The sequence below is a fragment of the Thamnophis elegans genome, chromosome 15, assembly GCF_009769535.1.
Source record: "Thamnophis elegans isolate rThaEle1 chromosome 15, rThaEle1.pri, whole genome shotgun sequence".
Taxonomy (NCBI): Eukaryota; Metazoa; Chordata; class Lepidosauria; order Squamata; family Colubridae; genus Thamnophis; species Thamnophis elegans.
The window spans coordinates 24,822,715-24,894,803 of record NC_045555.1 but is presented as its reverse complement, the minus strand read 5'-3'; the positions used below and the strand labels follow the sequence as shown (position 1 = coordinate 24,894,803).

Sequence of the window (72,089 nt, the reverse complement as noted above, 5' to 3'; positions counted from 1 at the left end):
GTCAGCCTCTTGAGATAGGCTAAGCACTTCTGGAGAACTGGTTACAAGAGACTGCTGGGATTTCTTCTCTTTCCAGTTCATAGCATTGCCGGAAATCTTCCTTCCCATTCTTGGATCACAAAGCATTATTGTAGCCATATTGAGATGCTCCAGGGAGCGGCTGCTAGGAAAGAGTTTTTGGGGGTTCCAATTTGCAGGCAGTTCTAAGGCTGCACATGGCATCCCAGCAATGGTGGATTTGACAAGCACGTGGCCTTGATCAGGAGAAATAAGGGCACCCCAACCTCGGGAAGTTTTGCAGGATTATCCTGCTGTTTCTCTCTGGCATTCCCCCCCTTTAAAAAAAATTAAATCCTTCAAATAAAGGAAGAAGTGGGGAAAGTATGAATGAAACTACCTGTCAGACCTGTAAGCCATCTTTTCTTTTTTTAGGTTTCAGGCCTGCCACACTTTCTTTTCTTTTTTTATTTTTTTTATTTTAATTGAACAAAAACACACAAAAAAGAATCATCCTTCATTACATCTTGTAGAAAGAATGTCGATTGGTTACAGATAACTTTCGTGCATTTCTTCCACAGTCATTACTTATAGTTCAGATTAGATTATACACTTTAAGTAAAAAAATCTTTGTATATCTTACTATCAATGTACCACAATTCTCATTTGACTACAATTATTTGAACATGCTTTTACCTCAAATCATTCATACTTAAAAACACAACCACACAGTCATTCATTAGCTATTTCAAAAAATCCTCCAATGACATTACACCTTTATAACATCTTTTAAGTAAAAGTCAATTAATAAAGTTTCTAAACCTCCCTCCCTTTTTCCAACTCACTAACATTTATTTCTAAGTTACTTTAGCCAATACCATAGCATGTATATATTGTTAAACAATAACCGTTAACATTACCTTGTTGTTATTATAATTGGCTAAAAATCATTTACTATTTATGCCCAATTTCCTCTCAGCAGGCCCCCCACGCAAAAAAAAAAAAATCCTTACACCTTTATAACAAGATCTAAATGAAAATTTGTTAATAAAATTTATAGGTCTTTTTCCCAAGTTACAATTTATATCCAAATTTCTTTTACTAAATTGTCAATACATGTATATATCATTACACTGTGTCCATTATCATTTCATTATTATTATTTATGGTTAATTAATTGTTAGTGAGTAAATATTTAATAACAATCTAAAACAATCTAGGAGTTACAAAGTTCCTACTTATTAATCACCAATAATAAAAAAACCTAATTTTTTATTACCAACTTTCATTGTCAACCAGTAACAAAACAGTCTTATCACTCTTGCCAATTGTGGAGTCAGTCTTCTTTTTGTCTCCTTTATAAGGTTTTTATAGGCGTCTCTCCACACATTGTTGCTTAAAGGGTCTCTCAGATAATCTCCTTGCCCACCAGTTGCTACTAAAGTTATCTTGTCTTTGTTTGTCAATCTTGCTTCTGAAAAAATATATCTTCTTTTTTTTTTGAAACATACTTTTTTATTTTCATTTTCATAACATACAATCACATGTATACTATTACATAGCTAGTAAAAAAATATCTTCTTATGTCTATCATCATTACTATATATATCTCTTCTGTGTCCTGGAATCTGGGGTAGAGCTCCAGTTTGTCAATTTTCCTTTTCCACATTCCCTTTCCATTTTCACCCACATTTGCTCCATTATTAAATTCATCTATTGTCTTATCTTTATCTTCTATATCTTCATTCTCCCCGTTAATTTTGGGGGCTCCAACCCCATCATCTTTTGCTGTGAGGAAGACTAATCTTTCCAGCTTCTTCTCAATTCTCCCATATCCTTCCAATAGATTTTGAATTCCAGCCAAGATATTTTGGAATTTTAAGGTTTCCTCATTTAAGTATTGACCCATGTTTCCAAAACAGAAGAGAGTAAGAAAAAAAACCCAATAATGACTGCCAGGCTAGTCTTCCAGGCCTCTCTTAGCTTTTATTTTAAGTTGACTTAAACACAAGTTCTTTTATGCTCTTCAAAGAGAAAGGGTTCTGTTCCTCTTTCTTTCTTTCTTTCTTTCTTTCTTTCTTTCTTTCTTTCTTTCTTTCTTTCTTTCTTTCTTTCTTTCTTTCTTTCTTTCTTTCTTTCTTTCTCTGCCGAAATAGTTCTCAGAGGCACCTGTGATAACAGTTCGTGCCCTTGGTTTTTTATCAACTTTTGTAAACAAGTTGCAAAGCCTTCAGCTGCAAATTTAGTGAAGTCAAATAAAGAAAGAGATACGTTGTTTCCAAATAAACTCCGACTGGCAGTTAATTTTCACCTTCTGTAGGAAACAAAGTTCTTTAGATTGCTTTTAGTGTGATTTAATAACAAGTAGTAGGAAGAATTGTTAAAATAAAAAGGAAGATTTTAATCCAGAAGTCAAAAGATAAAGCAACAAGCAGAAGAAAAAAAATCAATCCGTTCACTTTAAGAGGAGAAATGGAGAATGTGACGAGCATTTCAATCCACAAAAAATAGTTACAATGACAAAGGAAAAAAAAAACTTTCCACAGCGATCCCATTAGGATTATATTTGCCGCTCAGTTCTTTTTGTTTAAGGATCAATTTGGCTTCAAGGAAACATTTCTTTGGGCAGTTTTTAGAAAAATACAAAAAATACCTCACCAGATGGACTCACTTTCTCTTTTCACTTCCTTCCTTCATCAGCTGACTTCATCAGCCTAGGGGCTGCCTGTTCACTGCGGGCTTGAAGCACTTCCCTTGGATCTATCAGGGATTTTGCAATATCTCTGAGAACAACAAGGCTTCGTCTTCCTATTCATCATCTCTACGGGATGGTTTAGGTCTCAATGGACCCCCCCCCAGCGGCAAAAGTGTCAACGGCAGAGTATCGAGACCGCATGTTGTAACGTCGCAACGTGGCCTCTCCTTCCTGTCACACTTTCTACTGTGGGAAAATGGGAGGGCAGATTATACGGAGTTGGGTGATATGTAGCCATAATAACATCCTTCTTAGAAAGCCAAGGTCATCTTTGTCTCTGCACCTTGGCTGGAACTGGATGGGTGGACTCTGTTTTTGTGTCAGTGGAAGATTGGACTATGTGATGGACTTGTGGGTGTGGGGGAAAGATCTTGAACTTTCAATTGGGTGGGGAAAACCAGGAAGCTTTCAGATTCGGGTTTTCCCAGATGTGCCAGTATGGCTCTCTAAATAAATTGGAACTTTGAGGAATCCTTTGCCTCGGACTCTGATTTAACTTTGGATGCTATTTTGAATCCTGACAAGAAGAAGGGAGGAAAGTATGAATGAAACTACCGGTAAATAATCAAAATGATTCACAAAATGCACTGGCACACATTTTTAACTTGACTGCTGAATGATAGCAACAACTAAAAAGCTGCATTTCTTTCCAAATTTAAATTATGAAGAAAAAAGGTGTGCGGGGTGGGGCGGGAAACAGATCAGTGTGGAAACATTACGAACTTATTTCATACCACAGATTTCTGACTAAAACAAATAATTGCTGAGACACCTCCATGTTTGCACCATTCTAACTTCCTATCCTCCAAGTGAAATGTCTTAAAACCTTTAGCTATGAAATAAAATAAGTGGGCCATGCTCCCTCAGCATCCTTCATATTGCATTTACATTTACTAACATTTACATATAACATTTCCCGTGTGTGGTTGTTGTTGTTTTAAAAATCTAATGACCCCTATAAGAGGTAAGTGAAGAGTCATCCATCCAACTTTTTGGAGTTCAGTTCATCCAACAGTTTCACTTCTTCAAGCCAAGAACCAAGAACAGAAGAAACAGCTGCCAAAAAAACCATTAGTGTTCAAGCATTAAAGAGAAATAACAAACTAATCTTAGATTTACTGTGTTTCCAAAGAGCCCCAGAAATCAACTCAACTTGGCGAAGTTCACTGATACTGTGAGGTTTAGAAATGCTTTCAGGTTGGAAGATAATTTTTATGTGAAAATGGCGAAGTGAATATAAAACTGTTTGAGATAAGGTCCTGGCTTTTATTCTTGCATCTCAGGGTTTTTATCAAAATATGGAACAGATTCTGCATTCCACAATCAGCCTTCCCCTTAAATAATGTTTCCTTATTAATACGGCATCATGGATGGCGGTTGCAAATGATGATATGCAGCAAAATCCTGCACTCTTTGTGTATGAATTTCAATGTAGCCCAAATGAACAAAAGGAATGGAGTTTGGGTTATAATCAGTGGTTTGGACTGGTTGGGGCGAACTGGTAGTTGCGACTTGCAGGGGGAGGGACCGCCCACTGACCCAGGTGCAATCCTCTCCTATATTGCTGTGTATTTGATGCCCCATGCATGTGCAGAAGGCACGCACGAGCAAATTGCCATGTTTATTGACCCTGCACCAGTGATGAAATTCAATTTTTTTTACTACCAGTTCTGGGCATAGCTTGGTGGGCATGGCAGGGGAAGGATACTACAAAATCTCCATTCCCTCCCCACTCTGGGGCCAGCCAATCAGAACCTGCTGGATTTCACCCCTGTGCTGCATGCATGTGTGGATGGCACACACTAGCGAATTGCTGGGTTTTTGGACGCTGTGAGCATTAATGAGCGTGCTCACATTTCCTGTGCTGGGTGAACCAGTTGTTACAGTATTTGATGCCCACCTCTGGTTTTGATGACACAAAACAAGTTTTATTGTCTTGATGAAATCTCAGTGTACTGCAAGTCTGCACGGGAAGGAAGGGAGGGAGGAAGGGAGGGAGAGAGGGAGGAAGGGGGAAGGAAGGGACGGGGGAATGGAGGGAGGGGGGAAGGGAGGATGGGAGGAAGGAAGGGAGGGAGGACTTTTTGACTTTACACCTTCACAAGCATGCTGCAACTCACAATTATTGAAAAAGATAAATTTTACCGCAGCTTCCAAATAAAGCAAGTGCCTACAAAAAGCATGCCTCTATTTTTAAAGTGTGTTTTTGTGCATGTTCATATTCAATTGCTGCCCCCACGCAGGCGGCACTCAGAGAGTGGCAAAATGTGCAACAGAAATAGCCTCTGATCTAAAACCTGCATGGACCTGGGGTACAAATCATCTTCTCCTTTAGGAAAACTGGAGTTCAATCATCATCCCTGACTTGATGAAGAGATGTCTGAGCGTATCAGCTATTACTTCCTCCGCTTCCTTTGAGTCACTGACCGAGCCCTTCCTCCAATTTCCTTCAGGCTGAGTTGCTTGTACTTCCCCCACCCTTCCTTTGTGAACTCTGAGAGATTTTGAGCACCACAGCTGGCCAAAAGAATGAGGGAAAATATAACACCTCATGCGGAAGCTGCCCTTTAGTAGCCAGGCTTTCTGGGTCCAGAATAACTGATTTCTGTGATGGCAAGGCTTTGACCATGTTGACAAATACAGATCATACTTTGTTCTCTCTTTAAATTACATGTAAAGGTAAAGTTTCCCCTGCACTTGCATGCTAGTCATTCCCAACTCTAAGGGCCAGTCCTCATCTCCATTTCAAAGCCGAACAGCCAGCGCTGTCTGAAGACGGCTCCGTGGTCATGTGGCCAGCATGACTAAATGCCAGAAGCGCACAGAACGCTGTTACCTTCCCACCAAAGATGGTCCCTATTTTTCTACTTGCATTTTTACGTGCTTTCAAACTGCTACACACACACACACACACACACACACACACACACACACATGCATGTTTGTGTGCATAAAGTAAAATGCAAGTAAAGATGGATATAAAATGTCATGGAGGTTACACTTTTTCAATATGTGTCCTTAATTACTTCTAAAGTTATTACATAAGTTCCTCATTAAAGCTTTAAACTGAAAAATGAGTTAATACAGAATGCCATCCCTTAGTAAGGGTTGAGTATTTGTCTTTTTTATAGTATATAGGTTTTGCAATATTTTATCTTTCCAATATTATAAATTATCCAGAGTTACCTTTGTGGTATGATGGGCGGTCAATAATTTTAATAAAATAAATGAATAAACCACTAAGAATGATCAGCTGTAAAAAAAAAAGCAGGTCAATGAGTTATAAACACTAACTAGATCACTGAAAGAGACACACATACAAATTTAGGATGTGGTAGCAATGAGAGTCTTAGAAAAGATCCTCGGGTTCTAACTTTATACCTACAAAGATCAGAAGTGCAAACTCTGGTATTCCTTATGACACTCTACAGAAGCAAAAGTTGGGTTCTAAAGAAGCAGGCTAAGAAAACTGTTTTAGAATAGAATAGAATAGAATAGAATAGAGTTGGAAGGGACCTTGGAGATCTGCTAGTCTAACCCCCTGCTGGGGCAGGAAACCCTACACCACTTCAGACAAATTGTTATCCAACATCTTCTTAAAAACTTCCAGTGTTGGAACATTTACAACTTCTGGAGGGAAATCATTTCATTGATTAATTGGTCTCTTAGGAAGTTTCTCCTTAGTTCTAAGTTGCTTCTCTCCTTGATTAGTTTCCATTCATTGCTTCTTGTTCTACCCCTCAGCTACTTTGGATAATAGTTTGACTCCCTCTTCTTTGTTGCAGCCCCTGAGATATTGGAACACTGCTATCATGTCTCCCCTAGTCCTTCTTTTCATCACACTAGACATACCCAGTTCCTGCAACTGTTCTTCATATGTTTTAGCCTCCAGTCCCCTAATCATCTTTGTTGCTCTTCTCTGCACTCTTCCTAGAGTCTCCACATCTTTTTTCCATTGTGGCGAGCAAAACTAAATGCCTTATTCCAAGTGTGGCCTTAATAAGGCCTTATAAAGTGGCATTAATACTTCACATGATCTTGATTCTCTCCTTGATTACTTTGCTTCTTCAGGTTCTTTGGAGACTAGGTTGACTCTCTCTTCTTTGTGGCAACCCCTGAGATATTGGAACACTATTATCATGTCTCCCCTAGTCCTTCTTTTCATTAAACTAGACATACCCAGTTCCTGCAACTGTTCTTTATATGTTTAATCTATTATATATCTCATATTCTTCCAGTTGAGGGGAAATCTTTCATGAAATGGCTTCACCAAGCATAAAGTTTATGGCTAAGGTCAAAAATGTGGTGGTTAATCTTATGTTCAAAAGAGCTAAAACTGTGTAAATAATGGATAAAGACTGCCTCTGATGTATTTTCTCCCTCTTAACACTTTCATATAATGTACATTAGTTATCAATAATCAGCAAATGATAAGATATCCATAAAAGAGAAGGTTGTAAGAAGGCTTATCAAACCTCTCATTCTTTATAATTAAATAGGCATAAATCAGACGAGAAAGAAGGAGGAAGAAGAAGAGGAAGAATTATTCACAATATTGGAGGCACAGTTTTTGAGTAAGTTTAGACCTTATATGGAGAGAGAAAGCTTCAAGGATGATCTCATCTTCCTCTTTAACTGGTAAGATTTGCACTGATAACAAGGGAGAGCAATTAAAATGGCCAAAAACAAATTAAGGGAGACAAATCTACATAAAATGAGGTGTAACACCCTAAAGGAAGTTTTTTTTCTTAGCATTTGGAGAGAGATAAAGGGAGGGAGAGAGAGGGAGAGAGGGAGAGTGACAGGGGAATGGCAGGGGGAGGGGGAGAGAGGGAGAGAGAATAGTCTTAACTACATTGGAGGTTATTGTAATAGAAGAATATTCAATAACTGTCAATAATTTAATAATAAATTGTTTTTTATTATTAAATATTTTAATCATATTAATTATATTGTATTGCACTGCCATGTATTGTACTATGTTTATTATATTATATATTTTAAATGATGATGATGATGATGATGATGATGATGATGATGATGATGATGATTATTATTATACAATTGTATCACAGCGGCCAGTTGTTTCGCCGGATTTGGCATTGGTTACTAGTCGGGCCCCACCCAGGGGCCTAGGACGTCGTAACGTATTTTCGTAATATGCGTGCAGATCCAAGCAGTGTGGCTTTTTGTATTTGACTGATGGTGATTTTGTCAATTTTTAACTGTTTTAAATGTAATTCCAGTGCTTTTGGAATAGCACTCAGTGTGCCAATTACCACTGGAATTACCACTGCTGGTTTGTGCCATAGTCGTTGAATTTCGATTTTTAAGTCCTGGTATTTTGCTATTTTTTCATGTTCCTTCTCAGCGACCCTGCTATCACCTGGTATTGCGATGTCTATGATTGTGACCTTATTTTTCTCAACCAGTGTGATGTCTGGTGTATTATGCGCCAGTATTTTGTCTGTTTGTATGTGAAAATCCCACAAGATCTTGACCAGATGGTCATCTGATGACCAGATGGTCATCTGATTTTCGGGGCTTTTTCAGGCTGATGTTCCCACCAGTTTGTTACTGTTTTAATATTATAATTTTTGCACAAATTCCAATGGATCATTTGTGCTACTGAATTGTGCCGCAATTTATAATCAGTCTGCGCGATTTTTTTACAGCAGCTGAGTATGTGATCAACAGTTTCATCAGCTTCTTTGCAAAGTCTGCATTTGGCATCATCAGAGGATTTTTCGATTTTGGCCTTAATGGCATTTGTGCGGATAGCTTGTTCTTGCGCAGCCAGGATTAGTGACTCTGTTTCTTTCTTTAATGTACCTGTTGTTAACCATAACCAAGTTTGTTCACTGTCCACTTTATCTTTTATTTTTTCCAGAAATTGGCCATGCAGTGCTTTGTTCTGCCAACTCTCCATTCTTGATTTTATCACATCTTTTCTGTATTCTTGTTTCGTCTGTTGGGCCTTCAGTAGTTTTTTGTTCTTTACTTCAATTAATAGATGTTCTTGATTTTCTTTTAAATAATCAGCCAGTCCATGTTTTTCTTCTTCAACTGTTTGCTTCGCTTTTAATAATCCTCTGCCACCTGATTTTCGGGGCAGGTACAGTCTATCAGTATCACCACGTGGATGTAAACTATAGTGCATTGTCATTAGTTTCCTGGTTTATCGGTCCAAAATGTCCAAATCAGCTTGTGTCCAGTTAACTATACCAGCTGTGTATCTTATAACTGGTATTACCCAGGTATTTATGGCCTTGATTGTATTTCCACCATTCAATTTAGATTTCAAAATTTTCCTAACTCTGTTGGTGTACTCTCGCCTGACAATAGTTTTTACTTCTCCATGCTTGATATTATCCAACTGCAGAATGCCTAAGTATTTGTAGGCTTCATTTTCGTTGCATTTAATTAGTTGGCCATTGGGCATTTCAATTCCCTCACATGCAGTGATTTTGCCTCTTTTTATGGATACAGTGGTGCATTTTTCCATGCCAAACTGCATTGAAATATCGGTGCTGAATACTCGGACTGTGTTTGTCACTTTCACCTCTTCTCTTCATCATCGCACTATCAGTAATCTTAAAAAAAATGAAATTAGGCTACCAAACAGCCAAAGAAGCTGAAAAAATTTCGCATTTACTATATATGGATGATTTGAAACTCTATGGAAAGTCAGAAATAGAAATCCAATCTTTGACAAACACAGTCCGAGTATTCAGCACCGATATTTCAATGCAGTTTGGCATGGAAAAGTGCGCCACTGTATCCATAAAAAGGGGCAAAATCACTGCATGTGAGGGAATTGAAATGCCCAATGGCCAATTAATTAAATGGACCAAAAAACCAGAAAACTAATGACAATGCACTACAGTTTACATCCACGTGGTGATACTGATAGACTATATCTGCCCCAAAAATCAGATGGCAGAGGATTATTACAAAAAATCAAAAAATCCTCTCATGATGCCAAATGCAGACTTTGCAAAGAAGCTGATGAAACTGTTGATCACATACTCAGCTGCTGTAAAAAAATCGCACAGACTGATTATAAATTGCGGCACAATTCAGTAGCGCAAATGATCCATTGAAATTTGTGCAAAAATTTTAATATTAAAACAGCAACAAACTGGTGGGAACATCAGCCTGAAAAAGTCACCAAAAATCAGATGGTCAAGATCTTGTGGGATTTCCGTATACAAACCGACAAAATACTGGCGCATAATACACCAGACATCACACTGGTTGAGAAAAATAAGGTCACAATCATAGACATCGCAATACCAGGTGATAGCAGGGTCGCTGAGAAGGAACATGAAAAAATCGCAAGATACCAGGACTTAAAAATTGAAATTCAACAACTATGGCACAAACCAGCAGTGATAATTCCAGTGGTAATTGGCACACTGGGTGCTATTCCAATAGCACTGGAATTACATTTAAAACAGTTAAAAATTGACAAAATCACCATCAGTCAAATGCAAAAAGCCGCACTGCTTGGATCTGCACGCATATTACGAAAATACGTTACGATATCCTAGGCCCCTGAGTGGGGCCCGACTAGTAACCAATGCCAAATCCGGTGAAACAACTGGCCGCTGTGATACAATTGTATAATAATAATAATGTACACTTGCAGATAAAAAGGTTAAAGGAGACTGAAAGCACCTGATTAAAGATTAGAGCCAGTCTGGTGTAGCACTTAAGGTGCAGGCCTAGAAACCAGGAGATTTCTAGTTCCACCATGGACATCAAAGCCGGCTGAATGAATTTGCGCCAGTCTGTGTCTCTCAGCCTTGCTCACCTCACAGGGTTGTTGTTGCTATGAGGAAAATAGGAGGAGGGAAGAGTATTGTGTGTGTGCTGCTAAAGTTAGGGTACAAATCAAATCAAGTCAAATAAATAAATATTCCAAAGTGCCACGGGAGCAAGACTATACAATTGCAGTGACTGTTTAGCTTGGCATTTGGGGAGGACACAGGGACCCAAACAGCCATAGGACTGCCTGGACCACTGAGAACCATCCTTCCCCCCACCATCTGTATTAACAACTCGGATTTGCCACATCTTGAATTGATCTCTCTCTTTCTTTCTTTCTCTCTCTCTCTCGCTCCCCCTCCCCTCCCCATTCCCTCCCTCCCTCTCTCCTTGCATCTCTCTCCCTCCCTCCGTCCTTCCCCCTCTCTCCCCCTCCATCTCCCTCCCTCCTTCCCTCCCTCTCCTCCCTCTCTCCCCCCCCTCTCCCTCCCTCCTTCTCTCCCTCCCTCCCTCTCTTTCCCCATCTTTCCCTCTCCCTCCCTCCTCACTCCCTCTCTCCCCCTCTTATCTGACACACAGACACACGCATAATGGCCTTGCTTAAAGAACTGAACACATTACACAGGTTTTCTGCTACAGGCCAATGCAAATACCTCTATAGAAACCAGCAGGTGAAGAGGAGGAAATAGGGCAGGATGATGTCATCAACCCTTTGATGCTGAAAGCAGTTCGAAGTCCATAAATCATCAGGTAGTTTCCAGGGGACAGGTCCACACTTTTACTCAACATTTTTATTCTGCTTCAAAAGTGAATCACCGGGTAAATTCCTGAATAATCATGAGTGCTGCCTTCTTTTAGTCAGCCATTGTGAAGATTCTTGGGCCAACAGGCTACTTTCCAAATCCAATATCTTGACTCCAGCCATTTGGGATTACGATTCCAGATTAAATATATAACTTTCTTTCTAAAACATCAAACCAATTAATTAAAGAAACCTTTGTGAACAAGATAGGAAAACATTCCAAACTCTACCTATTTAAAATTGTGAAATGGCTTAGAATTCAACACGGTTTAAGGGTTTAGAAATCTGCAGTCTCATTTTGAAAAAGATGCAACATTGACCAATATTTTTGATCGCATTGTCAGCATTCATTATTGGGGAATATCGATCATGGCAGCTACAGTCCAGTTGTATACTAAAGTTTAGGCACCCTCTGATCAAATTATATGTTTTAATAAATGTCTACCTGAGCAGAAGCTGAGACAGACTCTACAATAGTATATTGTATAATTAAACACAATAACTTCACATTTGGGTGAATTCCTATTATTTATGTTCAGCTGTTTGCAGATTCCAAATTAGAAAGCAGGGAATATGGCAGATGAAAAAATTTGGATCTCTTTCTAGACAGAACTTAGTCTTTTGGAAGAAGTAACAGGGATGTGATGGCTCAGTGGCTAAGACACTGAGCTTGTTGATCAGAAAGATCGGCATTTCAGCGGGTCGAATGCCTGGTGCTGCATAATGGAGTGAGCTACCATTACTTGTCTCAGCTTCTGCCAGTCTAGCAGTTCGAAAGTATGTAAAAAATTCAAGTAGAAAAATAGGAACCACCTTTGGTGGGAAAGTAACAGCACTCCATGCGCCTTCGGCGTTTAGTCATGCCAGCCACATGACTACGGAGACGTCTTCGGACAGTGCTGGCTCTTTGGCTTTGAAACAGAGATGAGCACCGTCCCCTAGAGTTGGGTAGCACATATGTGTGAGGGGAACCTTTACCTAACAGCTTTCAAACATTTCCTGTACCCAGATAAGAGTCCTTCTATTCTTGTTTTGGAATTTCCCCCTATTTTAATTTGCCGGAGAATACCAGTTCAGATAAACCCATGGTCTCCTCGCATGCACTGCATATGTTAAATCTGCTTTCCCCCACAAATTTTCAATAATATTGCAATCTGGGAAGTGTAATAGCCATTCTAAACCCTCCTCTTTCTTTCCTGCAAATATATCATGGTTGATCTGAGGACACATTTGCTGAAAGTTTGCTGAAATATCCCACTTGGATCACTAAAATCACAAATCTTAATTACCGTATTTTTCAGAATATAGGATGCACTCCTCCCCCCTAAAAGTGAGGGAAAATTTAGGTGTGTCTTATAGACCGAATACAGGCCCGTTTTTGGGCTCCCAAACCCTCCGCATGTCACATTTTCGGTTCCACCACAAAACCGCGGACGACAAAATTGCGGTCGACGAAATCGCGCATTTGACGTCATCACAGCGCGACGAAAACATCGTGCTGTGATCGAAAAATGTAAAAATAAAGTGAAAACCTTACCCTAACCCCCCCAAACCTAACCCTAAACCTAACCCTAAACCTAACCCTTAACCTAACCCTAAATCTAACCCTAAACCTAACTGTTAATGTAACACTAAACCTAACGCTAACCCTTAACCTAACGCTAAACGTAACCCTAACGCTCTAAACCTAAACCTAACCCTTAACCTAACCCTAACCCTAACCCTAAACCTAACCCTTACCTTTATGTGAATTGGCTTGCTTTAATTTAATTTTTATTTCAATTTTTAAATTTTTTCGTCACGCTGTGATGACGTCAAATGCGCGCTTTCGTCGATCGCGCTTTTGTGGACCGCGGTTTTGACGGGTCACGACATTTTCTCCCTCCCTGGCCCCCAGAAGCACTCCGCAGTGCTCCACAGGCCTGTTTTCTCCAAAATGGGCACATTTTTGGTGAAAACTGGACACATGGAGGGTTTGGGAGGCCAAAAATGGACCTGTGCTTCTGAGGGCTGGGGAGGGCAAAAACAGGACACCCGAAGGCCAAAAACATTTTTCTTGTTTTCTTCCTCTAAATCTAGGTGCATCTTATAGTCCAGGCCAGTGCATCTTATAGTCTGAAAAATACAGTAATTCTTAATTCTGTCAATTGATTTCATTAATTCCATGAATTAAACATATTTTTTAATTACTGTAAGCCATCTTGAATGAATGAGCAGAAAGATGAGGTAGGTCTTACCACTTAGATGTGTGGACTGGACTTACTGAACATTGTAATTACCTGGAACGATTTCCAGGTAGAACTGCACCCCTCCTGCCAGATTTATTTACTTGTGATCAGATATCAATCGTCACACACTCGTTGTCTGGGTGAAGAAGAGGACGCCACAGCTTCTTCCAACAGTTCCTGGAAGTTCGGCTTACCGATTCATCTAGTTAAGTTGGCAATAAGAGTGTTTTTAGCCTCAGGGTCAGGAAGGGCCTTTGTAAAGCAAAACCTGCTCATTTAGTAAACGGTACCTGCAGTTCAGGAAGCTCCTTCGTAAAGTTCAAATAATAGCATCCTCAAATGGTCCATTTTGGCCTCCCTTCTTTTCATGATGGATGCTCTCAATTGTGGGGCTTTGATGTGAAGAGTAAAGAGAAGGACCAGTGGAGACATGATAGCAGTCTTCCAATATTTGAGGAGCTGCCACAGAGACGAGGGGGTCAAGCTATTTTCCAAGGCTCCCGAAGTCCAGTCAAGGAATAATGGATGGAATTTGACTAAGGAGAGATTCAACCTAGAAATAAGGAGGAACTTTCTGACAGTGAGAGCAATGAACCAATGAAACAGACGTTGTTTTCAGAAGTTGTGGGAGCTTCATCATTGGAAGCTTTCAAGAAGAGACTGGGCTGCCATCTGTCAGAAATGGTATAGAGTCTCCTGCTTCAGTAGGCGGTTGGACTAGATGACTTACAAGATCCCTTCTATATTAATTTATATCTATCTGATGGCAGGAGCATGCTTTAGAGATAGCTGTTTCAAATCATCAGTAAGCCCTTGATTTACAACCGGTTGCTTAGCGACTGTTTGACATTACAACAGACTCTTCAAAAGGTACTTACAACCCAGTTCAGAACTCCCCCTCCCCCTCAGTCATGTGATTGCATTTGGGTTGCTTTGGTATTCAAACTTTCAAACTTTAATGGTATATGTATGCCGCCCACTCCTTAGGGACTCTGGGCAGCTCACATCAAATAAAACAGCAAATAAAAACAATTATATATTTAAAATTACAAAATTAAAATCAACACAGCATCCATTTCATCAAATGGGGCTGGAATACTCAACAGCCCCAGGCCTGCCGGAACAGCCAGGTCTTAGTCGCTTTACGGAAGGCCGGGAGGGTGGTGAGGGTCCGGATCTCAGCAGGAAGCTCGTTCCACAAGACCGGTGCAGCTACAGAGAAGGCCCTCCCTCGGGGAGCTGCCAACCGGCATTGTCCGGTCGACGGCACCCGGAGGAGGCCCAACCTGTGTGATCTAATTGGTCGTTGGGAGGTAAATGGCAGGAGGTGGTCTCTCAGGTAGCCAGGTCCAATACCATGTAGGGCTTTAAAAGTCACGACTAGCACCTTGAAGCGAGTCTGGAGACCAATAGGAAGCCAGTGCAGTTCGCAGAGGATAGGTGTAACATTATCACTCACGCTGCTGCATCTGGACCAGCTGTAGTCTTCGGACACTCTTCAGGGGCAGCCCCTATTCAAGTGATGCTCTTGGTCTCAATGAATCCAGGGAGCTTCACACCTATGGAAAGGAAGAGGCCCCATGACCAGGTCCTCCTCTACTTCTCTTTCCTTCCACCATTCCCAGCATCAGAGGCTTCTCCAGAGTGATGGATACATAAAGTAGCCAAAGATAGGATCATTTGAGCCTCAAATCAGAATCCTGGGTCGACACAAAAAAGGTAGAAATCAGAACTAGAAATCTTAAAACAAATCAGATGTCTAACTTAGCATCTAACTCTTAAATGAGACTTCAATTCCTTAAGAGTCCTGCAGAAAAATCAGGTGAAACAATGGCTGATGACTTCTTTCTAACAGTCCATGATAGAAAATGTCCTCACATACTGTATAACACTATGGAACACTGGTTTAACAGCTGCGGACAGGAAAGCACTACAAAGAGTGATCAATTCAGCACAAGAAACCATTGGTTGCCCTCTAACACCACTGGATGACATCCCCAGGGCTAGCTGTTTCAGCAGAGTGAGGTAAATGCTTAGGGATGATTCATGCCCTGGCCAGTGACTCTTTTCACTTTTATCATCGGGCAGAAGACACCGAAGTATAGCCAGCTGGACAAACAGGTTTAAAAACAGCTTCTACTGTCAGACTCCTAAACACAACCACAATCACTCAACATACATATGGAAATGTATGACTAGATTTTCCCCCCCTAATTACTTGCATAAGGACTATTTTCTATACTATTCATGTTGTCTTGTATTTTTGTTATGGATTGCACCAGTAGAGGCTAAGGCAATTTTGATGTATATATGATGAACAATGACAATAGTGATGATGATGATGATGATGATGATGATGATGATGATGATGATGAAGAAGAGGAGGAGGAGGAGGAGGAGGAGAAGAAGAAGAAGAAGAAGAAGAAGAAGAAGAAGAAGAAGAAGAAGAAGAAGAAGAAGAAGAAGAAGAACAACAACAACAACTTGCATCCTTCAGGATACATCTCCGACACTGTTTAACGACTAGTTCTCTGGTATCTTTCAGCAAGGTTCAACTTTTATTCAAACAAGAATGACATCCATTTACATCGTGCAACAAAGACAAATAGAAGCAGAGAGCACAGAATCCTAGGACTGGAAGGTACCTTGGAGGTATTCTAGTGCAACTAGTGGTGAGTTCCGGGTGGTACGGCCCAGTACAGGCGTACTGGTGGTAGCTGGGAGCAGTGGTAAGCAGTATGGGCTGTTCAGGGAGCCCCGAGGCTTCACAACACTGCCTCCTAAGTGGGATCGAGCCTCCCCGCCTGCTTGATGCACGGAGGCAGGAGACGGCATTTTCGTTTGCTGCCTGCGAGCTCCGGGGGGGGGGGGGGGAGCGCGAGCAGCCAAGTAAGCATGCCAGAATCTGCCTGCTGCCTCTAATCTGCAGTTTACTCATGAGCAAATTTACTCATGAGCAGGGTGCTCAGCAGATTGCTGGGTTGCTTGCTTGGCTGCTTCCCCCACCCCCTGGAGCTCACAGGCAGCAAACAAAACCACACACTCTTTGGACCTCCAGCTCTCCTGCTTCAGCGTGGTGCTTTCTTTGGCCTTTTTGACCCTATACCATTTCAGACATGCTGATGTCCAATCTCTTCTTAAAAATCTCCAGTGATGGAGCACCCACAACTTCTGGAGGCAAGTCATTCCACTGATTAATTGTTCTAATTGTCAGGAAGTTTCTCCTTAATTCCATGTTGCTTCTCTCCTTGATGAGTTTCCACCCATTGCTTTTTGTCCTGCCCTCAGGTGCTTTGGAGAATAGGTTGACCTCCTCTTCTTTGTGGCAGCCCTTGCGATATTAGAATTCCAATCTCTTCCTAAAATCCTCCAGGGTTTTGGAGGTTCTCCTGGAGGCAAGTCCTGAGAGCCGAGGTGGCGCAGTGGTTAGGGTGCAGTACTGCAGGCCACTTCAGCTGACTGTTATCTGCAGTTCAGCGGTTCAAATCTCACCGGCTCAAGGTTGACTCAGCCTTCCATCCTTCCGAGGTGGGTGAAATGAGGACCCAGACTGTGTGGGCAATATGCTGACTCTGTAAACCGCTTAGAGAGGGCTGAAAGCCCTATGAAGCGGTATATAAGTCTAACTGCTATTGCTATTGCTATTGCTATTCCACTGATTGTTTTCATGGTCAGGAAATTTCTTCAGATTTAGTTAATAACTCTGTTACTAACAACTCAGTGATTCACTTCACAGCCATGTCCAGAAATGTTGTACAATGGGCCAACATTCTCTTAATAACTGCATTACTTGGCAGCAGATATTTGGGGTCAACTGTGGTTGCAAGCTGAGGACTACTTGCAACATAAACAATGCATGAAGTAAATGCTTAGAGAGGGACTTCCATCATTTGCTGATCATTGCTGTAAACAGCCTTTCTTTGGTTGACCATTCACAAGGTGCAATAGCCAGAGAAGACTGTCCAGGGAATGTCAATCAAGAACTAGGAAAAGGTCCTGCTGGTACTTAGAGCATAACTGCCGAGTCTCTTATTATTTTGTTTTTAATCATAGTTTATATTTCAGTACAAAAAGGGGATGTATCTTTGCCATTTGCAGAGCTTTAGAGCAAAGGAAGAATCAATTGGAAACTAGCATGCAAAAAGCTTGCAGCAACTTGGATCATGTGACTATAGTATCTTGACTCAAGTCCATGTCCTGCTCCACAGTGGATGAAAAAGGTTGCCCATTCTTTGGATTGTTGTACTTGAATGAGAGAAGCACAAAGTTGACGTGATGTTGATTAATCAGTAAATGTATTATTCAGTCGATTGAGGAATGTGAGGTGGGGAAGGGACAACTCAACATACACATAAAACTCACACACTGAGTCATCAAGGTTCACTTCCTTCAGCAGCCAGACTTCTCTGCTGAGCTGGGTTTTTCCTGCTTCCTACCGGTGAAATCTGAGAATATGGGACTTCAAGGTGAGATAAGCCGACTGGCACCGCAGAATTGTATTACTCTCACAGAGGAAGTGAAAAGTTTCTCGTGCTTAAGAGAAAAGTTGTCCTTCCTTGTTCCCAAACTTGTGAAAACTACATGGGATACCCAACTTATTTCTCTTCTAGTCTACATCCCAGATCCTTTTCTGGAGAGCTGTAGCTTCCTTTGTGCAAAAGCATGCCCTGCAGTTTAATGAAACAACTGCAGGTCAACTTGCGAACTGAGAAGAAATCCAGAAAGAGGCCTGAATTCAATAGTGAAAAACACTGATCTAGGAAGGGGTCTTAACTCTCCCTGATAGGGCTCCAGTTAGACGCCAAATCTGATGTTTATTGGAAACTAGCCAATAACCCAGCAATGCCTGTGTATTTATTTATTTATTTATTTATTTATTTATTTATTTATTTATTTATTTATTTATTTATTGGGGGGAAAGGTGTGGACCAAATGTAATTTCTAATGTTGGATTTCCCCCTTATCAGAGGGAGACCCATTGTGGTGTACTGTGAAACTGTTACCATGGCAACTCCACTGTAGTACAGTAGAAGCCATTTTATAGCAGTAGAGTAGAAGCAATTTAAGGCACAACAGCCTGTATCTTAACAGAACACACACTCTGAGGATTTTTAGGAGTGTCTTACCCCCACAATATTTTTCTCCCAAGGATAAGTCATCTGTGTACAAAGTTTGGTTGAAATTTCTTGAGGCATTCCAGAGTTATGCTGGAACACACACACACACATACACACACACAAACACAAATATCCATTTTTATATATATAGATAATACATTCTTGGCATTTGCTATCTATCCTCTAGGATCAACTCAGTTGATATAGAGTGGTTTGAAAGCCACCAAGCAGATATTTTGGGAATTTACTTAAGCCTCTTTCAAAGATCTCCTTTCCAAAACAGGAAATTGGCAGTGGCTCAGCTTTTTTCCAGAAGCCAAAAATGAACTTTCAGAAATGCTGATGTTGGCTTTATCAGTTCCCTCTAGAAAATGGTTGATGCGATAAGAAAGGCAACAATACTGTTTTGTATTTTGTGACTTGGAATGCTCTCAACAGGAAGCTTTGTGTGGCACCTTTTCCATGGTTTGCAAAGCCCTCTTCACTTTCCTCCATCCATATTAAGATAAATGTTGTGATTAGGCCACCTGGAGGTTTACAAAAAAAATAGGCGCAAATCTTGGGAGTTTCTAAGAATGCATCTTCATACAAGATGTTTAAACATCCAGAAAAGGGGGAAGTGGAGATGTAAATGCTGTTGAAGGCATTTCTATTTTGCACAAGGATCCTTGCATCGCTCCAGTTTCAGGGTCCATCTGCACACTCCTGGTCCCATTCCTGGATCAGCTACCTACTTGCTTCTTCCTGTGATATTGTTACCTTTTATGAGCTGGGATTGTATTTTCCTGACTGTTGATTTACCATATTTTTGGAGTATAAGACGCACCTTTTTCCCTCAAAAAAGAGGGTGAATATCTGGGTACATCTTACACACTGAATACAGCATTTTTGGCCTCCTGAAACCCCACTCCCATTGCAAAAATGGATGTGTAGAGGGTTTGGGAGGTTTGCAAAGTGCTCCTGAGGGCTGGGGAGAGCAAAAAAAAAGCAAAAGAATGGGCTGATTTTCCCCCCAGCCCCCAGGAGCATTCTATAAGAGTCCCAAAGCCTCTGCATGCCCCCCCTTTTTTTGAAAAAACAGGCAATGTTTGCAAAAAACAAGCAATTTTTTGCTCGTTTTTGTCCCCCAGCCCCCAGCCCCCAGGAACACTCTAAGAGCCTCCCAGAGCTCTGCATGGTTTTTTTTTTTTTTTTTTTTTTTTTGCAAAAAACAATGACATGCAGAGGGTTTCGGATACCTGCAGAGTGCAAAATCTTTTTTTTAATTTACCTCTTCAAAACTATGGTGTGTCTTATACTCCGGTGCATCTTATGGTCTGAAAAATATGGTAATCTGATGTTGCAGTGAAGCTGGATTTCCCCTCTTTTTTTTCTTTGCAACACTGAGGGTGGCAGGCATCTGTTCCAATTTTATCACGCTGTTGGAAGAAATTTCCCTGGTTCATTCCCAGCTGGGACACGCCACAAACACTGAGAAGAAATGGATTCAGAAGCCAGCTGCCAGAAAGTGGAATTCTTTTAATATAGAAAGGCAAGAAGCAAAGGTGACACAGCATTCCTGACTTGCAAACAGATTGGGGAGGCAAACCCATGTCTTCTTATACTTGATTTTCCTTTGAAGCTCTTACAGTTCGATGGGTTTTTGATGTGTGCCTTTGGTTGAAGCAATTGCCCTGGATCCTGTATTCCTGCCTTAATGGTTTAATCCTGTCTCAGGACCTTTGTCTTTCCTATCCTGGGGGTTAATCCTGTCAGAGGGCAGGAAAAGGGGAGTTCTGGTTTTCCCTTGGTGAGTTATTTTTAGCCTGATTCCCCTTTTCTTAATGGCTCTACTTAAGTGTTTCTGTTGTCAGCTCTGTTACTTTTGTAACAGCAGGGCTGCTCTGAATTTTCATTTCAGCTGGTGCTTCTTGGTTTTCTTAAAGGGGAAACGGCTGGGTTGAGTTTCTTGGCACTGTTTTCTGAGGTTTCTGTTGCTGTGAGGTTTCTGGCACTGTCCTTTTGGGGTGTACTTCCCATAACACCTTCCATTCTTGAGTGGAAGCAAGGCCTTACTCAGCCTTGGCTGCAACCTAAAGATGCTCAGAGGGATATGGGCAACCTTACCAGCCAACCTGATCTTAACTTCCAGTTAGTTTCTCTTCAGCTTCACAATCTCTGCAGAAGACATTTCCAAGGATCCTGCCTGGATCTTTTCTTCCTTCTTCCATCCTGTGCTCCAAGGATTCGTTCCTCTCTCCTCTTATCACTATACAGTATTTACATGCATGCAGAGTCCCCACACTGCAATGGTGGCTAGGTCTGTTGCAATGTGCACCTGGCAAGGAGCAAAGACACTTCCCAGCACCAGAGGCTGAAGCAGCAAAAGGGACAGCTTCATTAGCAAAGCAGCTTCCCTCTGGTAGAAAGTTAGTACCCACCCATCTCCTAGAAGAATGAAATGTTTTAGGAAATATTATTTATTTATTTATTATTTATTTATTAAATCGATGTATAGGCCGCCCAATCCCAGAGTTAAATTAAAATTAAAATAAATTAAATTAAAAAGGCAGAATATTATATTTCCATGGATGAGAAATTGAGAAACATGCTGTTGGAGTAAGAAACTCAGCTCCCAGCTCCCTGCCCCAGCAGATATTTTGGTGCTAGTTTATCTCTAAGACAAAAGACCTTCAGCTCCAGGAGGATGGGATTATCCTTCAGGGCAAAGCCATTCAGCCACAATAGGAATTGCCCTTCATTGCATCACCTAGCAAGATTCAAACAAGCCTGAGACACAGACAGCCTACAAATTAGCTAAGACCCCCACATAGCTTCCTGTGAGTCTGACACCCAATAGAATACATTTCTTGCACAGGAACAGGAAGCTCAAGGGCAAGACCCAAGAGAGGGTATACATCTCTCTCTCTCTCTCCTCTATGTGTTCAGCTACCCAGAATCACATGTGCTCAGTGGTTCTGCTTCACCATTAAGCCATCTTTCCAATCAGCCTCCATGTTTCCAGTGTCTTTCTCCCCACTTAGAACTGAACCCAGATGGACATTTTTTCCAACACTTTGTAAAAGTGCTGATATTGCAGAGAAATTCATGCAACATGTACTAGAAGGGGTTGAGGATAGCAATGCCCTTCCTTTGCGTACCCTCCACTCAGCTGGAGGGAGATGGGAATCTGAACTCACCATTTCAGGTCCCACACACTAGAATACAGGAAGAACGTCTTGACATGTACTTTTCTATCTGAAGGAGGCTTTCCATCCCTTTGGCCTCTTTTCTTCCCAAAGCCACACATTCATTCCCAGGTCCTTCTTTCTGTCCTGATCATTCGCATTGGCCTTTTCAGGAGACTGTTCCAATTGCTCTGAATTCTTAAAACATCTTCTCCAAAGCTGGGCCCTGCATTTGAAGTGACACCTCACCTATGTAAAAATAATTTCTTCAGCTTTAAAAACTCTTTTAATGGATGCAGCCTAAAACAGCAGCTTCATTTTTTGGAGCCCAATTTTGCTGCTGGCTTGGATGCAGTTTGCAATGAACTATATTCCCAGGTAGTTACTCAGAAATATTTTCAAGGCAGATATCCCCACTGGCTCTTACCCATCAGCCACTTATGCATTGGTTTTTGTTCCTCAATTGAAGCACGTAGTACATAATTTGTCTGTGGAATGTCGTAATCTCCTTTTCAACCTTTGCTTTAATGTTCTAAGATAATCCTAATTTTGTTTCCTTTTTTAGGACATTACAATTTGTATCATCCGCCAATTTGATCATCATTCCACCATTTAACCCTGTATTATTAATAAAATTGTTGATTATTAATTTAGAGAACTATTGAGGGGCATAGCTTCCAGGGGTGGTATTACTTTCCCTACCAGTTTGCAAATGTGAGCGTGCGTGCATCCACATATGCGCTCGGCCTTCTGCACATGCACTTTGGCTTGAAAATGTGTCTGAATAGGATGGCATAGAGCTGGGGTGGGTGGGGAGGCCCACCCGCGATTTCCACTACCAGTTCAGGCAAACTCGTCTGAACCTCTGATTGCTTCATCAAGTTTCCAACTCAAGTTTCTAGAAGTGTCTAGCATTGCCCTTCCTATTGACTGACCTTCCTTCCATCTGGGCTCCATACAAAAGCAAGACACAGCATTAAATCCAATAAAGACTCATCTGCAGTGTCAACTAATCTAATACACTCCAAATAGTAGCTAAAGTGTTGATGAGCTGTCTTAACAGGAGGATGGAATACATCATTTCCTTAAACTAAGATAAATGTTGAATCTTGCCCACGTTTAGTGACAACTGTCTGTAAGACAATAATTATACTTTGCTCATCAAAGTGAGAGTTGCACATTTTGGAGATCAAAAATAAATCAGATTTCTCCAAATAGGCAGTCATCCCACTCCAGCTGCATGACAGGAAAACTTTTTCTTTTTAAGGAACCCTGGAATATCTCCAGATTAATTACTCATAGTAGACTGAGATCCCAGAGCCCTTTAAATTTTGCCAGGAAAATTTAAATCAACTGTCCAATGGTTCCATTAAAAAAAAAAAATTGAAAATGACCTCTCAATTCATCTGAATCTGCCATCTCTTACTACAAAGTGGAACATCATTTACAGCGTGGGAAGCTACCTAGTTGGTGATTGGATGCAAATCTCCAGCTTTGTAAGAAGTTTTTTTTAAAATCCTCTAGATTACCAGCTTTGTAAGAAGTTTTTAAAAATCCTAAAGTAAGGTAATGGCAATCAGCCTGCCTGTTGCATAGAAAATTATACAGGATCATAATGTTCTCAAAAGGCCAAACACAACTCAAAAAATAGTTGATCAAAAGAGAATGTGCTTTTGGAGAATTGCCTTTCAGTCAGTGTTGACTCCTGGCAACTTCCTAGAGAAAACTGTCCAGTTTTCTTGGCAAGATTTCAGAAGTCGGTTTCCCTTGTTTGCTTCCTAGGGCTGGGAGAGTGATAAGCCCAAGGTCACCCAGTTGGCTTTGTGCATAATACAGGATTAGAATTCACAGTCTTCTGGCTTCTCACTTGATGCTTAACCACTGCACTGTTGGAAGAAATGTCCATCTGGGCTCAATTCCAAGTGGGGAGAAAGACCCTGGAAACACGGAGGCTAATTAGAAATATAGTTTAATGGTGAAGCAGAACCACCAAGCACGCGTGATTCTGGGTAGCTGACCACACGGAGTGGAGAGTGAGTGTTATTGATACCCTCTCTTGGGCCTTGCCCTTGAACTTCCTGTTCCTACAGCAAGGGCATGTATCCTATTGGTTGCTGTCAGACTCCCATGTGGAGTCATGTTTGTTTGAATCAAGTTTGGTGGAATTTTGGGCTGGTGTAATGTTCCCCAAGTGATTTTGTAATGCAGTGAGCCCTGCTGTTAGATGAGTAGAGGGCTAATCCTATTATGTCCTGAGGGGTCATGTCTTAATCCCATCACCCTGGAGATGAAATTCTAATTATCTTTAAGATAGGCTGGCTCAGTCTTAATGTGCACCAAATATTTGCTAGGGGCAGGGATTATTTCTCATCCAGGGAAATATCATGTTCTGCCTTTTTAATATTTCCTAGAATATTTCATTCTTCTAGGAGAGGGATGAGCTCTAACTTTCTACAACACCAAAGACCTGCCTAAGGAAGCAGTGCCTGCTCCAGTGTGTTGAAGCATAATCCTGATCCTGCATAGGAGTCTCACTGTTGGAGAGCATAGACAGTTAACATCCAAAGCAGCTTCATTCACATCCAAGTCATCACATTTTCCAACCCACCCACCCCCGTTCCTTCATACTGGAATTGTTCTAACCGTCTTGGCTTCTGCTGAATCCTTTGGAAGAGTTTTTAGGTTGCTGGATCAGGAAAAAAAGTGTATGATCTTAACATCATTATGTTTTTTAAGTTTCAACACACTGCAACCCCATTCTCTTTCTGAATCAACTTAATTGGCAGACTTTATCCAGAAGGGGGGAATGCAATGCGATGGTCAGCAACCTGCGGCTCTGGAGCCACATGTGGTTCTTTCATCCCTCTGCTGTGGCTCCCTGTTGTCGGCCGGCTTCACAATTGATAGGGCTTTCGGTTAGGACAGGTAGATGAAATAGGACGCCATGCTGGGATGAAACTCTATGGTGGGGGAACTGGATTTCCGGTCAGCAGAGGAAAAAGGACGCCAGGCTTGGAGGAGACTATGGATGGGGGGTTCCGGCTAGGACCTTTGTGGCTCTTTAAGTGTTTAAGGTTGCCAACCTCTGTTCTAGCAGCTGGTGACATGCCGGCCCTTGATCAAAATGGAAAACTGACACTCTTCAATAGTTGGGGAAGCCAGCTTTTATCTCACGTCTGAATTTTGACTGAATATCTACCTTCCGGTCACATATATGCTTGAACTGCTACTGGTGATTCACAGGACTGGATGAAACCCTACATTTTCTCATTTCAACTCAAGGAAGAAATACTTTCTTTGTTCTCCGGAGCCATGACTAAGCAGGATTGTTCTTGGTTGTTTAAAGCTGAAATATTGCTTCTTTTAATTGCTTCTGCGAGAAAGCAGAATTAATGACTTCACTTTCCTGGTGGGTAACCCAGAACCCATGGGAAAGTAGCAGGCTGGTGTCATTATACCCCCTGCAGTTCAGATTAAGACCTTCTCTTTTTAATTTGGGTGGAAAATAACCCATAAAGGAAAAGATGGATATGTTGGCTTTGGGGCATGTTTGATTATGAAGAAAGGAGAGTGTGGTTAAATGTTCAGGGACAGGAGAACATTTGATAGCTATGGCAGCATTCAAACATGAAGATTTTTTCCTTCTTATTATGATTACACTACATTTAAGTTTTGATGCTAGCTGTATTTGTTTTCACCATGCAATTTTGCAGAACCTTATTGACCAGTGGTGGGATTCAATTTTTTTTTACTACCAGTTCTGTGGACATGGCTTGGTGGGTGTGGCCTGGCTTGGTGGGCGTGACAGGGAAAGGATACTGTAAAATCTCCATTCCTGCCCCACACCAGGGGAAGGTTACTGCAAAATCCCCATTTCCTCCTGATCAGCTGTGAATAGATGCGGGCAGGGCCAACCAGAGGTGGTACACTATATTGCCAAAAGTATTTGCTCACCCATCCACATAATCAGACTCAGTTGTGAGCGAATACTTTTGGCAATATAGTGTATTTACTGGTTCTCCAAACTACTCAAAATTTCCAGTACTGGTTCTCCAGAACTGGTCAGAACCTGCTGAATACCACCTCTGTTACTGTCATGAATTTCTTAATTTTCTCTTGCTACTTCTCCTGGATCCAGTAGCTCTTATCCTTCATTTTATACACACTCTCCGATCTGTTTCTCCTCGAGTATAGCTGTGTGCAATTGACCTTTCTTCTAAAAAAGAAGCAAACATTGGATTCCACTGCTTTTGTTTGGTCTCTCGAGGTGGCACAAGATAGTGCCAGGCTAAATCAGTACACTGCCCAGAAAAAAATGAAACAAAATTAATTGGTCAAGGACATGCACATCCAACAAAGGATATTTAATAACAAATTGGCTTACTCTTCCTGTCTGGAAGCAACAACAGGCCTCTGTGATTTCATCAGGGATCTCCACACAGCATGGTGCAAAAAAAAGCCAAGATGATGGCCATGACACAAGATGATCCTTGATTGCACTGATATGACCAGCATCATGAGGTTCCCTCCCTTTTCCTGTGTACATCCATGGATTCATGATCTTGGCTATATTCTGCAGCCTCTTTCTTACTATAGTGTTTTGAAAGCATGCTAAAATTTGGGTTTTACCTGAAATGCTGCAGCTCTGAGAGCTGTTTTTGATCTGCATGAATGCTTGCCTCAATACATATTGTAACTCCTGGATCTCAGGCATCCTAGCAAGTCTTTGAAAAGAAAGAGGGCATGATGGCTTTGCAGCTCCCTCTCTTAGGAATGGTGAAGAATGCTGTGGTTGACTTCAGGCGGGCAGGCGGGCGTGGCCGACTGAGAGGGCATGGGCAGCTTGACACCACTCTCCAAACTGCTGGGATGTTTCCTCTTCGCATTGGGTAGGCCGAAGTGATGCAGGCTGGCTCCTTACATTTTCCAGGACAGCCCCATTGGCTGGACCTGACCACATGTGCAGGCCGTATCTGGCCCGCAGGCCTTGAGTTTGACATCCCTGATCTACGGGTTATCTCTGAGGTTTGGGGCATAAAACCCGTGATGATATGTAGGCTTAGGCCTGACTTTTAGCAGAGTTCACTGTTTCGTATCTTGCCCTGCAGTCAGAAAAAAATAAAGATTATGCCAAAAAGTCATAGCGTGCCTTGTTTCTTCCTGCCTGTTCTTTGCAGGAAGCTTTGGAACAAACAAAATATAAGAAACCATGCTTATTTTTCAGAATGAATTTGTGGAAGTAGACAAAAATAGGCTTGAGTGTTCGGGAGTGTGGCATCTTACTTTAGGACTACTACCGTGTTTTCCCCAGGCGCTTGGCCTTATTTTCAGGGAGGTTTTATTATTTTGAGGTGCAGGAGGCTAAGAGCATCGTCACCTCGTGGCTGCTGTTGTATTGCAATATTTTCGGGGAGGGTTTATTTGGGGGGGAGGGCTTATTTTAACGCATGCACTCAAAACCCCGATTGGTCTTATTATTCAGGGAAACAGGTTATGTGCAGGGAGAAAAAGTTTATTGCTTTCCCCCAGGTATCATGTTGAGGAAAATTCCACCCTCCCCTGCTTGCTCGGCCATAAACACATCGCAATCCCCACAATTTTGCAACTGAGGAAGAATCTATCGTAGCCCCCCCTCCCCCCCAGTGCAAACCAAGAACATGGAGATATGAGTTATATTTTGGAGTCAAGCTGCGAAGCTCTGGGGCAAACCTTTACACATCGCCTCATGCTACAGTTTCAATGAAAACCCACCATCCAATCATTGTATTAATTAAAAACAATAATAAAGCCAGTTTTTAATGATTGCTTGTTCGCATCTAGCGCCTTTCCTCATAGTAATCTGTAAGCATAGTTCAGCCAATGCTGACACAATAGAAAGGGTGCGTTTGTTGACACATTCCCATCCCTATCCTACAGGTTTTGCAGATGAATGGTGTTTGGTGAACAGGAAAGGGTACCCAAAGAGTAAAAATGGCAGCCACAACATAAGCAATAGTAATACATGAAACACAGATTAAAAAAAAGGAACCGGACTTCAAATATGCAGTGGCAAACGCCACTTTGACTGTTTGACTTCCCTGCAGATATCTTGGGAAAACAGGGAAGATCCATATGTTTCCCTTACAATATGAGGATGGGACGAGGCTGGTGGCACATCATCTGGTGGCAGACTTGGACGATGAAGAGGTTGGGGAGGAACTTGGGCCAGCTCTGGGCCTGGGGAAGGCTCTGATGGATATTCTGGGCTGGACGCAGAGATAGAGCCAGGGCCATCCGACATTTCCCAACCACCGGAGAGGCAGCTGCCTTCAGAGTAGTGGTGAAATTCAAATTTTTCTACTACCAGTTCTGTGGGCGGGGCTTGGTGGGCAGGGCAGGGGAAGGATACTGCAAAATCTCCATTCCCGCCCCACTTTAGGACCAGCCAGAGATGGCATTTGCCGGTTCTCTGAACTATACAAAATTTCGGCTACCGGTTCTCCAAACTACTCAAAAATTCTGCTACTGGTTCTCCAGAATCTATCAGAACCTGCTGGATTTCGCCTCTGCTACAGAGGCTGAGATAAGAGATAAGTGAAGAGGAAGAACAGCTAAACCCTGTTCCAGATGTGCATATGTGCAGAGCTGTGAGGAGAGGAGAACAACTGAGGACCAGGGGTCAACTCAGAAAGCAAGGCACACGTGGATCCTGAATGGTCCCTCCCTGGCTGGGGAATAAATAGAAGGAAAGGGGAGTGGTTGTCATAGGAGACAACAGTTTGCATTTCTGAAGTTTTTGCTCATTGTGTTTCCTGCCACAAAGATTGCTTGCCAGGATTTAATTTACAGCTTTGGGTTGGAAGCTCCTGGCCTGGCAATTATCTCAAGGAACTGATAAGGACTACAGTCAACTCTTTGAAAGACTATTGCCTGGACTTTTCGATGTGTGAATGCCCCTAATTCAGAGGAGATAAATAAAGAGGGGATTTTTGGGACAAGGAGTCTCTTTCTTGCTTGTGTTAAAGTTGGCTCAGAACAGCTGGTTCCATGAGAATAATGGAGAGAATTATGCATTCTATTCAGGGAGTGAATAGAGAATTATGCATTCTATTCAGGGAGTGCTCAGTATGAATGAGGAAAAGTACCATGTTTAAGGAAGTATTTTTTCCTACGGAAAAAGGTTCAAAGATTTGTTTATTACGTCTCATGTTTATTGGGAACAATGGCTTTGCCACATTCTGCAATTGATGACTTATTGACCAAATCAAGGACACAAAGACTGAGATACATGAACTCCGTCATAACATGGAAGCACCCGCACAGCCACTTCTTAACACCCCTCAAACTGAAGATGCTGCTTGGCATATTTAAAAGAGAGAGAGAGAAGAACTAAAAAAAATGGACAACCTACATGGTTTGGCAACCTATCAATAATAATCTTTCATGTTTTACTTTATAATTTATTTATACAATTTATTTGCCACCCATCTTGTATCCAACAGATTCTGGGTGGCTTACAACATAATTTAACATGAAACTTTGCAGGTTGGATGAAAGTAAATTTAAGCAATCTTATTAAGAATGCTGTTTGGATCTGTCCCAGACCTGTGGGCACAGCCAGTGGTGGATTCAACCAGTTTGCACCTATTCAAGAGAATCGGTTGTTAATTTCCTAAGCAGTTTGGAGAACCAGTTGTTGGAAGAAATCTTTTGTTTTTTTCCACTTTACAGGGCTAATCTGATAGGAAGGAAACATTCTGGTGTTGTTTCTAGCCTAATCTTTACTGCCCTGCTTACAGAAACTGCATCCAGTTAACCCTTATTACGTTGTAACAGCTAAGGCGAAGCGCCCATCGATGTGAGTGACATTGAGTTGGCCATACCCACCTGGTCACATGACCACCGAGCCCCACCTATTCAGCTGGTCATTAGGGCAGAGAACTAGTTGTTAAATTATTTGAATCCCACCACTGGGCACAGCTTACATGTATCTCAAATGGGAGAGGGTGGTGACCACGTTTTGTGTCTAATTGAGATACACATTAGTACAAGATGCAACAACACTGAGTAGTAGAATAAGAACAATAGTATGTTGGTTTGCAAGACAGAAATCCTAGTTTAGAGCCCTCGTTTTCAACTGAATAGTGTTAGGCAGAGGTGGGTTCCTACCGGTTCGGCCCAGTTCGGCCGAGTAGGTAGCAACTCAGCCTGCCACACCCCCACACCGGTTCTATCGTTGTCGGCGCCATCTTGATTTTCATTTCTGCACATGTGCAGAACAATCTTCATTCCAAAAATGTATATTTTTTTCCTTTTCTAACGTTGTGCACATGCGCAGACCTTTTATAATGTGCGCACCAAATTGGTAGTAATGCTGGCAGAACCCACCCCTGTGTTAAGCACACACTTTTCATAAATTTGGGCTTTGGTGGTGCTTGTGGCACAGCCAAAATTGACAGCTATTCCCATACTGTTAGCAGGAAATGCTGGACGAGCAACAGGTGTAATTATCTTACTAAGAAGCATCAGGCAAAAGCTTCAATTCATCAAAGTTGTGATGGGTCAGAGCTCTATAACTATGGACCTATCTGGAGATGACCACGGCATATAGAATATGGCGACTTGGGATGGAGGAGTAGGTGGTGAGGAACATGAATTAACAAATAAAAAGGAAGAGAAATAGTTATGTCATGTGTCTATGAACTAAAGTAGGGGAAAGGTGCCAATGATCCGAAAGTGGTCAGATCTTATCAATATCATATTCATGAAAATCTTCAGGGGAAGTTATAGGTTTCATTATGAAAGGACTGAAATATGTATTGCAACATATGAATTGGTGTCATCAAGGTTGGTCTGGGTGTGTATGAACCCACAGGTTGGTGATAGTTTCATGTTTATGCTTCAGTGAACATGATAATGAAAGAATCAGTGACACGTTTTGATACAAATTGCGCAACCTTATGAATGTGATCCAAAGGGGAGGGGGGGGACATATTTCTAGAGGACAAAAATGCAACGAGGGAAACATGATAAATGTGAAGAGAAAAAAAATATTGGACTGTTTGGAGACGGAAGAATTAATGAGAATGCTGACTGCTTAGAAAAAAAAATCTGCTTGCTTTGAATTAATGGGGTAAGCATTAATCTATTTGCAAATAGCTGTGGAAAAGGAATGAATGAAGGTGGGAAATATGGAGATTGCTATGGATGTACATAGTTAATTACACTGTTTATGAATATATAAACTATTTAGTCATGTTAAGCAATATGCAAAAGCAACATAACCAAATGAAAGTACTAGTCATTATATCAGTTGTGACATTATTCATGCGACTTTATAAGGCAGTAGAGTGCAGATATATGATAACACAAATATGCTAGAGACCTCCGAATTCCATAGGGAGGGAAAATCTGTTTCTGCCAGCCCACCCGTGGGGATCACCATGGATATATTCCAGGGGTCTTGGAGGGAATGGGACACCTTGCCACAGCCAACCTGCTGTGGCTACTCACCATGGCCAAACTGCAACAGCCAACTCATCACAGCGAACTGGCCACAGGACAATTTACCAATTTTATTTAATGATTTAAAAAACATAAAAATTATTTTAATTTTCACCATTCCCATTTCATTCTGCCCCTCAAGCTATTCTCCAAGGCACCTGAAGGCCAGACAAGGAATAATGGATGGAAACTGACCAAGGAGAGATTCAACCTAGAAATAAGGAGGAACTTTCTGACAGTGAGAACAATCAAGCCATGGAACAGAAGTTGCCTTCAGAGGTGTTGGGACTTTCAAGAAGAGATTGGACATTTGTCAGAAATAGGGTCTCCTGCTTGGGTGGGGGAGAGGGGAGGGGTTGGTCCAGATGACCTATAAGGTCCCTTCCAACTCTGTTAATCTGTTATAACACCCCACACATTCTCCAAAAAGTTTCCAAGCTATCTGGGAATTCTGGGCATTGAAGTCCACAAGTCTTAAAAGTTGCCAGGTTTGAAGATCTCTATAGGATCTCTGACTTGAGTGGAGTTGGACTAGATGACCTAAAAGGCACCTTCCAAAGTTCCAACCCTGTTAATCTGTTATAACACCCCTCAAATTCTCCAAACAGTTTCCAAGCTAAAAGGTCCCTTCCAACTCTGTTAATGTGCCCCCCAGCATCTCCCTTGGCGCGGCTGGCAAAAGAAGCGGGACCAACGCCGCCCGGCAGAATTCCCCACTGAGTCACCCCCGCCGCTCTTCGAAAGCAGCAGCCCCCCCTCCCCACACTCCCGGGGAGGCGGGGCCTCGCTCTCGTCACCCAGTTGGAATGCGTGACCGGCGGTAGCGGGCCAATCAGCGCCCAGGCCGGGGCTGATATATGGGCTCTGCGGCGCTGGCAAGTGGGCAGGTAGCGATCCGATTGGTGAAGCGGCGGCGGCTGGACAGCGCCTGGAGTCCCGCTGCAGGTTTAGCCTTGTGCGAACTCCGCGAAGCACCGGGGAGGCTGGTAAGTGCCGGGACGGGTGCGAGGCTCGACCGTGGGAAGGAAGGAAGGGCTCGGGGCGGCTTCCCGACGAACGCCCCGGACGGCACCGAAGCCTCTCGCGGTTTGGCTTTAAGAGAGAGGTCGCTTGGCTCGCCTTCCCGGCGCGATCTCCCGCCTGCAAAGCTGCAGGATGGAGGGGAAGGCGCGCCCGTGCCTGCATGCAGAAGGAGACCCGGGGCTCTTCGGTTCTGCAGTTTTGTGCTTCTCTCGCCGCCCAAGTGATAGGGAAACCTATTGCATTGGCAGAGCCTTTTTGCATCGGGATGCCCCTCACCCCGCACCATTAGAACTCGCGACTCTGCGGGTGGGGGGGGTGGCAGGAAGAATAGCAATAGTCCTTAGACCAAGGGTCTTCAAATTCGGCCAATTTAAAACTTTTTGGAAGATTTGAGGGGTGTTAGAACAGATTAACAGAGTTGGAAGGGACCTTGTAGGTTATCTAGTCCAACCCCTGCCCAACGGAGACCCTATAGAGGCTTTCAAACTTAGCGGCTTTAAGACTTGTGGACCTCAATTCCCAGAATCTCCCAGCCAGCTTGGAAATTTTTTTTGGTAGGATTTGAGGGGTGTTAGAACAGATTGACAGAGTTGGAAGGGACCTTGTAGGTCATCTAGCCCAACCGCCCCTCAAGCAGGAGACCCTACAGAGGTCTTCAAACTTGGCAACTTTAAGACTTGTGAAGAATTCTGGGAATTGAAGTCCATAAGTCTTAAAGCTGCCAAGTTTGCAGATTCCTGAGTTAGACCGATATACCACTTCACAGTGATTTCCAGCCCTCTCCAAGCGGTTTACAATGTCAACCTATTGCCCCCAACAAACCGGGTCCTCATTTTACTGACCTCGGAAGGACAGAAGGCTGAGTCAACTTTGAGCCGGTTAGAATTGAACTCCAGAAAGTGGGCAGAATCAGCCTGCAGTATTGCATTCTAAGCACTGTGCCACCAAGGAAGGAAGGAAGGGCAATAGCAATAATACTTAGATTTATATACCACTTCACAGTGCTTTACAGCACTCTCTAAACAGTTTAGAGAGTCAGCCTATTGCCCCCAGCAATCCCCGCACTTCAGAATCCCTTCAGAGTTTGCTGAAGCTGCCACTCCATTTCTCCTAATGTCAGTCAAATTTCATTTCCTCCCCCCACCCCAGCCATGTGCTCTTGCATGCCGCTTTCTCTCCAGGCAGGGCCATCGTGGTTGTTTGCACTTGTGCTCCCCCACCCCACCCCATCGTGGGCATCCATCTCTGCATCTCTGCCGATGCTTGAATGTTCATCTGTGCAGGGAAGTCACCGGATTTGCATGCTTGCTTGCTCCCTTCCTGGGGCTGGGGCTGTCCTCGCAACAAGGAGGAACCCCCCCCCCAATTCTTGCCTTGGATCTTATTAGTTTGCAGCCCCTCCTGGCTGATGCAGCCCTTCATTCAGTCACCTCTTTGTGGCTGGACAAATACCTTAAGTGTTCTTTTGTCACCCATCCAACTTGCAGCTGTTTGCACCAGGAAACCAAGAAAACACCTCAGGGGGAGAGAAACTCCCTGGCTGCAGAGAATCCCAGCCTGCCTGGGAAGTCAGCAGACACGGCTTCCCAAAATTGCCTCAGGGACAAACCGCCTCCCAAGCGCCTGAGATATTTTTTAAAAAGGGCGACCTGGGAGTTAGGGACTTGCTAATACAAGCTTTCTCTGAGCTGGCTGAGCTTCCTGCCTGAAGCACCCTTTTAATCTATATATTAATCTATAATTCCATCTGATTGTATGCACAAAGCAATAGAGATACAGCTATATAGATTAGCAAAGGTAAGGGAATAAGAAATGATACTAAATTATATTTGGGTTTGCAGAAATACTATCCCAAGAAAACTTAAACTGAGATTTGAAAGAGACACCTATAACAACAGAAAAAGAAAGGGAGAGAGGTGGAGAGAACAAGAGGAGGGTGGAAGGGAGAGAAAGAGAAGGAGAGAGAGAAGGAAGGGGAAGAGGAAGAGTAGGAGTCGGGGAGAGGTAAGGGAGGAAGGAAGGGGAAGGAGAGGAGGAAGGAAGAAAGTAGAGGAGAGAGGAGGGAGAAAAGAAAGGGAAAATAAGGTGGTGTTACGACAGGTGGAATGAATGGTCCATTTTCAGCTGCGACGGCCTCCTGCCTCCCTCTGCCGTTTTCACAGAGCTCTGGAGCTCATTTTCACTGGCAGAGCGCTCGGGCCACCGCAGCACCCCTGCCACGAGTGACGTCAAGCTGGCCATGTCCACCCTGCCCCTGAGGTCAAACACAACCCTGATGCGGCCCTCAATGAAATGGAGTTTGACACCCTGTTGCAAATCTCAGATTTGCAGAATCGATTAGATCCCCCAATAGAACAGGGACAGGCTACCCAAGGCTGGTATACTAAGACTCCCAGCCACCTCGATTGTGAGAGGCAGGGAGCTGCAGTTGAGCATGTCCTTGGCAGGTGAAAGTAACTTAGGCAGGTACACATCCTCTAAGGATGAAGAGCCAGGTACCTTGAAGCCAAATTCTCCTGGCTTCCTCTTTCAGCAGCTTAAAAAGGTATTACTAATTGTTACTACTACAGAGGTTGAAACCTCTCATTAACCTCTTGGAAATCATTCAGGGATCTGCAAACAGATTATATTCTTCCTGATAATCCTGAGTCAGAATGGATGAAACAAGCAGGCACTTCTGTTCTTGCCAGAACAGCACAATTTGATCTGATGTGTCTTTGAATTCTCATTTTCTTAAAAACTCATTGCTGCAGTAAGGTTGAAGTAAGGCTTCAATATTGCTATGCAATCAGTTCCACGTTTGCTTACTCAGAGGTAAAGTTCTGTGGGCTTTATTTTCAAGGGAATACACAGAAAATTGTGCCTTAAACTGCAGCTTTATACAACTAAAGGTAAAGGTTCCCCTCACACATATGTGCTAGTCGTTCCCAACTCTAGGGGGCAGTGCTTATCTCCATTTCAAAGCCGAAGAGGCAGCGCTGTCCGAAGATGTCTCCATGGTCATGTGGCTGGCATGACTAAACACCGAAGGCGCACAGAATGCTGTTCCCTTCCCACCAAAGGTGGTCCCTATTTTTCTACTTTTTACGTACTTTCGAACTGCTCTGTTGGCAGAAGCTGGGACAAGTAACGGGAGCTCACTCTGGTACACAGTGCTAGGGATTCAAACTGCCGAACTGCCGACCTTCCTGATCGACAAGCTCAGCGTCTTAGTCACTGAGCCACCGTGTCCCTGGGGTTTACTTTTGAGTAAATAGGCTTAAGATTCTGCCAAAGGCATTTTCTTTAACATCTGGATGGTTAAAACCTCTGTGAGAATGAAACAGCAAGAGCTTCCATTGACACAATGTGGGAATAAGCTAGCAAAAACAACCGCAAACAGGCTTATGAGAGTCAGCAGTTTCTTCCCATGCAGTTTCTTCCCTATTTTCTTGTTGAAGTAATTTTGCAAATTTAGGAAAAAACCTGAAGTGAGTGGCTTGAAACGGGTAGTTAAGTTCAACAATCTCTTATCCAGTTTCTTTTTCACTTTTCCACAAAAGTTTAGTTTACTTTATTATCGTTGCACATTGTACAACAAAATTAAATGCCATCTTCAGTGTCTATTATAACTATAAAAATAAACACACACACACCCTTTGCATTCTATACAATTAAAATTGAAAACCTGATACTGCATTAATATTGCACTATATACCGTAGAATTCAATATAGTTACTACCCTGGGATAGAAGCTGTTTTTCAGCCTATTTGTCCTTTTTTTAATTATCCTGTACCGTCTGCCAGATGGTAATAGTTAAAAAAAAGGTGTCTAGGATAAGATGGATCTTTAAGAATGTTTTGAACTTTCTTAAGGCAGCGAGAGCTATAAAGACAGAACTTCCCAAATCAGGAAAGTGGTGATTTCTCACTTAATTTAGCAACAAAACAGGTGATATGCTTGCTGGTTTCCTAACAACTAATGGAAATGGTACTTTGGTCTCTAAATGGTGGGAGGAGAAATAGCCACAGGAGTTGTAAAGATCAGGTCATCACTTGGGGGAATTAAGGTCTTAGTATCAATGGAGCAGGGATCTGTAATTCAATTCCGGCACACATTCTTACTTCAAAGCGTTTGCATTGCAAAAGCTTTATAAAGATATTGTCCAATTTCTTTAAAAACCCAGTCTTTAATATACAGGAAAAATATGGATTTCAAGATTTATGGGAGATAAAAAATATTGACTCTCAAACCTGTTATTTTTATTACTTATAAATATCCAATTAACACATTGTAGTATTTTGTGATTGTAGATATTGTTAACTTTGATAATACGCAGATCTTCCCCCCATTGTCATCTCGGTATAAACAGATTTTGCAGACTTTTAAAAACCTTCAGAAATTTGCAAAAAAAAATGTGGATCAGGAGCACCTAGTGAATTGATTAGAGGGTTGTTTTACTATTGCTGCACAGTGATTTTGCTACATTTTGCATTGTAGAGAGATCAAAATCTGAAAAAAAAATCATGCAAAAATATTAAATCATGCAAAAATGTTCTCCCAGGATATTGATGAAGCAAGAGTAAGATTTATATGTTATGAATATCCCTAGGGGGGGGGAAGCCATGTGTATAATTGTTTCTAGTTGAACAAACAGGTATCTTACATGGATCTTAGAATTTCTTCCTTACAGTGTAATAATGCTGAGAGTAAAATATATCTAGCCCAAACATTCCCTAACTTTAGGAATGTAAGTAGGGATAGCTGGCACCTTCCCAAATCCCTTTTGCCACCTAACCCTGCTTCCAGGATGTGGAGCTGTTTATTTCTGTTGGGAACTTGATTTTATTTAATATTTGCAGAACTGCTGTGATTGGCACAATCATTCAGCAGCAAGGACCATCTCAGCCTTGCTGATAGTCCACATGTTAGTTATTGTACTATGCCCTTATTTCATCTTAATAGGAAACTGTTATCCATTAAAGCCTTTGTAAGACACACCTAGAATCCTGCATTTAGTTTTGGTCACACTATAAAAAAGATGTTGAGACTCTAGAAAGATTGCAGAGAAGAACAACCAGGATGATCACGGGCCTGGAGGCTAAAACACATAAAGAACAGTTGCAGGACCTGGGCATGGCTAAGTCTAGTGAAGAGAAGGACCAGTCTTCCAATATTTGAGGGGCTGCCACAGAGAGGAAGGGAGTCAACCTATTTTCCAAACACTTGAAGGCCAGACAAGGAATAATGGATGGAAACTGACCAAGGAGAGATTCAACCTAGAAATAAGAAGGAACTTTCTGACAGTGAGAACAATCAACTCATGGAAAAGAAGTTGCCTTCGGACATTGTGGGAGCTTCAGCATTGGAGGCTTTCAAGAAGAGACTGGACTTCCATCTGTCAGAAATGGTGTAGGGTCTCCTGCTTGGAAGGGGGTTGGACTAGATGGTCTACAAGGTCCCTTCCGTCTCTGTTAATCTGTAAATTATTTACTGGAAGTAAATAATCTTAGGGGATAAATCCGGGGCTTTAGTTAGTAGTTGGGAATCTGCTTCCTTGCCCTAACATAGAGAGTGGACAAGGTATGTTTAAAAAAGTCAGGCTGGTTATCACAATGGGGTGATTGAGGCTCGGAAGGGACTGTCATCTGGGTTTTTTTAGCCACACCTTTTCTATTTCTAGGCATCCCTCATTGTAAGTTTAGGCCATTAGCTGCAACTCTTGGCTTAGCAGGAAATGTGATTGGAACCACCTGTTCCAAATACAGAGACCTACTTGAGAACCATACAATATTTGGGGCAATATTTGGAACTTAGGGGAGTTTTAAAGAAATTGATAGCAACGGGTACAAAATCTTCCATGTTGTAACTTACTTGCTGTCCACCTTGTGAGCCAATATTGTGTTTTATTTTGCTATTTTAAGCAGGATTTTTTTTAAAACTTTGGGGCCTTTGGTTATGTAGTTTGTGTGTTTGGTTATAAGGTGTGTTTGGCTATTAGATTTATATCTTGGGGAATGAGCCACAGTGGCGCAGTGGTTAGAATGCAGTACTGCAGGCTATTTCTGTGACTGCTGGCTGCCTGCAATTTGGCAGATCGAATCTTACCAGGCTCAAGGTTGACTCAGCCTTCCATCCCTCTGAGGAGGGTAAAATGAGAACCAAAATTGTTGGGGGCAAGAGGCTGACTCTGTAAACTGCTTAGAGAAGGCTGTAAAGCAGTATATAAGCCTAAGTGCTATTGCTAGCTTGCTTTTTGTCCAGTGAAAGAGAAGTGAAAAGACAAGATTCAGTTGGTATCAGTGAGGAAATTCATAAAGAATATGTTTTTTAAAGGTTTTTATTAGGTAAACATTAAAACATTTGACATAGTGCAACATTTCTGGCATAGTCATTTCCGTAGAGTGCTTAGATCTTACAACAGTAAGTTTATATCCATTACATAAGTATGTGTAATCTTGCCAAATCCCTTTCGTTATATAGCTACTATCAGTACATATACATATCCAGTTCCTACCAATCATACAATATTAATACCATATTTCAAATTCTTAACTTATCTGTGCTTTTCTGTCCCAATCTTTTCCCTTCATTTCTAACCATCAGTACCATTTCTCCCAGATTTCGTGATATTCTGTCTCACTCTTGTCTTTGAGCTCTGTCTGTCCATCTCTGCACATGTTAGTATCTTATTTATTATTTCTTGTTCCAAGGGAGTCTCATAAAGAATATCTTGGCGTGCTTCCCTTAATAACACTAATTCCTATCCACTCTCTAATTTGCATTGAAGTTCAAAAAAATGGGTAAAGAGAAAAGCCGTTATGAGTCAACCACTCCATCGGTCTCCAAAACTGGGAATGGAGACAGAAGGCTTTAATTAAGGGTTGCCCCAAATTACAAGTTTATTCTTTTCTTTTTTTCAGAGTCCAGCAAAAAGAAGAAGCAAAGTCACTGAAAATAGGAACCTGTTGCCTAACGAGATGAATCCGCTAGCCGTCCTCTTTGTCATGCTGAGCGCATTCATCGCCGAGATGGCAGCTTCGGTATGTTGTGCAACCCTTCAATAGTACAACTGACAACGGCTAGGACTTACTTCCATTTTTGAACATAAATATGAAGCTTCTGCTCCTTCCCATGATCCAAATTTATTTTTAGTCCTTTTTTTTCTTCCCTTCCTTGTGGCTTTTCACTTGTAAACGTAGACAACGTTTTGTTTAGATGATGCGTTAATGAGTTGGCACTTGTAACTAAGCTAACCCGGTGATAGGTTCATTCTAAAGCAGTAAGTGACTTCAACATTGTGGTCCCTGCCCCTCCTAGTCCTGTGTTACTTGTTCTCTTTATGTAGTCTGCATTTCCCCCCCCAAATATTGGACTGCTTTCTAGGCTTTTGATTCTTCTGGCCTTTTCTTAGGCCTTTGACCTGCTAAAATGAAATTCAATGTAGAGAAAAGTAAAATCTTACACTTAGGCAAGAAAAACCAAAATTACACAAATAAAGTGAGTGAAACCAGACTTCTTAATAGCAGTGACTGTGAGAGGGATCTTGGAGTCTTAGTGGACAACCCGCTAAATATGAGCTAGCAGTGTGCAGCGGCAGCCAAAAAAAGCCAATTCAATCCAAAGTTGCATTAAAAGAGGGATACAATCAAGATCAAGTCAGGTCTGCTCTACATGTGTTCACAAAATTATTTCAGTAATTGGACATCATTGTAGATGCATTTGTGAATGCTGCCTACAGTTTTCTGCTGTGTCTTTTTTTTTTAATCATCTAGATCATGAAGTGTTGTATCTTATGATTCTTCATGAATGTATGCTACTTTATTTTTCTTTATGTACATTGAGACCATGCATATTCCTTGTGCATCCAATCACACTTGGCCAATAGAGAATTCTATTCTGTTTTGTTCTATTCTATTCGTTATTCTATTCTATTCCATTCTATTCCTTATTCTATTCTATTCCTTATTCTATTTTCAAGCAGAGAACTATACCAACTTTTTGTGAGAAGCTACATTTAATGAAATAAATTTTAATGTACTACATGTCTTAAATGCAGCTTAATTTGATTTCTCCATCAGTAGCAGTCTTTTTTTCCCCTTTTACATTAATAATGCAGTTGGGGAAATCAATGTTTGGAGGGGCACAAATGCTAACATCTAGCAATGATTCTTCCTGAATTATTCTCACTGGAGAAAATAAATGGGATTCAGAGTTTTCATGAGGAAACACCAAAATCCTTTTTTGTAGCTGGATCAAATAATTAAAAAAATGTTAATATGTTAATCCATGCGTGTGTGTATTTATAGATGTTCTTCTGTTTTAGACTTACCTTTGGCAGAAACAGCAGAAATATGACTACAAAGGTAATAATAAACTTTTTTCCTTTTTATTAATATTTAGGGACTGCTACAGTTTGGTCAAGTAGCAAATTACAAATTGCTGCCACATTTTGGTCCTTAACAGGGGTGCATTTCAAAAATTTCAGCAACGGGTTCTCTGCCCAGTTGCTGGGTGGGCGTGGCATGGTGGGCATGGCCTAGTTGGCCTCCTGCACATTTCCTCAAGTCTTTGGGAGGGCGAAAACTGCCTCCCCCGGGCTCCAGAGGCCGGAAATGGGCCTGTTTCCGGCCTTCCAGAACTTCCGGGAGGCCTGTTTTCCCCCCTCCCCAAGCCTCCATGCGGGGTCTGCACTTACCTCGCATCCAAAACAGGCTGCGGAGACTCCTAGGAGGGGCGGGGAGGGTTGGGCAGGGTCAGCTAGGGGTGAAATTTGGTGGTTCTCTGAACTACCCATAAAGTTCGCTACGGGTTCTCCCGAACCTGTGAGAACCTGTAGCAGCCCAACCCTGGTCCTTAACCTCTAAGGAGCAGCAACTTTCACGGGTAGGTGGGAGGGGGAAACAGTTTGGCTCCACTAAATCAGGGGTGTCAAACTCGATTTCATTGAGGGCCACATCAGGGTTGTGTTTGACCTTGGGGTGGACGTCCTGCAACCCCAAGCTCTGTTTTCACTGGCAGAGGGCTGCAGGAGGCCATTGCAGCTGAAAATTGAGCTCGGGAGGCCTTGTGCAGCCCTTTCACGCTCCATTATTGCTGGCAGAGGCACCATAGACCAGTTCTTTGTTGTTTCCAGCGGGGCCCCATGGGCCAGATCTAAGCACCCCGTGGGCTGGTTCTGGCCCCCAGGCCTCGAGTTTAACACCCCTGCACTAAATCCATAGTGTACATTAGACATGCTACATATTTATGGTTTTAATTAAACATACTTTTTTCCCCAAATATCTGATTAACAGGTTGTGACTGTTTGAATGGAGGAACTTGCTTGATCTATGGCCTGTTTTCTCAAATTAAGACCTGCTTGTGTCCTGAAGGATATGAGGGAGATCACTGTGAGATAGGTACTTCACTTTTTTTTTTCATTTCTTCTGTTGGGGACTGGTTGGATAAGATAATCTGGCATTCGGATACACATCGTTGTACTTTCCCACAGCCCTCCTTCGTTGTTGCAAAAGCCTCTTGTGGCCGGAGGAGGCTGTTACAATGACCTAAAGGGGGGAAATGGAAGCTTCCTGGTGCGGTTTCCGAAATCAGCACTCCTCTCTCAGGCATGACTCAGCGTTGACTCTTTCCTTTCCTTCAGATGTTGAAACCAGATGTTACACTGGGGATGGCATCAACTACCGAGGGACTGAGTCAGAGAATGAGAATGGGGAAAGCTGTCTGCCCTGGAACTCCCACTATCTCAGGAGGTGGCCCTACAATGCGCACATGGAAAATTCGCTGGAGCTTGGCTTAGGCAGACACAACTATTGCAGGTAATAATGTTAGTCTATATAATCGAACGCCTTTTGCAAGCAGAGCTGTGTTTCCCGCCTTCCACATGCCCATCTATACATTTGGATTATGGCCAGTTCAGAGAACCTCCAAATCCCACCTCTGGCTGGCCTCGCCCATCCCACTCCTCCCACCCCATCCCTCCCCTCCCAGGAGTCTCCACACAGCCCATTTTGGATGTGAGGTAAGTGCAGGGCCTGTGCGGAGGCTCTGGAGGAAGTTTCTGCCCTCTCAGAGGCTCGAGGAAAGCCTCTGGAGTCTGGGGAAGGTGAAAACTCCCACCAACCCCCAGTCGTGGGGCAGGAGGTGGATTAGGCCACACTCACCATGGCCACAGCCGCCCAGCAACTGGGCAGAGAACCTGTTGCTGAAATTTTTGAAGCCCACCCCTGCTTCTGATGTTTTGCAAGAATGAAAGCAACGATGCAGATTCTGCAGCTCAGCTGCCAGACAACATATTCTTCTCAAACTTTTGAAGAACTGATTTTCCCCTCCCCTTCTTTGACATAGTCTCTTAAGGTGACCATGCACAAGGCTAACTTTGTTTCTATCAACTAAATAAAAGAACTTTTGGCTGTGGCCACATGCCATCAATCAAAGGTTATTTTTCAGAAAGTTCATCTTCTTTTGTCAAATAATTATATGGTTCTTGCAGGGTTAATGTGATAAGGAACCTTTAATATGAATCTTAGAGATCAGTTTTGATCTTTCGGAATGTTAATTCTTACGAATATGCTTTATGGTTTTCTAGGAATCCTGGTGGCAATTCTAAGCCATGGTGTTATGTTCGGAAGGGATACCGCACAACTGTGACATCTTGCAGCATACCCTCATGTCAAAGCGGTAAGTTATATAGATAATGATGAGACCCACAATGGGAGATTGAAGAGATGTTAACATGACACATGGTCAGCTTGTCATATCTTTTTTTCACCATTATATTTAAGAACTTTTATTTGTATATTATATGTGGTGGGCAAAAATGTAAGAAAAATGTATACACACAAAACACACAAAAAAAGCCATAGGTTATAATGTAAACTTTTAAGTATTATTGAATTTGATAATCCAACTTGACATAGTCACGAAAATGGCTGAGTATGTGAAAAGCAAAAAAAAAGAGATAAACGTGTCCCACTTAAAATCAAAGTATGTTATATTGCAGAGGACCCAAATTTTATTGCGAGAACTAGAAAGTCCTGTTTGGCAATTGCTTTTTAAAAATGTTTGTAAGATGTTCTGTTGTAGTGAAGAGGTGATGGATGTCTCAGGACGGTCCATTTTTAAATGGTTTAACAGGAGCTTAAAGTGTCCCCAGAGTGAGAGGGAGATTTTCTCCGTAGCTTATCCATTGTCCAGAGAGTCTCTCTTTGCCAAGCTTCTTTTAGCCCATTTTTAGCCCTTTTTAATTCAATTTGCATAGGATGCAGTGGCTCAGTGGCTAAGACACTGAGCTTGTTGATCAGAAAGGTTAGCAGCTTGGCGGTTCGAATCCCTAGTGCCGTGTAACGGAGTGAGCTCCTGTTACTTGTCCCAGTTTCTGCTAGCAGTTCGAAAGCATATAAAAATGCAAGTAGAAAAATAGGAACCATCTTTAGTGGGAAGGTAACAGCGTTCCGTGCGCCTTTGGCATTTAGTCATGATGGCCACATGACCACGGAGACATTTTTGGACAATGCTGGTTCTTTGACTTTGAACGTTGAGCACCACCCCCTAGAGTCGGGAACGACTAAGCACATATGTGCAAGGGGAACCTTTACCTAATTTGCAAGTCTGGCCAACGGGAGCTACCTAGATTTATCTAGAAGAGAGGTTGCGAAGAATGGACCTTCAGGTGATCATCTCCTGCAATCTCAACAGGGGGAGCTGGGAGAATTTCAGTTGTGAAGCAACTGGAGGGGCACAGATGTCCCCATAACTGAGCTCTTAGGTGCGATCAGTGAAGGAGAGCGGAAGTGGTACCCAGGAAGCGGAATCGTACTGCTCCTAGGTGTTTTCAGGTTCAAACATCTTTGCTCCCTATTGTGTCTTCTCAATTTCTGAAAAGCGTTTGCAAAAGGTGCAAAGACATTTGTAAAAACACACCCCTATTTCAACCTGCCCCCTATCTAACCGGCTAGGTTCCTTCCCTAATATGCAAGGTTGTTGTTATTGTTTTGGGGTAAAGGCAGTATGAAAGCCCCTTCTCGTTTTGTAGTCATTTTGCTAAAGTTTGGTTGGCTGAGAATCTGCTTTAGTAAAATGAGGCATTTTAGAGGCAATTTCCCAGAGATTCTCGTGTTTTGTGTGTAATGTGATGAGGGCAGAAGGTTTGCCGGTTGTCATTGGAGCAAAGCTTTGAGGGTTGTGTTGTTTTCTTTTGTTTCATAGGCAGGATGTGTGGCCAGAGGACCTTAACCATGAACTACAAGGTTGCGGGTGGGGAGAAGGCCTCTATTGAGTCCCAGCCTTGGATAGCCACCATCTTCCATTCCAGAGGGAATCAATTTTTCTGTGGTGGCACCCTCATTGACCCCTGCTGGGTCCTTACAGCAGCACATTGCTTCCCAGAAAGGTATGTACCCCACCCAAACATCCTTTGCCTCGTCTTCATTGCTAAGTCAATTGTCTGAATAGGATCAGCCTCTACAGCAGGGGTGTCAAACTCAATGCCCGGGGGCCGTGTCTGGCCCACCGGGTGCTTAGATCTGGCCCACGGGCCTGCATCTGGAAACAGTTAAGAACTGGCCCACGATGCCTCTGTGAGCAAAAACAAACCTCAGGTGGGCCACACACAGCCCTCCCAGGCTCTATTTTCAACCGTGACGGCCTCCTGCAGTCCTCTTCCAGTGAAAATGGAGCCCGGGAGGGCCCCGTGCTCTGCCTGTGTTCCCAATTAATGCCAGTGCTCCAGGTTAAAAAAAACCCAGGAAAACCAAACAGCTTTTGTGCCCCGTTTTTGGACTCCCCCCCACACACACATCTCATTTTTGCCCTCCCCAGCCCCCAGGAGCACTCTGCAGGCCTCCCAAACCCTCTGTGCATCCCTGAATTTTATGAAGCGCTTTGTGTGTCTGTGCAAAGAATACGATGAGTCAAATAATTGTAAGGGTTTGACAACAGAATGAAATGGATTGGTGGAAATTCTCTCTGAAATTTACAGCTGTGCCTTATTTGCCTTTTTTGTTTTTGTAGCTCTGATACCTCCAAGCTCATAGTTAGGCTGGGAAGATCTGCAACAAATGCCAGCAATGCAAATGATCAAGAGTTTAGAGTCGAGAGGCTTATCATTCACGAGCAGTATTTACAACAAAATAAAGATTATAACAATGACATTGGTAAGTGACCTTTTGCATTATCCTCCTGTCCAGCACAAAACTTTCTGATTTGATTCTTATGCTGAAATACAATAAGTGTGTGTGTGTGTGTGTGTGTGTGTGTGACCACAAATAACAGTTTAGAAAAAGTGTGAATGCAAATGAATTCTTCTCTCCTTTTCTCCAAACTAGTGAGGTGTTCATTCATTAGCAATATTTTTGAGAATATTAACATGAATATCAGTATAGTCAAACATTTTGAGAACCAGAAATGCCATCATTTCTTTTTCTGGAAAGACTGCATGTGTAGAAAGTTAAAGAGATCAGATTAATATTTAAAGAGACTAGAGAAGACCAATCATTCAGAGTTAATTTGACTGCTATTTTAGTTTTGTGTGTGATCTGTGTGTGCAGGAACTTTTGATTTCACAGTTCAGTTAGATATAAATGAGGGAAGAATGTTGTTGCACATGTATTTAATTCTAAATCTGCCTATACTTAGCATAGGGCTACTGAAGTAAGTGAGATTTAATGGAAGTTCCATTGGTTTCATTAGAATAGATTGGATTGGATTGGATTGGAGTGGAGTGGATTGGAGTGGAGTGGAGTGGAGTGGAGTGGATTGGATTGGAGTGGAGTGGAGTGGAGTGGAGTGGAGTGGAGTGGAGTGGAGTGGAGTGGAGTGGAGTGGAGTGGAGTGGAGTGGAGTGGAGTGGAGTAGAGTAGAGTAGAGTAGAGTAGAGTAGAGTAGAGTAGAGTAGAGTAGAGTAGAGTAGAGTAGAGTAGAGTAGAGTAGAGTAGAGTAGAGTAGAGTTCTTTATTGGCCAAGTGTGATTGGACACACAAGGAATTTGTCTTTGGTGCACATGCTCTGAGTGTACATTAAAGAAAAGATACATTCGTCAAGAATCATAAAGTAGAACAGTTAATGATAGTGATAGGGTACAATTAAGCAATCAAATCATATTAGGAAACAATATAAATCGTAAGGATACAAGCAACAAAGTTACAGTCATACAGTCGTAAGTGGGAGGAGATGGGTGACAGGAATGTTGATAAGATTAATAGTAATAGTAATGCAGACTTAGTGAATTATTCGTTTAGCAGAGTGATGGCATTTGGGAAAAACTGTCTTCATGTCTAGTTGTTCTGGTGTGCAGTGTTCTATAGTGTCATTTTGAGGGTAGGAGTTGAAACAATTTATGTCCAGGATGTGAGGGGTCTGCAGATATTTTCACAGCCCTCTTTTTGACCTGTGCAGTGTACAGGTCTTCAATGGAAGGCAGGTTGTGTTTTCTGCAGTTCTAATTATCCTCTGAAGTCTGTGTCTGTCTTGTTGGGTTGCAGAACCAAACCAGACAGTTATTAAGTATGAATCCAGCTAATTTGAGTTCAGTGTGACTGATATCCGATGGGGATCAGTATTAATTGATTAATATTTATGTTTTAGACTGAGTAAAGAAAATAGCTACTTAAAAGCTACAGTATATTTTCTAGCTGTGATTACAATCCAAATGAGGCTGGGGAAGACCAAAGATTTCGATTTTGTAATTTAACTTTAGAAATAAATTTATCAACAGTTAAATGAGAGTTAATGCACATGCAGACTAAAGCATATTATTAAATTGTTTGGAAAAGTGATGGATTGGGTGATTATTTTCCCCATCAGAATAAATAACTTGAAGGATTTTTTTTTTTACAGTTTTGAGATATTCTTTTTTCCCCCTTTCCTTCTCTCTTATTTTAGCCCTAATAAAGATCAGGTCCTCCTCTGGCCAATGTGCAGAAGAGTCGGCCATTGTCAAAACCATCTGTTTGCCCTCAGAGGATTTAATGCTGAGAGACCATTCCCTCTGTGAAGTTTCTGGTTATGGAAAAGAAAAGAAATGTAAGTGCATGTTTTTTCCCTTCCTTCAGGCATCTCAGAGTATGGGAAAAAACAGACAAGATGTATGGTTGAAGCCAGGGGAAGGTTCCAGCAGGCAGTGCTGCCAGTTTCGCTTTCTGTGTGCGCTTGATGTGCACGCATACGCATTGCAATAAAAATTGTTCTGCACAGAAGCAAAAAACAGACAAGATGGTGGCGCCTATGGCACCGCGCGGAGAACCGGTTTGGAGGCATGGCAGACTTGGTTGCTGCCAGTTCCAGCAACCTAGGCCACCAAACCACTACTGGTTTGGCCGAACCGGTCCTAACTGGTAGGAACCCAGCACTTGTTAAAGCTCTATCTATTTTTATATGTGATGCATGAAAAATAGGTGGAGCTTTGATTGAGTGATTATGACTCCTATTTTGACTGCCTGGACCATATCTGCAGTTCAGTGGTGGGATTCAAATTTTTTGAATCCCACCAATTTTTTACTACCAGTTCTGTGGGCATGGCTTGGTGGGAATGGGTTGGTGGGCATGGCTTGGTGGGTGTGGCAGGGGAAAGATACTGCAAAATCACCATTCCCTCCCCACTCCAGGGGAAGATTACTCCAAAATCCCCATTTCCTCCTGATCAGTTGGGATTCGGGAGGCAGAGAATAGATGGGGCGGAGTTAGTCAGGTGGTATTTACCGGTTCTCCGAACTACTCAAAATTTCCGCTACCGGTTCTCCAGAACTGGTCAGAATACACACCTCTGCTGCAGTTCCACCCTTGCAAAGCCTCAAATTTGTGACTCTGCACATATGGTTGAAACATGGGCTACAAGCAAGGTTTGGGCATGTGGGAATCCTTATTCCCTTCTGTTTTCTTAGAAGTTAAAAAGTTCACATCCATTTTGTCCCACACCAGTTTTATCTGTTTTGTCTACAGCGGCCATTTTCTACTCGCGAGTACTGAAATCAGCTACTGTACAGTTGACACCCCAGTCCACGTGTAAAAGATACTACATGGGTCGCAACGTGAATGAGAACATGCTGTGCGCTTCACACCCGGAGTGGAAGTCAGACGCATGCAGCGTAAGTTTGTTTAGGAGACATTTACGTATTTGGTAATTACAGAATACTGTGGTGAGGAAGAGGGCTGTGCAGAGTAGACTTGTAATACGCTAAGCTTGCCTAATCTGGGATGGGTGGAACATAATGTCGCAATATAGCATCAGAACTCAATAATTGCTTAGCACATTAGGTAGATCTGAAACAGTATAAGGTTTTCTGCCTAGACAGGGGGTTGGACTAGAAGACTTCCCAGGTCCCTTCCAACTCTGCTATTGTATTGTATTGTATCCAGGACAGTGGTGGGATTCAATTTTTTTTACTACCAGCTCTGTGGGCATGACTTGGTTGCCGTGGTGTGGCTTGGTGGGCATGGTTTGTGGGCATGGCTTGGTGGGCATGACAGGGGAAGGATACTGTAGAATCCCCATTTACTCCTGATTAGCTGGGACTCGGGAGGCAGAGAATAGATGGGGGCGGGGCCAGTCAGAGGTGATATTTGTCAGTTCTCTGAACTATTCAAAATTTCCGCTACCGATTCCCCAGAACTGGTCAGAACCTGCTGAATACCACCTCTGACTTAGGAAACACATTAAGCCACAATATGGTTTATTTGTCTGGATAATTCAGGTAGTTCTCGACTTTCAACTGTTAGTGAGCATTTGAAGTTAGAGTGGCACCAGTGGTGGGTTTCAAAAATTTTTGGAACCTCTTCTGTAGGTGTAACCTGCTTTCCGGGTTCACTGGTGGAACCTCTTCTAACCGGTTCGGTAGATTTGACGAACCGGTTCTACCGAACTGGTGCGAACCGGGAGGAACCCACCTCTGAGTGGCACTGAAGAAAGTGACATGGCCATTTTTCACACAACTGTTGCAGCATCTCCATGGTTCATGCGTTCAGAATTGGGATGCTTTGCAACTGGCATGTATTTATGAGGGTTCCAGCATTCTAGGTTCATGTGGGGAAGCCAGATTCACCTAGCAACTGTGATACTAACTTCCTTCCCAAGGACCAGCCCATAGATTTCCACTGCTTTCCTCTCCTCTGCCTTCTGCGTATCCGCACATCAGGCACTGGACCCAGCTGTTCCTCCTCTTCCACATCAGCCACCTCCAAACCTCTATCTGAGGGCTGATGGATAGCCCAGGCTCCACCTCTGTCTTTTTCTCTCTGATAGCTCCATTCCCTCTTCCCCCTCAGCACTCTCAGGCTGCCTTGATGCTGGCCCAGACTCCCATGTTGCCTCCTCATCTGATTTGGCTGCCAGAGTGGCTGGCCGCCAACAGGCCACAAAAAAGTCACTGCTGTGAACACAAGAGATCACAACTGAAATTGTACTTTCAGACTATGCGACCTTCCCTTGCTGATAACCTTCCGTCTTGCTTGGTTCTTCCAGGGAGATTCAGGTGGTCCCCTCACCTGCATGTCCAACGGCAGGATGGTGCTGTATGGGATCATCAGCTGGGGAGATGGCTGTGCAAAGCAAGAGAAGCCCGGCGTGTATACCAGAGTCACCAGATACATCCCTTGGATTGAATCCCACATGAACAGAATCCATTTCAAAAGTTTCTACCCTCCGAAATGAAAGGGGAAGGGGGGCGTTTTCCTTTGCTTGGTGTCAGCCATGATGTCAGAAACATGGAATTTGAGCCAAGTCTTTGCAGGTGTTTGACATGCCGAGCCCTGCGTTGGAGTTGATGGTTCTTTCCAAGGTCTTGTGGGATTCATTTGTTAAAGTGAACATTCAATCTCTCTCCGGAGGAAGAGATGCTCAACCCATTGCTGGGAACAATACAAAAACTATCCCATGCCAAATCACCCTACTTAACAAATAAGACATTTGAGTGGGATTTTAAATCATGTCCCAGAGAAGAGTTGGTGTTATGCAATCTTAGTGGGGTTTTTTTTAAAAAAATTTTTTTGTAAGGTTTTAAAATTGATAATTAACTTACCAACAGCTAGCGCTGCTGTACAGAAATGTACAATTTGATATTATTTTAAAATATTGCAGTATTAATTTGAATGAAATTTGAAAGACTTTTAACTGGGTTTGCACTGTCAGATTGATATTTGCTATATTTAGCTGACTTTTTAACTGCCTTTTTAAAAATGCAATCTGACACAATATTGAGGTAAAAAAAAACCATCATTCCTCAGTACTTATTGACATTCCAGTTTCTATGAAAACAGTGGTGTAGATACAACAATACATTAAAAATTACTGATAGGTTTTACTGATAGTTGTGTTTGACATGTGAACCAGTCCTGGCACTTGTTCGTTAGCATCTTCCCAACTGTGTTGGAGATAAAATAAGGTTTTAAGCAAATGATCCATTTTGGGGCCCACCCAAGAATATTTTTTCATCCTCAAGTTTTTGTGCCATATACAATTTGAAATAATTGCAATGTGGTAAAAAATGTTGGGAATACCTATGTGCTGCTGATGGCATTATTAAAACTCCAAGATTAGCGTCTTCATTATTTCTCTAAGCAAGCAGGCCCTTCTTTTCTAAAATAGTAGAATGTTTTTAGGTCCATAGAGAACTTGGCTAGGCCAGTCCTGCTAAGTAAGGCAGAAAGCAGAAGGTCTCAAGAATTTTTTAAAAAAATGGAGGCAGGAACATAATCCATAAGAAAGAGCTTCAGTTGAAATTAATTGGAGCTATGGTTGATCAATGTTTTGAACTTAACTCAAACTATTTCTGGTATTACTTTTGTTTTAAAAGGTCAGAAATGCATTAGATCAGTGTTTCTCAACCTTGGCAACTTGAAGATGTCTGGACTTCAACTCCCAGAAGTCCCCAGCCAGCGAATGCTGGCTGGGGAATTCTGAGAGTTGAAGTCCGGACATCTTCAAGTTGCCAAGGTTGAGAAACACTGCATTAGATATTTTGTTTGAAAGCCTTAGGAAGCAAGTGTTAGAAAAATTGTTTAAATTATAATGTTCAGAGTTGCATTTCCCTGCTATAAATTCACGAGATAAAAGAGTGTTGCATTCAACGTGGCTAAATCATCACTGTACTTCAGCATCCTCCATCTCAGTCTTCTAGAAACTTCTGTGGACCCTTGGTCCCTCTCTTAATGACAGATCCGGCTAATTGTTTAGCAGTAAAGTGGCTGCATTTTATTACGTGTCAAATTCCACCAGTGTTCAATGGCACAAGGCACAAGAAAGAACATTCAACACAGCTGAGCCAAAGAGCGAAATGGTCCTTGAAGATGAGATGAGATGGAATGTTGGAAAGTTAATGGGATGCTCAGAAGTCTTTGATAAAATTATGAGCAACAGCAAAATGATCTAAGTGGGTAATGCAGATATGTCTACAGATTTTAAGGTGAAATGCATTCTCAGGGATAATCCCATAAATGTCCCAATTTCCAGATGCATCTACCATCTCTTCTGAGTCTGAATACAACCTGAACAAGGCTGGAATTTGATCAACATGAGTAGTCCCATATAATGTTTCAACTGTAACTGCCAGAATTCCTCAGCCAGCTTTGCTGGCTGAGGAATTCAAGAAGTTGAAGTCCACCAGTCTTAAAATTGCCAAGGTTGGAGACTCCTGGTTTAATGTATAGTTTGCCGATTTGCTTGTTTTCTGTGATTCATAAATAGTATTAGCTTTTTATATTATTCTTTTATTCAAATAATTTGTATGGGGGCTGGCACCCTCTCTTGTTATTTAATATTTTTACTTTATTTAACTTATTGTTTATATATATATTACGGGTTTGAACAACAAATAAAATTCCCTGTTAATGAGACAGATGTTTGTGTCTTCTTTGAGGTGTCTTTCTGGTAAGATCAAGCTATTCCCCCCCCCCCCCAGAGATCAATGAAAGGGTGGGGTGGTTATACAATTTCTCCGTCTCAGGCAATCATCTCCATGTTCATTGTGCTAGAAAAGTGGCCACCAACCTTTTGCGGACCAGGGAACAGTTCAATGGAGTGAGGGTTTTCCATGGATCAGAGGAGGCGTGGTTATGCATGCTGCCTGAATCCTGTGGCGGGGGCTCCGCTTGTTTGAGCGGCCCAGTTTCTGGCATGTCACGGATCAGTGCTGCTCCACAAACTGGGGATTGGGGATCCCTGTGCTACAAAGCAATTCCCATGCACTCCATTATAATACCATCTGCTATCCAAACAAGACAGATACAGACTTCAGTGGATAATTAGAACTGCAGAAAAAACAATTGCCTTCCATTGAGAACCTGTACATTGCACGAGTCAAAAAGAGGGCTGTGAAAATATCTACAGACCCCTCACATCCTGGACATAAATTGTTTCAACTTCTACCCTCAAAACAACGCTATAGGGCACTGCACACCAGAACAACTAGACACAAGGACAACTTTTTCCCGAATGCCATCACTCTGCTAAACAACTAACTCCCACAACACACTCAAATTATTTACTAAAACTGTATTACTACTATTCTCATCCTTCCTAGTACCCATTTCTTCCCACTTATGACTATAACCATGCTGCTTTATCTTTACAATTTATATTTTTTATTTGTTTCCTAGTACGATTTGATTGCTTATTAGTAAGCTATGACTATCACTAATTTTTGTATCTTATGATACTTGATAAATGTATTTTATTTTTCTTTATGTACACTGAGAGCAGTGGTGGGTTCCCAACAGGGGTGGGTTCCTGCCAGTTCTAACCTCTTCTATAGAAGAGGTTCCACAAATCTACCGTGCCGTTTAGAACCGGTTCTAGCTCCGTCCCCCCGCCTGTCCGCATCACGCTTGCCCCGCCTGCCGCTCACTGATTGGCTGGTTCACCAATTGCCCCACCCGCCTCTAAGAGTCCTATCTAAACCTTAAAGTCTTAAAGCTGTCAAGTTTGAACACCCCTGGGGTTTTTTTCCTAAAGGGTTAGGGGTGCAAGGGTCTTGTAACTTGACAGCTTTAAGACTTGTGTGCTTCAAATGCCAGAGTTTCTGAGCCAACATTTTGGTTGCTAAGCAAGAGCATTGTTAAGTGAGTTTCACCACATTTTACAAGTTGGCCACTCCCACCCAGTCACATGCCTGGCAAGTCACTCCCACAAAGCAGGCCACACCTACAGAAGAGGTCCTAAAAATTTTTGAAATCCATCACTGGTTCCTAGCTGCTTTACTACCAGTTCTCTGAGAGAGGGTATTTTGTGCATGTGTTGCTGCACATGCACAGTTTACTGAAAACTATTCTGTGCATGCGCAGAAACATGCCAGCAACAGGAGAAGAGACCGGGGAACCAGTTCAGCGGCATGAGAGGCCTGGGTCACTGCTGGTTCCAGCCGCCCAGGCCGGAAAACCACTACCAATTTGGCTAAACCAATCCTAACTGGTAGGAACCTGCCTCTGACTGAGAGCATCTGTACCAAAGACAAATTCCTTGTGTGTCCAATCACACTTGGCCAATAAAGAATTGAACTGAATTCTATTCTATTCTCTACATTTGGAATTATTTAGGATCTAATCAAAACAGCCTAATATTCTCTGTATAGCACAGTTCAATTCAGTTCCCTTTTGGATTGATGAATGCTCCCACTTTATTGTCAAGCACAAAGACTACGTGTAGATTCAATGACTTATCACTGAAAAGCCTATGCACGGGGATCTTCTCAACTAATGGTTGGGACTTGCTTGGAGTTAGATAAGGGTCCATGGAATTAGGGTTTAACTTAGCTGATTTATGGCTATGTAGGGATTCTACGCTGGTCCTTCTTTTAACTCTGTCCCCAGGTTCTGCTACTCCTTCTCCTACACTTATATTTGTAATCCATGCTGATTCAATTAGACTATCATTGCAGACATTCAACTGTGTAGCTAGGACTGTTATTATGCTAACTTGGATTACTGGCTGTGCTAACCAGGATTGTTGTTCAGACAGCCAAGAAGTCAGAAAGCATTTCTTAGCTATGGTCTCTGATAGCAGGAAGAAGGGCCAGAAAGAGAAATGGCAAACAACGTTTATTCTTGCAGAATAACTGAAATAAATCATTTTATGGCAATGTTCCTTTTTCCGTCAGAAGGGGCAGTTTGGCCATTGTCTATCTGGGAGAGACAAAGTATAATTTGCAGTAATAACTTGGGTGTTCACGTCCATCCCCCTCCCATGTGTGGGATGGAGTTTAGCGACAGTTTTCAAACATGATTTTGGTTGGCCACATTCATGCAAAACATACTTGCAAGAATATTAAATGCAGCCACTTTAGATGAATTCCAATCTAAAGTATATGATGCACAAGCCCTGGTTTATTAGGCTGCAATATAAGATGCACAAACCCTGGTTTATTAGGCTGCAGCATACGATGCACAAATCCTGGTTTATTAGACTAACAGAGAAAAACCTCTCATGGACGGACATTTTCAGGGGAGGCACCCACGACAAGATTGAGGCGTTGATCGCACACTCTATGGATAAAGTATTTGCACTTGTCAGACTTTATTAGATGCTGCCTCAAGAAAAAGAAAGGGGTGGTGGTTCTTAAAGGACTCTGCCAACATTTCCTAACATGTAATCCACAGCAGTGGTTTAGAAGGGAAAAGCAAAGGATGGATGTGGAAATTATCAGATATAAAAGGAATTCCATTCCACCTTGAATTCCCATGACTCTTATCTGCCGCCAATTTGCTTTGACCTTCAGTAGTTCAGATTCTTGTAGAGAGCTTAAGCTTGCAATACATCTTTATACCCATTTGAACTTTTCATTTTCATTTATTTCATTTATTTGACATTTATAGGCCGCCCTTTTCCCTGAGGGGACTCAGGGCGGCTTACAATTTGTAGGAAGGGAGTGCAAGACAAAACACAAAAAGAAAATGTGGAATATAATAAAATAAAACAATAAAACACAACATTCATTCAGCATTCGGGTGGGGCGAGATTAGGGTCTTATCCCCAGGCCTGACGGGATAGCCAGATCTTGAGGGCTGTGCGGAAGGTCTGGACGGTGGTGAGGGTACGAATCTCCACGGGGAGATCATTCCAAAGCGTCGGAGCTGCTACTGAGAAGGCTCTCCTCCGCGTAGTCACCAGTCGGCACTGACTGGCGGATGGAATTCGGAGGAGGCCTACTCTATGCGATCTGATGGGACGAAGGGAGGTAATCGGCAGAAGGCGGTCTCTCAAATAGTCAGATCCACTACCATGGAGGGCTTTATGAATGGTAAGTAGCACCTTGAAGCGCACCCGGAGATCAACAGGTAGCCAGCGCAGCTCACGGAGGATCGGTATTATGTGGGCGAACTGAGGTGCGCCCACGATCACTCGCGCGGCCCCATTCTGGACTAGCTGAAGTCGCCAGATGCTCTTCAAGGGCAGCCCCATGTAGAGCACATTGCAGTATTCCAGCCTAGAGATCACAAGGGCTCGAGTGACTGTTGTGAGGGCCTCCCGATTCAGGTAGGGCCGCAACTGGCGCACCAGGCAAACCTGGGCAAATGCCCCCCTGGTCACAGCTGACAAATGATGGTCAAAAGTCAGCTGTGGGTCCAGGAGGACTCCCAAGTTGCGGACCCTATCTGAGGGGTGTAAATTTTGACCCCCCAGCCTGAGTGATGGAACGCTGGCCAAATTGTTGGGAGGGAAACACAACAGCCACTTGGTCTTGTCTGGGTTGAGTACCAGTTTGTTAGCTCTCATCCAGTTCTTAACGGCCTCAAGACCCCGGTTCATCACGTCCACCGCTTCATTGAGTTGGCACGGGGCGGACAGATACAACTGTGTGTCGTCTGCGTATTGGTGGTATTTTATCCCGTGCCTCTGAATGATCTCGCCCAGCAGTTTCATGTATATGTTAAATAGTAGGGGGATAAGACCGAGCCCTGCGGCACCCCATAAGTAAGGGGCCTCGGGGACGATCTCTGCCCCCCCACCAACACCGACTGCGACCTGTCCGAGAGGTAGGAGGAGAACCACTGCAAAACAGTGCCTCCCACTCCCACCTCCCGCAGTCGTCGCAGAAGGATACCATGGTCGATGGTATCGAAAGCCGCTGAGAGGTCAAGGAGAACCAGGATGGACGCATGGCCTCCATCTCTGGCTCTCCAGAGATCATCGGTCAATGCGACCAAAGCGGTTTCTGTGCTGTAACCGGGCCTGAAGCCGGACTGGAAGGGGTCAAGGTAACTAGCTTCCTCCAAGGTATGCTGAAGCTGGAAGGCCACCACCTTCTCAACAACCTTCCCAACGAAGGGAAGGTTGGAGACTGGACGGTAGTTATTAAGAACGGCTGGATCCAAGGATGGTTTCTTCAGGAGGGGTCTCACCACCGCCGCTTTAAGTGCAGCGGGGAAGTGCCCCTCCCGAAGGGAGGTGGTAACGACCGCATGGATCCAGCCTCGTGTCACCTCACTGCTGTTGGCAACCAGCCAGGAGGGACACGGGTCCAGTATACAGGTGGAGGCACTCGCAGCTCGCATAGCCTTGTCCACATCCCAAGAGGCAACATCCTGAAACTCAACCCAGAGATGGTCTGCCAAGTTATCCCCCTGTGTCTCGGCTGGATCTGCAGGGGTGGAGTCCAAGTCCGACCGAAACCGAGCAACTTTGTCCGCCAAGAACTGGACATACTCCTCAGCCTTACCCTGTAAGGGGTCCCCTACCTCCCTCCTATTTAGGAGGGAGCGGGTTATCTTAAACAGGGCGGCTGGGCGGGACTCGGCGGACGCAACCAAGGTGGCAATATGTGTTCTTTTAGTTGTCCTTAATGCCCTGATATATTCCTTGGTGCATGCTGTCAAAAGTGCTTGGTTCGATTCGGACCTATCGGACCTCCACAAGTGCTCTAGGCGTCTCCTCCGGCGCTTCATCTCCCGGAGCTCCTCGGTGAACCAAGGAGGCCTCCGGGATCCGCCGACCCGGAGGGGCCGTAGTGGCGCAATCCGGTCAAGAGACTCTGATGCTGCCGAGTGCCAGGCAGCAACCAGAGTCTCCGCCGAACTGTGGGCGAGAGTATCAGGAATAACCCCAAGCTCCGTCTGGAACCTCAAGGGGTCCATAAGTCGCTTGGGGCGGAACCACCTGGTCGGTTCCTCCTCCCTACGGTGGGGGTTTGGCCTCCGGAAGTCTAGCCTCAGTAGGCAGTGGTCTGACCACGACAGGGGTATGATCTCATTACCCCTCAGACCAAGATCACAAGTCCACTGCTCCGAGAGGAATACGAGGTCGAGTGTGTGACCCGCTGAGTGGGTTGGGCCTCGAATTACCTGGGTCAAGCCCATGGCTGTCATGGAGGCCATGAACTCCTGCGCTCCATCAGAGTGTTCACCGAGCGAAGGCAAATTGAAGTCCCCCAGAACCATGAGCCTAGGGAACTCAATTGCTAGCTCGGCTACCGACTCGAGGAGCGAGGGGAGGGCTGCTGCAATGCAGTTGGGAGGCAGGTACGTTAGCAGCAGACCCACTTGACACTTGAGGTCCAACTTCACCAGTAGGGACTCACACCCGACAAGCTCCGGAGCAGGGATCCTACGAGGTGCTAAAGACTCCCGGACAACAATAGCCACACCGCCACCCCTTCCCTGGGCTCTCGGCTGATGAAGCACCTGAAATCCGTCTGGGCACATCTCTACGAGGGGGACTCCTCCCTCCGTGCCCAGCCATGTCTCAGTAATACATGCCAGGTCTGCCCTCTCGTCTAAAATTAAGTCCCGGACGAGGGGAGCCTTGTGAACAACAGACCTGGCATTTAGCGACAGCAGCCTGAGACCAGGGTCCCGATTACTCGCACCATCTGACCTTGGAGTGGGACTCATAGGGCCGGAAGGAGGGATCTCTGTGATGTAGCGAGCCCTCCTTCCCTGGTAATGGCCAGCCCTAAAGTCCCCGCCATATCTGCCTCTCCCTGTTATGACCGCAATGCTCCGACCCTCTCCCGTGGCCGTAGTCCCCCCAACCACCCCGGTGACCCCCGCATACCCCGGCAGGTCCTCCGAATCAGTCATACCCAGGCACTCACTCAAACAGTCCGCACGCAGTAATTAAAAACACAAATTACAGCAATAATAATAGTAAAAGTGAGGTCATTCACACTATCACAGACAATCCCATACACTCAACATACCAAATTAAAAATTGCGCAGGCTCACAAAGTCCGTACTAGGCTTATATAAGTCCAAAGGTGTCTTCCGCCCTCTCCTAGGGGAGGGCCACACCTTGAGGGGGGCTCTTCTGAAGAGTTCAATATAGTCCAAGGAGGGGAGGGGCTGGGAGATAGAGTGAGTTCGAATGTCAACTGCAGCAGTGAGAGCCGGGAAGTTAACCATGATGGAAAAAGCCTGATGGGTGGGTTCATTCCAATAACCTCTCTTAGTGTCATTTCCAAGAATCGAAAGAGGGAGGAAAGAAAACTTGTCTCCGATGGAAGAGGAGGGGGGGGGCGTTCCATTCAACGGTCGAGCCCAGCGTTCTTAAGGGCCCCAACGCGTCAGAAAGTCAAATCCAGAGGTGGGCGATGTCTATAACCAATAATATTAGTGATGTTAATAGCCAGCAATGTCGGTGTCCTTCGGGGCTGGCAGCTCGGAGAATTGAAGTTTTACCGATCCGCTGCCAGCTCTAAGTCACAGGACGTCCGTATCGCTTCCCCACTCCCTCGACTCGGTCCCAGGGGCCAATTTCCCCTCTCACCAGCTCTCCTTTTGTTTTTTCAGTCTCCGCAGTCTCCGCAGGTTTTTTTTTTCTGTTCAAGCCGCGATGTTAGGCGGCGTTAGGCGGCATCCGCGGCCAGCAATGTCGGCGGCCAGCAATAAACAACGTCTCTCGGCGTCCGCGTCGCTTCCCAACTCTCTCGGTCCTAGGGGCCAATTTCCCCTCTCACCAACTTTTCTTTTAGTTGTTCAGTCTCCGCCGTCTCCGCAGGTTTTTTCCGTTCAAGCCGCAATGTTAGGTGGCGTTAGGCGGCGTCCGCAGCCAGCAATGTCGGCGGCCAGCAATAACGACGTCTCTCGGCGTTTTTTCGGGGCTCGGCGTCTTTCCGAGCTGGCAGCTCGGAGAGGTCGAATTTTCCGATCCGCTGCCAGCTCCAGGACCGCTAGGTGTTCAGACAGCCTCACCTCCCTTGGGCCAGCTCCAAAACGCCAAATTCCTCCTCACTACAAGATTTTGTTTCAGTACAGAAGCCGAGCGGCAAACCCGGCAGCCATCTTTCTCGCCCATGCGCATGAACTGCCTGGACATTTCCCTAGCGCTTGACACTTGCATGTCTTTATCATAAATGAACTCAAGGGTGTCTGCAGATGAAAAAAAGTCAAGATGGTGACTATAACATTCAATTAAAACTGCTACCCTGACTTTTTAGACCATCCCCTGCAGACACCAATGGTTTAACTGAAGGGCCGGTGGCTCATTTCACACATAAGGCCAAAGTTCATCTGCTGTTCAGTTATCTTGTCTCACAACATTCCCTTTTCTCTCTTTCCCATCTTCTCTGAGTTTTCCATCTGCACTCTTTCAAGTCCAATCATCTGCCCATCAAAGCAGTTTTCCCACTTGGCAACGGAGAGTTAAACTGGTTGCTTGGAGTTTTTGAACAGTTTCTGACATAATTCTGTCTCTTCTTCCTCCCTTGCCACCCCCTAACAACTTTGCAATCACTAGGACTTCATTTTGGAATAGGGAGTTTGGTCAAAGAGTTCCTACAAGGACAAAGATTTGTTTTATTTCCAAAAGCAGCAGGCAAGAAATTGGTATGTTGTCCGAATGTCATTTTCAGAGTTGGTATTCAGCTGCTTCAGACCGGTTCACCCAAACCAGTAATGCAAATCGCCCACCCTCCCCGGTTCTATGCCATCCTATTGCGACACATTTTCAAGCCAAAGTGCATGTGCGGAAGGCCAAGCGCATGCATGGGCATGCACACACTCACATTTGCAAACTGGTAGGGAAAAATAAGTGAATGCCACTCCTGGTCATTTTGTATTTTTGTGTATGATTGTCAGGAAAGAAGGAACCTGTCCCCTTCCCTTTCTGGTCTAATTTGCAATAAGATTGTTGTTACTATAGCAACCTGGTTGATCTACTGCAGGCTGCGTTTTTTTTAAAATGAAGAAATCAACTTCCACAAGCACATGCTCACTGCTGATCCCACAGGAGGATCATAATTCCTCTTTCTGACTTGCTTCAATAGTCCCAGGAGAACACAGGAATGCAGCAACCAGTTAAGAAAGTGTGAAATAAAAAAAACCAGTCAAAACTCCCAAGAGAAAACAATAGTAATTTTATTTAATACTTTGGAAAGAGGGTGAACCACACGCACACGCAGGTACAGTAGACACATCTTAAATCATCAATCTGTTTTCTTTATATTCCCTATTACTGTTGCAAATTTATCTACTACCTTTTCCTCATTGGCTTAGTACTCATGCCGGCACAACCTATCCGAAACATCTAAAGTGAATAAATTATCTCCATCCTTGATTATATCTCTCATTACTCTAATTCTGTCAAACCCCCCCCCCCCTTATTTACAAATTACCTTTTATGGTTCTAGTCAAACTGGATTTCTTCAAGGGCCAAATCAGCATTGTAGTTCTCCTCTGTGGGCTGGCCAGGGAGGGTGATGTGATGGTCCTTTGCTATTTCCAGGCTGATCCCATGGGCCAAATTTAAGCAACCCGCAGCCTGGATGCGGGCCCCGGGCCTTGAGTTTGACACCCCTGCTCTAGAGTAACTATCATATCAGCAAATTCTGGTTAAGGCTGGTTTCTAGCAAAGCAAAGGCCTCCATTCCTAGCTCCTACATACAGTTTCCAAGTTTCAGCCTAGCTCATGAGATTAGAAATACGTACAGTGTAGTTTCCTCACAGGTTAGCATGTCTTCTGTAGTTTCTGTAAAGGCAATAGGCTCTTTTTCTCACAAAAGTGAGAAGTGCATCTAGAAATACCACCACTGTTACAAGCTCTCTTGCCTTGTAAACGGGTTGGAAACTCTATATTCTAACCAGGGGAATAGCTGCAGGAGTGGTGTTGACTTGCCTTCCCTACTGGCTCGCAAAAGTGAATAAGCGCATGAGCACTCGTATCACTTGTGCGCTCCCTGTCTGTGTATGCAATAAATACGAATCTGTTGCCAAACATCAAAACTTTGATCGTGTGACCATGAGGATGCTGCAATGGTCGCTAAGTGTGAAAATGGTTGCTAAGTGTGAAAAATGGTCATCAGTCACTTTTTTCAATGCCATTGTAACTTTGGTCACTAAACCACCTTTCTTGCCACAGTTCTTAAGTGAATAACTGCAGCTGGTATTTTGTATTTTGGATATCCAAAATTGTCTAAGACAATTTAAAAAAAGAATCCACACAGAATAAATTGAAGTAAAACATTTCAAACTATTGTGCATAGAATTTTTTAAAATGGTTTCACTTCAATTTATTTTGGATAGAATCTTTTTTTAAATAGTCTAAGACAATTTAAAAAAAGAATCCACACAGAATAAAACTTTTAAAAAATCCTATGCACAATAAATAAAATATTATTTTAAAATACATTAAAAAATAAAAGAAAAAAACCCAGCTCACTTACCAGCAGGCACAAGTGAGCACCCCAAGTCAATCCATAATGATATAGATGTTAATACAAAGAACTGAGCAAATTAAAATGGTGAAATTAGTCAGGGAAATATTTTTCAAAGAAACTTTGCCACCATTTTTTTCCACACGAGCCGACCTCCAACCTCCGTGCCCCTCCCCTCTGGAAAATCCAGGAAGTAACACTCGCGGCTTCTCTAGCCAAGTATTTCCTGCAGCTCTATGGTACTTGGTCATTTTTTCTTATAAAATGAGGTAAAAAGGGCGGAGGGGTCCGTTTTGTTGCTTTAACGTTTTAATATCTTCAATGAAAGTACTGAGACAGAGAGAGAGGTTAGTTAGACAGAGTGTCTTTTGTCTTGCCCCGGTTAGGATTTCTTAAGCACATCCACTGGGCTTTCAACATGAAGCCAGAAAATCAGGACTTTTTTAAAATGCCCTGGGACACGGGACAAATTGTTATAAATTGTGACTGTCCCACTGAAATCGGGAGGTCTGGACACCTTAGTTATAGAAATGAATATGGATAAAACAAACTCATTTTCAAGAATAGGACATGCTTTCAAGAATAGTTGGAGTCAGGAAGAACAACTTGTTGTTGCCCAAGGAAATTGCTTGAGACCAGAAGACAAAATGGCTGCTTTAAAATTTAAAAAAAAAGATATTTCAGACAAAGCTCTGTAAAACCTATTTTTGGGAGGAATAGCACAGTCTTCAAAGTTAATTAGTAATATGGTACTAATATACTCTAGGTCAGGGGTGTCCAAACTTGGGAACTTTTAAGACAGAATTCTGGGAGTTGAAGTCCACAAGTCTTAAAGTTCCCAAGTTTGGACACCCCTGCTCTAGGCTCACTAAGAAGAATTCAGGAACCTCCAGTTGGAAAAAAATAAAGTTACTGTATTTTTCAGAGTATAAGACACCCTTCCCCCCCCAAAAAAAAGTGGGTGGAAATGTCTGTGCGTTTTACACAGCGAATATTGCGACTGAGGGGAGAGGGCTTGGTGCGGCTCTGATCAGCTGTTCTAGAATGGTGGCCGCAGCAGCAAATGGGCAGCGGCGAAGCAGTGGCGCTGAATGGGTTGCGGCAAACGGGTGACAGTGAACGGGCCATGCTGAATGGGCAGCAGTGAATGGGTCATGGCAAATGGGTGACGGCAGTTAATGTGCAGCGGCAAATGAGCCGCGGCACAGAACCGGTTGTGACAGAAAACGGTGGCGGCGGCAAATGGGCAATGGCAGCAAATGGGTGGCGGTGAATGGGCCATGGTGAATGGAGGGGCAGCAAATGGGCCTGATGAATACTGGATGGATGCTGGGAGTCAGAGGCAGATATTTTTCTTGTTTTCCTCACCAAAAGCTAGGTGCATCTTAAAGTCCGGAGCGTCTTATAGTCTAAAAAAATACAGTACTTCTTTAAAAAAAAATCACCAAAGTTTCACAAACTCTCATTTAAAAATTCAGGAGGATTGCAACATTTGCCTTGTCTCACAAAGACTTGGTGGCCAATGTCCCATTTTTCCACGCAGAACATGGCAATTTCTGTAACATGGATAACAATTAAGGAAGATAAAAGAAGAGCCCTTACATTTCTATCAAAGGACATATTTGAAAGACTGACTTCATCCTTAGATGAGTGCATAACTCATTCTCAAGTCATGTGGAAGTAGAAAACAGATGCTTCCCTCTTCATTTTAAACATCCTTCCCAACAGCTTTTCCATTTGCAAAATACCCTGATGAGTCTAAAGTCTTCTCTGCTCTGAAGGATAAAAAGTCTTTTTTTAAAGCTTTTTTACAAACATATCAATGCGTGAACAGTGTGGCACCTGGGTGTCATAGATTCTAATACAACATAAAATTGGCTACCTAAGCTCTGGGGAAGCTACCACCCTATTGCCCCATAACAGGCACCCTTTAAGGATGGACAGGTCATGCTGCTGTATATAATAGGGGTGAAACTCAGGATCTACTGGCCCCTGTGACCACCCCCTGCGCACCCAGTCCAAAACTTGGGTCAATATGGGATTTGTGGCAGAGAATCTGGCAATATCCCGGGCGGATACTGGCATGGCCAACTCTTCAATTAAGAGGACCGAAACTGTAGGAGCATGGTCCAAAACAGGTGCTGGCAGAGGGCAGCGACTGAGGGCATCAGCGTGACCCAAGTTTTTCCTGGCCTATATTGGAGCTGATAATTATATGCTGTGAGAAAGACTGTCCATCTGGACATTCTTGGAGACAAAATCTGAGGAGTCTGGCAATCCCCCACCAGAAGACCCAAGAGGGGGTTATGGTCAGTCACTAAGTGAAAAAAACGACCATAAACGTAATCGTGAAACTGCTTTACCCCTGCTACAGTAGCTAGGGCCTCCTTATCCAGATGACTGTAATTTCTCTCAGCTGCTGAGAGCGTGCACGAATAATAGGCAATTGGGGCTTCTGAGCCATTAGGTAGGATGTGATTCAGAACGGCCCCAATGCCATAAGGTGATGCATCGCACGCCAAAGTTAATGGGAGGCGATCACTGTATTGCAATAATAAAGATTTGGATGTAAGGACATCTTAACTGCTTTAAAGGCTTGGACTTCCTTAGACCCCACAACGCCAGGGCGTCTTGGAGTCCAGGAGCCTGTGAAGAGGCTCCACCAAAGACGCCTTATAGGGTAAAAAAATGGAGAAAAATTAAGCAGCCCCAGAAAGGCTTGCAGTTCAGCCTTAGAGGAGGGCTTGGGGGCTTTCTTAATTGCCTCTACCTTGGACGGAGTAGGGTGGATGCCTTTGGAATCAACTAAATACCCCCAAAATTCAACACTGGGAACCCCTAAACTTTTCTTGTTTGAGTTTCAGCCCCGCTTGGCGGAAATGGGTCTGGACTGCTCTCAATTTATCGATGAGCTCAGCCTGAGTTCGTTTTTTTCTGGTGGCCAATTTGAGGCGGCTAATCTCTTCTTCCTCATCCAAGAAGTCTTCTTTGTCATCTTCTTCATGGTGGACAGCATGGCCCCTGCTGGCATGGGTGGCCGGTGGCAGAAATCTCTGAATTTCTGCAGTGGATCTGTCTGACATTTCATATGCCGTGGCTTCATCCACAGCTGCCTGAAGGCTCAGCTCTTTTCATGCCAGCAAGCGTCGCTGAAGTCTGAGGTCTTTGATACCACAGACCAGCTGTTCTAACAGAGCATCATCCAGCACAGGAAAGCACAGTGCAGGGCTGCTGTTCTGAGGGAAGCCATGTAATCGGTCACAGATTCCCCTTCTCCCAAGGCATCAAATGGATGGATTGAGGGGCTGCTAAAGCCCTAGTTGTTTCAAAGATCTTGTGGCCACATGCACTGAGAAAATAGCCTCTTTTATGGCCACTGGACAAACGGGTGAAGTCGTTTGCCTCCAGGAAGCACTCGAACCGCTCGAGGTAGGCGTCCCATATCTCAGTGGCCGGGCTGAATGCCATGAATGCCGGTAAATTAGCCATGCTTAGAAGGATGGAGCTTGAGGAATTAACCTTGGAGCGACGTCTCATCGCCTGTGACTTGAGGCAGCTCTTATTAGTGACTTCGCTTTTCCTTTACCTCAGTCCAATCCCATCCTCGTCGCCAGTGTTCTGTAGGGAGAATGAGGCAGACAGGAACTGAGGCAAGGTAGGTTGAAGCTAACACAACCTTTATTAACAGTGTAACACAGCAAAATGTAAGGCAAACCTCGAACCGGCAAATAGCCACATTTGACAGCTGACAGCTCTTTTATACTAGAGCTGTCAGATGCTGAACCAATAGAATGGCTGCATTCTCCCGCCAGCTGGCTGCTCGCATCTCAACCAATCAAGGGCCAGCAATGATAGTCAATGGCGTCGTAGCCTCAAGGACTTAACAATAACCTACCTACAAAAAAAAAAAAAAGAACAGGAAGAGAGAGGAAAAACAAATCAAATTAAAACAACTCCAAAAATGAAAAACTGTGTATCCATCCTCTCTTGCCTGCTTCAATATTTTAATTGCTATGTTTTTTTTTCTTTTTGTCTCCCATAGTCCTCCTTAAGGTATTTATCTCTTTCTACATCTGCTTCTTGGCTGTTCAATCTGGGTATTTTTCCCACCTCTACCCTGCCTATTTTCCAGGATTTCTGCCCATGCCCTATATCTCCCTTTCAAAGATATCTTCCTGTATCTCCAATTCTCTTTTCAACTCTCTTAATGTATTTCCCCGCTAGTTTAATTCATCAGTCACTGTTATTTTCTTTGCTGTTTCCTCTTTGTTTTCTTCTTTTATTCTCTGGTTCTTCGTCTCAGTCTTGTCCTTCATTGAAGGATGAAAAGTCTTATCAGCTGAAACAGGAGCATGAACTGAGCAACTTTCAAAATCTACCCAAGAGCTGTGGACAAGGGATAGAACTAGAGCCGGAAAACCACTTCTTGTTCTTAAGTGACAATGCAAAATAAACTTTGGGTGGGGAAAGTGATGGGAGGATCAACAAAATTCAGCCTCTTAGCTATTGAGCAAAGTGGCTGAAAAAAATCTGCAACCATTAAGAGCTGTCAACCCACTTTTCCTGGAACCAAATGGTGTATCTTCAATGGGGCTTAGAGGAAACATCTCACACTGCTATATCAGGTTGCAAATAGTCACTCACTAATTTCAGTAGAGCTCATTTCAGAGAAATAATCTTAGAGCTGAACATAAAATGGAGATACCTGTGGAGCTTGTTTCCTACATCTATTACCTCCTGCTTGGGAATCTTCTTCTAAAGCCCCATTTCAAGTGAAGGTATGGGTGAAAGAGGGTTTTTTTTTTCAAGGCGATGCTCTGAAGTGGGTTCAATCCAATGGCACTAAACTCTTCAGCACTTGTGACCTATTTTACCACAAGAGGGCAGTAGGGTGTAGATCAAGAATTACGGATTTATTCCAGCACTCTTTAATTAAGCAATGAATCAGCGGAACACCTGGAGGTAAACAAGGTCATAACCAAAAGCCAACATTGGTTTGTCCAAAACAGATCATGCCAGATAAATCTCATGGCATTCTTTGGCAAAGTGACAAAATTAGTGGACCAGAGGAATGCTGTGGATATAATTTACTTGGGCCGCAGTAAGGCATATGATAAAATAGACCAAAACCTACTACTTGATAAGATAGAAAAATGTGGGTTAGACAGCATCACCACCAGATGGATTGGTAACTGGATGATCAAGCACACTCAATGGAACTGAATCTATGTGGAGGGAAATAATCATTGGGGTATCCCAAGGCTCCGTCTTAGGCCCAGTACTCTTCAAAATCTTCATCAATGATTTGGGTGAGGGAATAGATGGAGAACTCATCAAATTTACAGATGACACTAAGCTGGCAGGAGTATCCACTCCAAAGATAGGTTTAAAATAGAGAAGGAGCTTGACAGACTTCAACACTGGGCGCTATGTAACAAAATGAAAGTCAATGGTGAAAAAAGTAAGAGTCTACATTTAGGCAAAATGCACAGAAAAACAAAACACACAGAATAGTATAGCTCAGGGGTCCCCAATTTTCAGATTGTGGACTGGCACTGATCTTTGGCCTCCCAGAAACCAGGCTGCGCAAATAAGCAAAACCCCATCTGCAGAATGCAGGCAGCACGGGAAACCATGCCCACTCTAGTTCACATAGAAACCTCCCTCCTTGGAACTAGTCCCTGGTGCCCAAAATGTTTGGGGCTGCTGGTATACCAGCTCAATAGTAGTAATTGTAAGAGGGATCTTGGAGTCCTAGTGGACAATCACCAAAATATGAACCAGCTGTGTGCATCAACTGCCAAAAAAGCCAACACAATTCTAGGCTGCATAAACAGAGGGATAGAATCAAGATCACGTGAAGTGTTAATACCACTTTATAATGCCTTGGTAAGGCCACACTTGGACTCCTGCATCCAGTTTTGGTCCCCACAATGTGAAAGAGATGTGGAGACTCTAGAAAGAGTGCAGAGAAGAGCAACCAAGATGATTAGAGGGCTGGAGGGTAAAACATATAAAGAACGGTTGCAGGAACTGGGTATGTCTAGTTTAATGAAAAGAAGGACTAGTGGAGACATGATAGCAGTGTTCCAGTATCTCAGGGGTTGCCACAAAGAAGAGGCATCTGAAGACAAGCAAGAAACAATGGATAGAAATTAATCAAGGGGGGAAGCAACCTAGAAATAAGGATAAATTTCCTGACAATGAAAACAATTAGCCAATGGAACAACTTGCCTCCAGAAGTTGTGAATGTTCCAACAGGATTAATATTCCTTGCAGACAGCTAGTCATTTGCATTCTTTTAGAGAGTCATTGAGGCAACTAGGAGTTTAACTTTGTCTGAGTAGTGCAAATGGGTGTAGAGCCTTCTTGGCTGCACCTCCAAGTGGCCTCAATGATCTTCTAAAAGGATGCAAATGACCAGCTGCATGCAAGGAATATCAGTCCTTCCATTTCTCACAATCCAGTCAGAGCCGAAGAAGCTTCTTGGATGAGGAGCAAAACATCTTCCAAGAAAAACAAGAAAATCCAATTGCCTCTTGAGAAAAACACCTTTGGGACAACCATGACCTGGATGATTGAGAATCCAAGGCTGTAATTGTATGGGCTGTGTGCGTGCACCTATGTTTTCCATGGTGTGGAGCCGCGGCGAGGCTCTGCACGGCTGGTGATGACTCTGGAACCCATCCGGAAAGACGAGAAATGTGAGGGGGACCCCACCCCCTGGGGATGGGCTCTGGAGTTATCGCCGGCTGAGCCGGTAGCAGAAATTTTAAGCAGTTCGGAGAACCGACAAATATGCTGGCCCCGTCCCCACTGCCTCCCAGATGATCTTCTTTTGTTGCCCTGAACAGCAGAACGGAACTGGAAAGCAGGTTAGTGGGGTGGGGAGGGAATGGGGATTTTGCAGTATCCTTCCCCTGCCATGCCCACAAAGCCACGCCCACAGAACCAGTTGTAAAAAAAAATTGAATTCCCACCACTGGTTGTGTCATGACCTGGACTTAAAAGACGCCAGAAGAAAACAAGGAGATAAAAAAAGAAGGCAAAGCCCATCATTGCAGCGTTTCTGCTGGGTTTTATGCGAAGGACGTTTTGCATGGAAAGGAGTTGTTTGCTGAAGCAATTCTGTAAGAAAACATCAAAAGGTTATCCCAAAGTGGTGCGAACTGGCTGAATCCCAGTTGATGCTGTAACTTTTCATGTACACTTTGTATGCATGCATACTATAAGTTGTGTGTGTGTATTTCTCTCTCTCTCTCTGTGTCCATCTATGTGTCTGTGCAGTACAGGTAGCATTCGACTTACGACCACAATTGAGCCCAAACTTTTCATTGCTAAGCAAGTTAAGTGAGCTCTGCCCCATTTTATGACCTTACTTGCTACAGTTGTTAAGTGAATTGCTGCAGTTGTTAAGTCAGTGACCATGGTTAGTAAATAAACCTGGCTTCACTCTTGACTTTGTTTGTCAGAAGGTCGCAAAAGGGGATCACGTGACCCTGGGACACTGCGACCGTCATAACTATGAACCAGTTACCAAGCATCTGAATTTTGATCCCACAACCATAGCGATGTAGCAATGGTTGTAAAGTGCGAAAAATAGCCATAATATGTCGCTTTTTCCAATGCCATTGTAACTTTGAGTGGTCACTAAATAAACAGTTGTAAGCCAAGGACTCTCTGTAAAAACCATGACAATCCATTCCTATCTGGGAACCGAAAGATCTAAGTGCTAGCCAGCAACCTCATAGGGGGAGCAGAGGTGGGATCCTACCAGTTCGCCCTGGTTCGCCTGAATAGGTAGTAACTCATCCGGACACGTGACTGAACCGATTCTATCCTGGGCGGTGCTATTTTGGTTTTCCGTTCTGCACATAATATAGAAATATAAACTTTATTGTCATTGTACATATATACACAGTATACACGTACAACAAAATTCACATAACACCCAGAGACCAGGCCTAACACACATAACAATCCCCAAACACACACACACAAATACCAAAAAATTCCCTGCCCCTAAACCACCCAAGCATCCACACAACAGACCAAATAGTGCTGTCCAATAGCTCACTGATGGTGGCCCTTTAGTGCATCATTGAGTGCAATTATAGCTCTGGGACAAAAGCTATTCAGAAGATGTGTGGTCCTAGTTTTAATTGTTCTGTATCTTCTGGCAGAAGGCAACAATCTAAAAGATTGTAAGTAGGATGGGAAAAGTCTCTGAGAATGTTATGCAACGTCCTCAAACAGCGAGATGTGAAGATGTCATCCAGGACTGGTAGCTGGAGCCCGATGATATTCTGGGCAGTTTTAATGATTCTCTGTAGAGCTTTTTTTGGCCACTGCAGAGCTGCACCCATACCATGCAAGAATGCCGAATGTCAGGACACTCTCAATGGTGCTGCGATAGTAGGACAGTAGGATTTTATGGGAGAAGTAGGATGAAAATGGCGGTGCATGCATATGCAGCAGCTTGACACTCCAAAGACCGGTGGGTTTTTTTAAACTATCACATGCGCAAAACAATCTTCATTGAAAAAATGAAATTCCCCCCCTTTTTAATGTTGTGCGCATGTGCAGAGCTTTTTAAGTGCAAATGTGCATGTGCCTGCGCAAACTTTTTCAGGTGCCGAACCTATAGTAATGCCGGCAGGAATCCACACCTAAGGGGGGGGGGGCTCAGCACACCTCAGCCCAGACAGTTTCTTCTGAACATTTATGATTTAGACTTAAATTGTCATGAGAACCAGACGGAGTGGCTTAAAAACACAATGCCAATATGTCTTTAATCTTGCTTCCCCCAAGAAGGCGAAGCCTTAATATACTGTATGTCTGGGGGAAATGAATAATTTTTACAAGCATGCCAGTAAAAACATCCCTCCCAATTCATGGCTCAGATATGTTTTTGCAAGTATCATGATAACCTTCCAAACCAATACGTCCACCGTTCTCAAACCCAGGTTTAGATCCAAGAAACTTTTATCTTTTTGTGATTCAAACAAATTTAAATTATAACCATGGTCATTCTACCTGGATGGCTTATAAAATCAGCTCAGTCTTGTTTTATGGCCTTTGTTCCTCGCTCATTGTTTGTAACCATAGGTGGGTTCCTACCAGTACAGTACAGTTCAGCCGAATAGGTAGTAACTCCAGTGGACACGTACCGTACCGGTTCTATCCTCAGCAGCACCATCTTTATTTTCTGTTCTGCACATGCGCAGAACAATCTTCATTGAAAAAATGTATTTTTCCCCTTTTTAATTGGCATGCGCAGGCCAGTTCCAGAGAGGTCCCAGAGATGGGCTGTTTTTAGCAAAAACTGAGGTGTTTTCCCTTCCCTCAACCTCCAGGAGCACTCTGCAGGCTTCAACAGTGATGGGGAAGGGAAAAATGCCACCATTTTTTGCAAAAAAAAAAAAAAAATAGTTTGGTTTCTGCCCATTTTTTTGCAAAAATGAGAGCATTTTTCTCCTTCCCTGGCCCTGCTGAAGTCTGCAGAGTGTTTCTTGGGGCTGGGGATGACAAAAACTTTTTTTCTTATTGGGTAGTTTAAAAGCGCCTCTTAGCTAAGGCGAGGCTGGAGCCCCACCCCCCCCCGTCAAAACTTTTCACCACTGTTTTGGTGGGAATGGGTTGGTGAGGGGGTCATGTGACTGAGTGTGTGTGAGTGACGTCAAATTTCCCATGCCCACTCAGTCACATGCCCCCCCTATCTAGCCACACCCACTGAACCGGTAGTAAAAAAAATTGAAACCCACCTCTGTTTGTAACCCTTTAATTTCTGAAAACTCTGAGCAAATTTGCTTAGGACAGTGTTTCTCAACCTTGGCAACTTGAAGATGTCTGGACTTCAAGTCCCAGAATTCTTGAAGTCCAGACATCTTCAAGTTGCCAAGGTTGAGAAACACTGGCTTAGGACTAGCAATTCGCTTATTTGCATCCATGGGTTTTAGGAAAATTCATCGTAAAATCTGGAAGCTTCAATTGGTTTAAATCACAGTGGACCACATGGTTTTGTTCACCCGTGTCACCTCTCCTCTGGAAGCTGCATTGGCTGCTAATTTGCTTCTGGGGCCAAGTCAAGATGCTAGTTGTCACCTTTAAAGCCTTACATGCGTGATGACTTGGGACAAGGCACGAAGGTCACATAGCCAGCTGAGAGTTCAAACTCCCTTTTAATACTTCAAATTT

At 43.2% G+C, this 72,089-nt stretch overlaps 1 protein-coding gene across 1 annotated transcript; it reads left to right on the top strand.

Annotated features, from left to right (window-relative positions):
- Positions 1-32,213: 32,213 nt before the first annotated feature.
- PLAU (plasminogen activator, urokinase) lies at positions 32,214-50,998 on the top strand. The gene is made up of 11 exons (XM_032232288.1): positions 32,214-32,305; positions 39,246-39,365; positions 40,649-40,688; positions 41,619-41,723; positions 41,966-42,140; positions 42,911-43,002; positions 44,530-44,713; positions 45,334-45,476; positions 47,203-47,343; positions 48,259-48,404; positions 49,778-50,998. Exons 2-11 carry the CDS (start codon positions 39,303-39,305, stop codon positions 49,964-49,966), a joined length of 1,278 nt encoding a protein of 425 aa, XP_032088179.1. The 5' UTR covers positions 32,214-32,305; positions 39,246-39,302; the 3' UTR covers positions 49,967-50,998.
- The last annotated feature ends 21,091 nt before the right edge of the window (positions 50,999-72,089 follow it).

Coding starts and splice junctions, on each gene's coding strand:
- PLAU (XM_032232288.1), top strand. CDS start 39,303: ATGAATCCGCTAGCCGTCCTCTTTGTCATGCTGAGCGCATTCATCGCC. Junction 39,366..40,648: donor TCGCCGAGATGGCAGCTTCG/GTATGTTGTGCA, acceptor CTTCTGTTTTAG/ACTTACCTTTGGCAGAAACA. Junction 47,344..48,258: donor TTATGGAAAAGAAAAGAAAT/GTAAGTGCATGT, acceptor TTTTGTCTACAG/CGGCCATTTTCTACTCGCGA.